Source organism: Primulina eburnea, chromosome 13 (assembly GCF_022965805.1).
Source record: "Primulina eburnea isolate SZY01 chromosome 13, ASM2296580v1, whole genome shotgun sequence".
NCBI classification, from domain to species: Eukaryota; Viridiplantae; Streptophyta; class Magnoliopsida; order Lamiales; family Gesneriaceae; genus Primulina; species Primulina eburnea.
This window is the reverse complement of record NC_133113.1, coordinates 21274300-21346388: the sequence shown is the minus strand read 5'-3', so window position 1 is coordinate 21346388 and position 72089 is coordinate 21274300. Positions and strand designations below refer to the sequence as shown.

Here is a 72089-nt window from a genome sequence, read left to right as displayed (position 1 = left end):
AAATCGACTTCCCACTGCAGGTACTCAAGGTCATATCCCTCTTACACTCCTATATAATCAAACACCTGACTTTGCATCTCTTAGGGTCTTTGGGTGCCTTTGTTTTCAGTGTCTAAGACCTTATAACCACCATAAACTTCAGTTCAGGTCTACACCCTATACATTTCTTGGTTACACTAGCACTCATAAAGGGTATGTTTGTCTAAGTCAAGAGGGTCGTGTTTATATCTCGCGCAATGTTATATTTAATGAGCATATATTCCCCTACAGTGACAAGTCTAAATGTCACGAGGTTCCAGAATCGGCCTCTGAATATGTCTCCCTTTACTTACCACAATCTGCTACTTTTCCTGCACCACAAACATGAAATCCTCCTGAATCCCCTCCCATTCCCACCTCTATTCCCAGTAATACCTCACCTTGTTCTTCTCCTGAGGATCATACATTTAATGTTCCTGCTTCCATGAATCTGCATCCGATGACTACTCGCTCCAAGGCTGGGATTTTCAAGCCAAAAGCAATGCTGGCAGATTTTTCATTACCTCGGGAACCCTTGAATTTTCAGGAGGCTCAGGTTTCTAAAGAATGGTGTCAAGCTATGGACAGTGAGTTTCAAGCATTGCAGCTTAATAATACATGGTCCCTAGTTGTTCCTCCGGCCAATGCACCTATCATTGCATGCGAATGGGTTTTTAAACTCAAAACTAATCTTGATGGAACCACTGCTCGACACAAAGCTCGTCTTGTAGCAAAAGGATATTCACAAACTCCGGGATTGGACTATAATGAGACGTTTAGCCCGGTTGTTAAGCCCACAACAATTAGAGTTGTACTTACAATTGCTATATCTAAGGGCTAGAGTGTTAGACAAATTGATGTTAATAATGCATTTTTGCATAGACAACTTCATGAAGTGGTATATATGCATCAACCCCCTGGATTTAAGTCTCCAAATGCTAATTCAAAGCTCGTCTGCAGGCTGAACAAAGCGATTTATGGCCTCAAACAGGCTCCTCGCGCTTGGTTCAAAAAATTGAAGAATGCTCTTAAACTACTAGGGTTTTCTGAATCTCGGGCTGATGCTTCTCTGTTTGTTCAATTTAGCTCAAGTTCTGTTACCTATGTTCTTGTCTATGTTGATGACGTGTTAATTACAGGGAGTTGCAATTCTCAAATTCAGAGTTTGATCACACAGTTACATAATCAATTCTCTCTCAAAGATTTTGGGGACTTGTCCTTCTTTCTAGGAATTGAAGTTCTCAAGAATGCTACTGCCGATTGCTCTATATTTCTCAACCAAACAAAATATGCACGAGATCTTCTTGCTAGAACCAAAATGGACAAAGCCAAATCTTTACCCACTCCCATGGTTTCGAGTATGAAGTTGTCTGTCAATGAAGGTGATCCTTTTGAGGATGTAACCTTATATCGAAGCACAGTTGGAGCTTTGCAATATCTCACCATCACAAGACCGGACATTGCCTTTAGTGTCAACAAAGTATGTCAATTTATGCAAAGGCCTTTATACACCCATTGGATAGCTGTCAAACGCATTCTGAGATATCTCATAGGCACTCTTGACTTAGGTATTCATATCAAACCTTCGTTTAGTCTGAATCTCGTTGGGTACTGTGACGCTGATTGGGGAAGTGAAATTGATGATCGGAGATCAACTTCTGGATTTTGTTGGTTTCTTGGAAGCACTCCTATCTCCTGGAGTTCAAAAAAGCAGGCAGTGGTTTCTCGGTCAAGCACTGAGGCGGAATATCGCAGACTTGCTAATGCCACTTCTGAACTTCTTTGGATTCAGTCATTGCTGTCTGAACTTCACGTTTTATCGTCTGCTACTCCTGTCCTCTGGTGTGATAATCTCAGCACCATTGCGTTAAGCGCCAACCCAGTCCTTCATGCTCGCACCAAACATATTGAACTTGATATACATTTCGTTCGGGAAAAAGTGTTGTCCAAATCTCTGTGTGTTTGTCATGTTCCATCCTTTGACCAAGTGGCAGACATCCTTACAAAACCATTATCAGCTGTTTCGTTTCTCAGATTAAGGTCCAAGCTCAAAGTTGGTACCAACCCACTGTTGAGCTTGAGGGAGGAAGTTAAGCAACCAAATAATAAAGCCCATGTCAACAAGCCCAAAGATCAAAGAATGATTGGCCATGTCAATTGAAGGAGTACTCAGTTCATTAGCTACATAGGGTTACACATAGAATTTTCTAGAGTTGGATTATGTTAGGTTTGTTACGATAGCAAAGGACACATGGAAACCATTGATCAGTGGTGTTTTGTATAAATTTGAACAATCTACAGTGTAAATGGTGAGGAATACAATACAACAAAATCACGTTTTTCTTCTTCTTCAAGTACTGCTCCCATTAATAAACAAAGAATGGATTCCCACTGATTCCTGTTTTTATTGAATCGCCAACAAACACTACCCTCTTTCCCCTGATTAATTCCAGCATTTTGGTTGCATTGAACCTACAAGTTTTTGGATTTTCCTTCGGATGTCAGAACTTTCCCATTCAATCTTGAAATGCAAGGTCAAAAACACCAAGTTTTATCGCGTAATGAACAATACCTAGGAATGCCACAATCTCGAGGCTGCCACCTCCACTTCATGTACTCTTTTGTCTGCCCTTCCATTATTAACCTGACAATTGAACCCTTCATCTATAAAGGGACAGCTCGCATATGTATACAAGGGATAGTTTTCATCAATAACCCACTTCCCATTTGTAGTGTCACAACTCACAACCTACCTCATTCTTCTCCTCAATCCTATTTCGGCTTAACGTATGTTGCCCATCAGATGGGGTATGCCTATCAGAATCATGACCAGACGCTAAATCCACATTCTGTTCCCCGCTAGCGTCACCTGTTTCTGTTACATCGTCCAATTCTTGAAGTTCTTCTTCATCTGCAGACTCCCTTTTCCCACCTCCCCTAAATTCTGTGAAGTTACCAACTTTAGAATTATTCATTTGCGAGACACTCACACCATCTAAGGAAGTAATCTAACTAACTTTGCCATCCAGCAAGAAACTTTCTTTGATTCCCGCTGCACTTCCCTTTTTCTGAGCACCACCGGCACATGAAACATCTTTATCTCCTACCACCAAGGCTGAATCTTCCACAACAGTTTCCGATATCCCTTTTGTAGCCTGCACATGAAGAGAGTAGTATTGGAATGAAGACTGTGGGGGTGGTGGCTTCCATAACCCAATGAGAAGAAAATGAGAAAGAACACAGAAAAGAAGACGAAGGAGAAAACCAAAAATTTGATGGGCTTCTTGTGGAAACTTGGTAGCTTCTCCATGGCTGCAACTAGAGTTCCCACATGGGACGTTAATGGGAAATTCAGGGAAAAGGAAAAGGGAGTCTTTTGGGACTTATTTAAGAAAAGATCAACATGTCAATTTACATGAATGTCTCTATATTTTAAGTATTAATACGTTAAAATTGTTAATCCTTCTTCACTCTAAATCTAATTCCAGTCGACGCATTTCACCTCATTTTCCTGTCGACTTAACCGGCGCAATTCAATTGACGCAACCCTTCCTCAATCTTGATTTTTGTTACGCATCCGAGAAATGACTGACCAAAATATGGTATGTTCACTTTTATTTTGTTATTTGACTCTGCGTGCGTGTGTTGAGGAAGAATGGATCGAATCGTCGTGTTGAGAAAGAAAGGTTATTTGCTTATGCATGTGTGTGCCGAGGAAGAAAGGGTCGAACCGTCGTGTTGAAGACGAAAGGTACGCTTGGTCGACCAAGCGTGGGTTGGTCGACCCACGCTTGGTCACAAATACAAATATTTTAGAATAGCAAACTGACAATTTGTGTGGGTCTACCTAAACTTGACCAAAAACAGTCCACCAACCCACGCTATTTTTCACTGCAAGTTGACACTCGAATCAAGATATAAAGAGATTGCGGAGAAGATTTTTCACTACCTCAACAACGACGAGAGAGCCCTTTTTTTGGAGCAGTCTCCTTTTGGTAATTTGGTTAGGTATCATAGATATTTTAATATTTCTAGTCAAATTATGTGGTATTTGATGAGCAATCAGATAGTTGACACGGGTAGTGATGAGTTTTGGATGGTGATGCGCAAAAGGCCAGTTAGATTTTCTTTGTTAGAGTATTGTTTAATAACTAGCCTTGATTGCGCAACAGAGCCTGTAGATGTACCAGAGAGAGGTGTCTTTGGCTCCAGACACTTTGTCGGTAGTCTGAGATTGTTTTGAGTGATTTGGAGGCAAAGATGAGTGTTAAAGTGTAGAATGAGACTGGTGTAAACGTGGAGAAGTTAAAGATGGCTAGTCGTTACTTCTGTTGTTTTGTGTTCGGTGAGGGGACTAGGAATAAAACGAATAAGATCGACCCTAAATACATGAGGCTTATAGATGATTTGGATAGGTTTAACAGCTATCCGCGGGGTAGAGTAGCCTTTCGTGATGCGGTCCGATGTTTGAAGAAGGACCTTTTAGGGCGATATAATTACCTCACTGAGGCACAGGGTCGGAAAGAAGTTGATGGCAGCTTCCTTGTCGGTGTTTTTGTGCTGCCTCTGCAGGTATATTATTTTTTGAATGTTGAAACTGGATTTTTTTATCTTTATTTCTACTAATAACATTGTTTAAAATTTATGTTACAGATCCTCGCTTATGAATATTATCCGAGCGTGGCACAAAAGTTTGCAAAGAGAAGATATGTGGACGATTTGATGTTGCCCAGGATGTTTCAGTGGGTAAGTAACACGTAGCCGTCAAACTGTGCCCCAACTGCTGTTGATATCACTGCAGCATTTGGTGACTGTGCTATAGATGTAAGTAATCTGAATTGATTTGCTATAATAAATGTGGACTTAATTTTTAATTAATCTGATACGTTATTAATTAAATGTAGGATTTTCTTGGATGTTTGACTCCTACTCCCGAGGAGCTCGTTTCACCGTATTATATGAGGGTTTTTGTTGATTCTGCGCCCGATGCGGTCACCACTTGTGTAAAAGCCCTAAAACTGCTAGCTTGAAAATTTGCGGAAAATTAAAAATTTTCTTTTTAAAAGAACTTAAATGACCTCATTCATAAAATCACTGATGAATCAGTTCAATGCTTCCAAAATATTGCAGCGGAAGAAAATAAAGTTTGTCAAAAATAGCAATTTAAAATTTATCCAACGACTGATAAAAATATTTGCGGAATAAAATAAACACTGTTGCACTAAGGTCCTCGGGTGCCACTACTGCTGACCCAAGCTGGGTCACTGGTCCCCGCCCTCGGCCCTGACCTCGTCAGTACCTACAACAATCAAGTCTAGTGAGCCTAAAGACTCAGCATGCATATATCGCAGGTAACGATTAAAATCTGAAGTAAAATATGCATGAGATAAAATTTCATGTCATGAGGCATGCTGAAAATAATCTGTACTGAGCAATTATAATACGTGCATAACTGAACTGATAATCACAGTAAAAATATTTGCTCCTTGGAGCCATGTACTGAAATAACTGATAAAATTTTCTGTTGAGATTATGTTTTACGCCTGTGGCCACTGCACTAAGCTGAAACTGATCGGTAACTGGCTACCGGGGAGGCTGAAACTGAACTGATCTGGCCGTTCACTGGCGACCGGGTGGTACCATACTGAACTGATCGGTCATTGGCGACCGTATAAAATAACACTCCCATATAGTGAATGAACCACAAGTCATATCGCATAAATCTCAAAAATAATCATTTTCTATTTTCATGCACGTAATATAATTTAACTGGCATAATGAAAAATCCTGTAATTTTACCAACTGGATTGGATTGGATCGTCCCCAGGCTCGCTGCAACCTAACTGTGCTATGAAAAATATGCAATAGCTTAAACTTGACCAACTATGCAATTTACGTTCAAAAGATGCGACTATGATGCCTAATGACTTCGTATTTAATCATGACTCCGAGTCAACCCGAACCAACACTGAACCGTCGTTTAGTCATGATTAAAATACGCTTAAAATACTGAAATCATGCTCCTAAAATGATGATGGTCGAAATCTAGGTGAAATGGAGGCCAAAACATGAAACGCTCTTTCGAGAGTCAATTTGGCACATCGCACCGTAAATTCTCGTACGACCTCAAAAATGATCCGAATCACGAACGGTCAAAAACATGACCTTCCTAACTCAATGGGGCACTGTCCAGTCCAAGGCCATAGGCTAAAAGCCGACCGAGAACTCGAACGAGCCTCCGAACCGACACAGCAACTTGCTGTAAAATTCCAGCAACTGTACAATCGTGTATCTTGTGTTGTTTTCGAGACTACCGGCCATTGGGGCGTGAACCACCGACCAGAGACTCTTACCAAAATCCCAAGGAGTGATTTGAACCATGGCTAAGGGCCATAGGCCAGCCACAATCCGCGTCACACCAAAACTCAACCGAAACTCCAACCGAGAACCAACGTGCATGCGTGTGTAGTGTTTTTCCTTGATCGATGTCTTGCGTCGTTCCAGTGGCCATTTGATTGACCATGGCCCGATCTAGACATCTAGGAGCATGATATGAACCGTGGCTAAGGGCCATAGGCCAACCAAGATCCATACCAAGCAACAAAAGAAACGAAACCATATGCTGAAAAATGGAAGGGGCCGAAGGGTTATAGGGGGCTGTTTTGATGTTTTGATTAAAAACCGATGAGCCATGGACCAAGCCACCAAAAGGGCGACTTAGTCACGTCTTAGACATGCTAGGGGAGTGATCTAACCATGGCTATAGGCCCTTGGGGCAGCCAAGATCAGATCCTTCCTCCTTGCCATCAAAACTGAATTTCGAAACTCATAATGGACCAAATGAGAAGTTGATGTCCATTTCTGAATTTCCAGCAACCAGGGGCTTGAACTAATGGACCAATCTGATCCTAATACCTCCTATTACGTGTACATATGTCGCCTTGGGAGCTTGGAGTCGAACCAATCACCTGAAACTCACAAACTAAGAAAAACGTGAAGCTTGCCAAGGAATATCAAAAATTCTGCATGTGTTGTTTCAAAATGTTTTGACATGGATCTCGATTTTTGCTTGAATAAAAATGATCATGTACTGAAAAATAAATGATAATATGACTTGATTGAGGTTTGAAAGAATCTAGACATGCCTGGTTTCGTTTAGAAAGAAAACGAACAAAACGACGACGACGCGGCACGGAGGAGTGGAACGCTTCTCTACCTTTCCTTGCTCTCGATTTTTTTTTCTATCTTCCTAGCTATGCACCTCACGATTTTTCTACTGAATATCACTCTGAATTGCTCTCAAATTTCGTGCAAGGGAGAGGGGAATGAGTGGTTAGGGGAGTGAGGGAAATGGGTGCACAATATAGGGAAGAATCAAGACCAAGTCCACTCTCATTTGAAATTTGAATTGTAGTTTGATATCAAGTGAGTTGATGGATGAATCTAGAAGGGGTGGTCGAAATTACATGCTAGACTAGGATAGGATAATGCTAATTAGATCATTAAGGAGATGTACATTCATCTCCGGATGTTTCTGGCACCCGTTCTGGTGATATCAGTAGATCCAGCTCTAGCACCAGTGTTCCCATATGTACGTGTCCTAGAGTCCACTTTGGACTCAATCCTTCCCGCCTTCCATCACCCTTGGAGAATCGTTTTGAGAAGCGGTTGACGGAATTGGAGGATACCGTTACGTCTATGTGTCTTCATATGACAGCAGGATTTATTGAGACCAGAGCGTGTATCAGAAATATAAATCTGGCTATCGATGACTTGAAATCGAGCATGAATCTTGGTCTCTGCTACTGCTTAAATAATAATTCACCCAAGTGTAGGTTGCAAGTAATATATTTCGTAAGTACGAGATCGATCCACAGAGAGGTTATTTTGAGTATAAATTTATTAATTTATAGATTACCAAATGCAAGAATGAAGTTTACAAATTATAAATTTTGTCAAGGCTTGAGGATTTATTCTTGGTTTATGTAATATTGTTTAACTAAAAGTAAAACAAAAGAAACCACCATAAATAATGGTTCCAAGAAAATTAAACACACACATAATATAATATAGTTCCCACTATAGAAAATACCGAATTAACCGATATTTTATATATGGTACCTATGATTATAATTATAACTATATAAATAAATAATCGCATAAAGTAAATGTTAAATTAAATCATTATATTTCATTTAGAACAACCGACAGAGCCACGCTATTGCCTAAATGAAATATATTGATTTAATAAGTTAATTGCGGTAAAGTAAAAGTTAATTGCGATAAAGTAAATGTTAGATTGTTAGATGTTAGTATTAAATCATAACATTTCATTTAGAACAACCGGCAGAGCCACGCTATCGTCTAAATGAAATATTATGATATATAATATATATATATATATATATATATATATATATATATATAATAATAATAATAAGTGATGAAATATTTATTGTATCAAAATTAAACAACAAATCAAGATAACCACTTTAATGGTATCAAGCATTTGATGTAAATTGATAACAACAAATAATTCATTTTTATACCTACAATAAAAATAAGTTAGCTAAATGAAAAGAGATAAAGAAAGAATATACAAAATATAAACAATCTTACTTCACCAAGAATGCATCCTCTTCACCTTGACATAATAGATTTAGTTTGCCATAAGCTTGCTTTTGATCAACACTAAAATATCACTCATAGTTGAGAACATGAAAGAAAATATATTGGAACTTAGAACTTTGATACACACTCACACGATATTTTACAATGAGATAGAATGATCCTCAAGCTAGCCCAAGGCCACTATTTATAGGCCAAATGAGAGAAAGGGTCAAAATTTGTATTAATGCCATGTAGTTGCAATAGTATTCTTTGTCTCCTCCAAGTTCAATTCCATGTCCCTTCTTTCAATGCTTTGTTCCTTGACTTTAATCACCGAATTTGACTCTGCTCAAAACCACAAACATGTGGGAAATTGTCTGTAGATGAATTTGGCCTCATTTGGTTAAATATTGAAATAGTTATGATATTTTTACTATATGCTGGTCATAGTAAAAATAAATTTGTCCTCCTTTTGATATTTGCACAATTTGATCATCTTAATGAACTTTTTAGGCAATCATGTCTTCTGCAAAGTTGTAGATAATTTCTCAAGGATTCCAAACATGTTTGAGTCACCTCCATCTGAATTTTCTAGCTTGAGTTATCATTATTTTACCAACACGTAGAAAACCTGAAAATAAAACATATTTAGTAAGACAATTAAATATAAACAAACAATACTAAAATAACATAATTTTATAATTTTATTGAAACTTAAATTTTAAAATACAGGTTTTAACATATAATAAATTATTAATTTTAAGTTTCATCACACCCCCCACACTATCTTATTACTAGTCCCTTAGTAATAGAATTTATCGGAAAATCACAACCTAGATTCTTTGTTCCTTTTATATATTCAAATACAAATATATTCATTTAAAACAAAATCATATACCGATTTATATATATATTTTTTCGTTTAATATAAGAATATATAATTAGATGTGTTTTTATTATTATTCTTATTTTCACATATATAAAGTAACAATATATATATATATATAATTTTTTTTTAAATTTCTAAATTTTTTTTATAATAATATAGTCAAAAAGATAATTCACACCACCCACCATGTAAGGGCCAAGATCTTGATTCTGTTAATATGAGATTTTAATTATATTAACATGAGATTATTGAGGTTAAATTGATGTGATTATAGCCGGGCCATTACGAGATCGAATTAAACCAAGCATATGAAGTATATAACTTCTCGGACAGAATTGTTGGCGCCCGAGCGGTAAATATCGACCGCCCGAGCGCCAATGTTGCTGTAATATTCGTCGCGGGCAGAAAGTTCGGCGCCCGGGCGGTATATTTTGACCGCCCGCGCGCCAAGGGTGCCTTCAGAAACTGTTGGACAGAAACTGCCGCGCTCGAGCGGCAGTTTTGCACCGCTCGAGCGCCGACCGAAAGTCACGAAAAGTAAACACGTAGCTTGGACATGCAAAGTGGATATATATATATATATAAATTATTCCTCAGAATTCAGAATAAGGAAGAAAGAGAAGGAACGAGAAATCTCCGTGAAAATCCTTACGCCTTGTTATTTCAATCCGTCCGGTAGATTTTAAATCCGACTTCGGTACCGAGTTCCTAGCAACGTAGGCTACAACTGAACGTAAGTTTTACTACGTTTTAACATGTTTTGAAATTATGATGTTGTTAGAATTGAATACACGTCATATATGTTGTTTTGGACATGTTAGACAGCGTAGAATCGAAGTCAGATTAAGATACGGACTGAATATGGAGTTGGTATGATTTTCAGAATGAAATTGACTAGAATTGATATCAGATTTGCGCGGTGGTTGATTGTAAATGATTGGATTGATATAGACTGATATAGTATTATCAGTATCGCAAGATTGTGCTGTTGTACCGCCAGAATTTGATAAAAACAGAGATGTTGTGATTTGATTTGAATATTGATACAGAATATTGATATTGTCATTGCCAGATTGAACAGTAACAGACGTTGAATCAAGACTTTGATTGTATCAGAACGACAGCAAGAAAGGTATAAATTAATGTTGAGTTGGGATTGCACAACTCAAGTGAGGTTTGACTTGAGTTTCCCTAAATCACATACTTTATTTTATCGCATTGATATTTGCAGATTATCAGATTGATATGTTAATGTATTGACTTAGAACAGAGTCAGAGTCCGAGTCTAGGGCAGACAGCCTAGCTAGGGCAGAACCGCCGATTCTTTCTCAGAACCGATAAGACTCTAGACTTACGGTGTATCGAAGAGCTTCAGATGTAGATCGACGTCTATCTCAGACACATTCGATACAGCATACCAAAGTCTAAATTAGATTGGGATCCCTAGATTTGAGATAAGATAAGATTAGATCACGAGTCATGGATTCATGTAGTCAGATTAGATACATACTTCGATGTTTGTTTATGCTTTTATATATGTTTTATATGATTGCATGTAGTACATTGTTTATACTGGGATATTTATATCTCACCGGAGTTATCCGGCTGTTGTCTTGTTTGTATGTATGCATGACAACAGGTGGGACAGGTACAGGGTCACAGAGATGAGGACAGATCGAGATTAGAGTGGTGATTCCGGACTTGGACTAGAGATAGGGTTTAAACACTTGATAGTAGTTGTTGAACCTGAGTATGTATGATTGTATATTTTATCAGAGTGATACTTTTATACTGATATGTATAGTAGTTTGATTCCATTACCTTCCGCATTTAAAAAAAAAAAATTTAGACCCTGTTTATTATAATTGATTTAGTCCCAATGACGATTAAGAACATGATTAGCGTCCGGGTCCCCACACACCATAACATGTATAATATCAAGAATATTATTGTAAAAGCCTCAACTCCATATATTCTATCAGGTTAAAATTTTTAAGGAATAGCTAGTTTTCACTCATGGAGTTGGAATGAATATTAACTCTCATTGAAAAAGGCTAAGTATTAAAGCAGACAATTAATTAAACTAATATTGAAAACAAAATAGGAAAATTTACAAAGAATAAAATCCCTTTTTATCTTTTTTCTTTTTTTTTAATATATATATATATATATAAACATTTATATAACGGATACATCCGATTTCCTTTGAAACTTATCTAGCACAAAAAAAATTTTTTTTTTGAGACACAATATTGATTTTTTTAGTACACATTGATAGTACATCAATCAAATTTAAAAAAAATTACAATGAATAAAATATTTTGCAGTCCGTTATTTATTTACTTATTTTTTTTTTCAATAAATATTTTTTTTAGGAGAGTTATATTCTTGTAATTAACCATTTTTTAATAATCAATAAAAGTTTATTAATTGTTTTCTCATTTCTCACCACTCACTCACAAAAGATGTGTGATTATATATTATACTTTTACAAAAGAATTCTTTCAATTATACATGTTAACAACCATACAAACCATATCTTTTAACTATATTCTCATAAACATTTTAGAAATTATTTTATTTGAAAACACATACAATTATATATATATATATATATATATATATATATATATATATATATATATATATATATATATATATATATGAACACATTTATTATATATTTTATATTAATTGATCAAAATATATATATAAATTGGTACATATGAAAAACTAATTTTTCTTTTAGTCTGTATTTTGAATATAATGAATATTAAAATCTAGTGTATTGTGATTTTCCAATAATTATTAACTAATGCGTCTCAGGTGCATTTTACTGACACCTTACTCGACATTGAACTAAAAATTATTATTATTATTACTATATATAAGTATATATTTAATTTTTATATAAAAAACTAAGAAGAAAAGAAGAAATTTTTCATACCTTAAAGAAAAACATTAAAACATACCGTTGAATCACAAGTTTAGCATCACATGAATTTTCTTTTCTTACTCTTGGATGTTGGCCAATTAAGTTGAGATAAGGATGGATCTGGTTCATGACTAAATCCTTGTAGTAAATCAATAAATCCACCTTCACTTGTAGCAGAAAGTAACATCATTCGCGAAGCTAATGAAATAAATCCATGTTCCACAACATCATCAAGAAACGATAACAGTTTATCATAATAATTGTTAACATTTAACAAACCAATTGTCTTATTGTGGATATTTAATTTTGCCCAACAAACAGTATGAAATATTTCTTCCAAAGTACCGAAACCTCCTGGAAAAGCAATGAAAGCATCTGAACGTTCAATCATTTGAGTAATTCGTTCTTACATGTTGTCCACTTTCATTTCTTCTCCTATTGTTGGTCCTGTAAGATTGGCTAAGGTAATCGGAATAATGCTAAAACTTCACTTCCACCTGCATGCGCAGCTTTTGCAACTTTTCCCATGAGGCCAACTTCACCACCACCATATAGCAAATGAATCTTTTTTTAGCAAGTGTTATTCCAAGATTTTCTGCTACTTCTTAATAAATTGAACCTTTTCCTGCACTAGATCCACAAAATACACAAATATTTTTGATTTTACTTACCGTGGACGTTGACATGTTGAGAAATATGTTTTTTATAATTGTTAGATCATAGCATATGAATTTATAAGCGTAACATGTCAAAAGTCAATATTTGAACAGGAAATTATTATTATTAAAAGAAAATAAAAATGACAAAATTAAAACAAATATATACAGCGTAGTTGTGATTGTGGCTCACATCTTCCTCTGATTTTACGTTTAGTAACGGCTTCAACGCCTTCTATGAGTCGAGGATATGCTTCCCATCCAATTTTCTTATAAATTGGCAAACAGGGTCTTTTAACGTCAGATTCCCAAGACGAAATTGTGTATATATATTTACTTATCTAAATAGATATGCGTTACTACAGTAGGATCTTTGTAAGACTGATTCCACCGTCCATATTGATATTCCTCATGTTGAAATTGCCACCATAGTTTAAGAAGTTCATTTTGCACGTACCCACTAGAATGCGTATCAAGAACCTCTAGAAAATTATCCAAAGGCTCTTTACTCAGACCATTCTTAATGAATAAAATTTTATCTTCTCTATTCATTGATGTCATTCCAACATTTTTGCATTTTCCCTTACAAGTCCACCTTGCACATTTATGACATCCACCTATACGTTTAGCTCTTCGCTTTTTGGAATATGTGCTTTTACCAAATCCTGGCATATGTCTTATTATTAATTCACTTGCTTCCCCAACCAATCGGACTTTTGCTTCAATTATCAAACGGATATCATTCGGTATGCCATATGACATCATCAACCTTAGCCGCTCACATCTAGCTTTATAAATTTTTTTCAACGCATTATCAGGTAAACAAGCAAAATATTTACGAAGATTCATAATACACGCATCCATATTATTATTATTATTATTATATATATTTCAATTATTTTGGGAAAACTGAAGAAACCGACTTAAACAGTCACGGAGTACTGTTATCCGCCACTTAACCGGGAAATGAACTAGAATCTGCAAAACAAAATGAAAATATCAAACAACTATTGTGGATCATATAAAGGCATAAATTCATCAGTAAGAATTTCATTTTCTATAAAAGGCTTACGTCTTTGGCCATTAACTTTAAACACGTCATTATTTTTAGGATTTTCAATATCAACAGCACCATGAGGATAAACAAATTTGACTATAAATGGTCCTGACCACCTCGATCTTAGTTTACCTGGAAATAAATGCAAACGAGAATTATAAAACAAAACTTTTTGTCCAATTTCAAATGACTTTCTCATAATATTTTTATCATGAAAGGCTTTAGTTTTATCTTTATAAATCTTTGAATTTTCATATGCATCATTTCTTAATTCTTCAAGTTCATTTATTTGCAATTTTCTTAATTTAGATGCATCATCTAAATTAATATTAAATGCTTTAATTGCCCAATAAGCTTGATGTTCAAGTTCAATCGGTAAATGACAATGCTTACCAAAAACTAACCTATAGGGTGACATCCCTAATGATGTTTTAAATGCAGTTCTATCTGCCCATAATACATCAGTTAATCTTAAAGACCAATCTTTTCGATTTGGATTAACTGTTTTCTTCTAAAATTTGTTTTATTTCTCTATTTGCAAGTTCAACTTGACCATTACTTTGAGGATGATATGGGGTAGAAACTTTATGTGTAATGTCATATTTTCTTAACAAAGAAGAAAATGATTTATTTATAAAATGACTTCCCACATCTCTAATTCTTGCTCTAGGTATTCCAAATCGGCTAAAAATATTTTCTTTTAAAAATTTTATAACAACTTTATGATCGTTAGTTCTACATGCAATTGCTTCAATCCATTTTGAAACATAATCAACAGCGACTAAAATGTACGTATATCCAAAAGATAATGGAAATGGACCCATAAAATCTATCCCCCAACTATCAAATATTTCAATAATTATGATTGGAATCTAAAGGCATCATGTTTCGTTTTGAAATTGATCCCATATTCTGACAGTTTTCACAAAATTTGCAAAATAAATGCGTATCTTTGAACAAAGACGGCCAATAAAATCCAGATTGTAAGATTTTTGTAGCTGTTTTATTGGATGAAAAATGACCTCCACATGCTTCAGAATGACAAAATTTAATAACATTACTTACTTCATTGTCGGGTATGCATCGTCGAAAAATTTGGTCAGGACAATACTTAAATAAGTAAGGATCATCCCAATAAAATTTTTAACTTCTATCAAGAATTTATTCTTATCCTGTGAATTCCAATGAGAAGGCATTTTATTTGTCACAAGAAAATTTACAATATTAGCAAACCAGGGCATAATAGTAGCATAAAACAACTGATCATCTGGAAAATTTTCATTTATTGGTATTTCATTATGAGATGATTCAATCATTATTCTAGATAAATGATCGGCTACAACATTTTCTTTTCCTTTTTTATCTTTAATTATAATATCAAATTCTTGTAACAATAAAATCCACCGTATTAATCTTGGCTTAGCATCTTGTTTATTTGATAAATATTTTATGGCAGAATGATCGGTGTAAACAATAGTAGTAGAACCAATTAAATAAGATCGAAACTTATCTAATGCAAATACTACTGAAAGTAATTCTTTTTCAGTAGTTGAATAATTTATTTGGGCACTATTTAAGGTTCTACTAGCATAATAGATTGCATAAGGTTTTCCTTCTTTTCTTTGTCCTAACACAGCTCCTATAGCATAATCACTTGCATCACACATTAATTCAAATGGTAAAGACCAATCTGGAGGTTGTAAAATAGGTGATGTAACTAAAAGATTAATAATTTTTTTAAAAGCATTTTCACATTTTTGAGTCCATTCAAATTGTGTATCTTTTGTTAAAGATTTGAAATTGATTTAGATATTATGCTGAAATTTTTTATAAACCTTCGATAAAATCCTGCATGACCCAAGAATGATCGAACTTCTTTGACCGTTTTTGGTGATGTTAAATTAGCAATAACATCAACTTTGGCTTTATCAACTTCAATTCCTTTTTCAGATATCACATGTCCTAAAACAATCCCAGATTTAACCATATAATGACATTTTTCCCAATTTAAAACAAGATTTTTTTCTTCACATCTTTTTAATACTTCTTCTAGATTTTTAAGACAATTTTCAAATGAGTTTCCAAAAACAGTTATATCATCCATAAAAACTTCTACATATTCTTCAATCATATCACTGAAATTACTTAACATGCATATTTGAAAATTAGCCGGAGCATTACATAAACCAAATGACATTCTTTTAAATGCAAAAGTTCCGAAAGGACAATTAAAAGTAGTTTTTTCTTGATCTTCTAATGATATAGGTATTTGATAATACCCCGAATACCCATCAAGAAAACAGTAATAAGAATTTCCTGCTACTTTTTCTAGAATTTGATCTAAAAATGGTAGTGGAAAATGATCTTTTCTAGTTGCATCATTTAATTTTCTATAATCAATACACATACGCCAACTAGATGGAATCCTAGCTTGTAATAACTCTCCCTTTTCATTTTTTATAACAGTGATGCCTGACTTTTTAGGTACTACTTGTGTTGGACTTACCCATTTACTATCTGAAATTGGATAGATAATTCCAGCATCTAATAGTTTTAATATATCATTCTTAACAACTTCCTTCATATGTGGATTTAACCTTCTTTGTGGTTGTTGATATGTTTTAGCATTTTCTTCCAAGTAAATTTTATGTGTACAAATTAAAGGATTCATACCTTTTATATCTTTCAAAGTCCATCCAATTGCATTTTTATATTTTTTAAGTAATTTAATCAAATCTTCTTCTTGATTTGGCAAAAGAGTGGAAGAAATTACAACAGGAAATGTTTTATCTTCACCAAGAAATATATATTTCAATTCTAATGGTAAAACTTTTAATTCAAGGTTTGTTTTATCATCTTCTTTAAAATTATTTTTAGACTCAAAACTTTCTATTGAAAAAACTTCAGATTGTTGATTTAAGTTTTCTACTTTTATATTTTCTTCCACAATTGTTTCAATTTCATTATCATATTCATTTTCATTAATACTTGGTTTTTTACATAAATTGAACACATTAAGTTCTAGAGTCATATTTCCAAAAGACAATTTCATTATTCCATTTCGACAATTAATTAAAGCATTTGAAGTTGCTAGAAATGGTCGTCCCAATATTAATGGAATTTCATTATGTACTTCTATTGTTGTGTATCCAAAACAATAAAATCTACAGGATAAATGAATTTATCAATTTGAATCAACACATCTTCTACAATACCTCTAGATATTTTGATTGACCTATCCGCCAGTAAGAGAGTAACAGAAGTGGGTTTTAATTCTCCTAAATTAAGTTTTTCATAAACTGAATAAGGAAGTAAATTCACAATTACTCCCAAATCCAACAAAGCTTTTTTAATTTTATTTTCTCCCATAATACATGAAATTTTTGGACAACCAGGATCTTTATATTTTAAACTAGAATTATTTTGAAGAATAGAACTTACTTGTACAGCCAAGAATGCTTTTTTCTTCACATGCAATTTTCTCTTCACAGTACATAAGTCTTTTAAAAATTTGCATAAGAAGGTACTTGTTTAATAGCATCTAATAATGGAATATTTATCTTCACTTGTTTAAAAAGTTCATAGATATCAGAATCACTTTTTTGTTTTTTATGATTTGTTAATGCATGAGGAAATTGTGGAGGTTTATTTGACTTATTTACTATTTCAGATGATTTATCATTCACCATATTATTCTTAAAATTTAAGGTATCATCATTCTCAAAAGTATCAGGATTATCATCCTTACTCTTTGATTTTAAATGATCTTTGTTTTCATTACTATATGGATCATTAACTATTTTACCACTTCTAAGGGTAATAACGTATTTTATTTGATCAATTTTTTCATTTTTTAATTCTTGATTTTGATTTTTAGGATTAGGTTGAGGTTGAGATGGAAATTTTCCTTTTTCATGAATATTAAGTGCAGATGCAGATTTTGCAAGAGTTTCTTTCAAATCACTCATAGATTGACTGTTTTGAATATTGATAAACTCTTGCTTTTGGATAAATGCATGAATTACATCTTCAAAGTTTTTTCTTGGAGGTGTAACATAAGGAATATAACCTTGATGATTTTGGTTATTTTGAAAATATTGTTGTGACGGTTGTGCATTATTATCATTCCTCCAACTAAAATTAGGATGATTTTTCCATCCAGGATTATATGATGGTGAAAAAGGATCTAGTATTGGTTTTTTATAATTGTTAACATAATTTGCTTGTTCATGGAGACATTCTTTAAATGAAGGTAATGTTGGACAATCTTTTGTAGCATGATCATGTGTATCACATATATGACAAACAATTTCTTGAATACTTTTTAATTGACCACTCTTTTTCATTTCTAATGACTCAATTTTTCTTGCTAAAGATGCAAGTTTAGCTTGAATATCTACATCATCTTTAAGATTATAGATACCACCCCCATTTGTTGAATTATTATTTTTAGTTGTTGGTGGTTCTATTGTGCCTATATTATCCCAATTTTGAGCATTTTCTGCTAATGAATCCAAATATTCCATAGCTTCATTTGGGTTTTTAGCTTCAAAAGTTCCATTACACATGAATTCTATCATTTGCCTATCTTTAGGTATTAGACCTTCATAAAAGTGAGAAACTATTCTCCATGTTTCAAAACCATGATGTGGGCATGTATTAAGTAATTCTTTATATCTATCCCAACATTGATAAAACGTTTCTCCTTGTTTTTGAGAAAAAGTTGTAATTTGTCTTTTAAAAGAGTTTGTTCTATGGGAAGGGAAAAACTTTTGGAGAAATTGTTGTTGCATTTCTTCCATGATCTTATTGAACTTGATCTTAAATTTTGTAGCCATGTTTTAGCTTTATCTTTTAAAGAAAAAGGGAAAAGCTTTAATCGAACTATATCCATGCTACAATTTTGATCATTATAAGTGTTACAAACTTCCTCAAATTCTCTTAGATGCAAATATGGATTTTCAGAATCTAAGCCATGAAAATTTGGTAAAAGTTGAATAATTTGAGGTTTGAAGTTGAAATTAGATGCATCAGGAGAAAAACTAAACAAGATGGGGCACTAGTTCTAATAGGGTTCATATGGTGCCTAAGTGTTCTTAATTGATCATGTTCTTGATTATTATTATTATTATCATTATCTTGATTATTTGAATTATCATCCATGTTTAAATTATTTTCAGATACTCGAATAAGTCTACCACGTTTTTTTCGACTCCAAATACTCATACAAAAACAACACAATACTTATAAATAAAACATAATTAACAAATATAAATTTAATTTATACCTCCCCGGCAACGGCGCCAAAAACTTGCTACTACTTAAATAATAATTCACTCAAGTGTAGGTCGTCTGCAAGTAATATATTTCGTAAGTACGAGATCGATCCACAGAGAGGTTATTTTGAGTTTAAATTTATTAATTTATAGATTACCAAATGCAAGAATGAAGTTTACAAATTATAAATTTTGTCTAGGCTTGAGGATTTATTCTTGGTTTATGTAATATTGTTTAACTAAAAGTAAAACAAAAGAAACCACCATAAATAATGGTTCCAAGAAAATTAAACACACACATAATATAATATAGTTCCCACTATAGAAAATACCGAATTAACCGATATTTTATATATGGTACCTATGATTATAATTATAACTATATAAATAAATAATCGCATAAAGTAAATGTTAAATTAAATCATTATATTTCATTTAGAACAACCGACAGAGCCACGCTATTGCCTAAATAAAATATATTGATTTAATAAGTTAATTGCGGTAAAGTAAAAGTTAGTTGCGATAAAGTAAATGTTAGATTGTTAGATGTTAATATTAAATCATAACATTTCATTTAGAACAACCGGCAGAGCCACGCTATCGTTTAAATGAAATATTATGATATTATTATATAAATATATATATATATATATATATATATATATATATATATTTATATATATCTATATATATAATAATAAATGATGAAATATTTATTGTATCAAAATTAAACAACAAATCAAGATAACCACTTTAATGGTATCAAGCATTTGATGTAAATTGATAACAACAAATAATTCATTTTTATACCTACAATAAAAATAAGTTAGCTAAATGAAAAGAGATAAAGAAAGAATATAAAAAATATAAACAATCTTACTTCACCAAAAATGCATCCTCTTCACCTTGACATAATATATTTAGTTTGCCATAAGCTTGCTTTTGATCAACACTAAAATATCACTCATAGTTGAGAACATGAAAGAAAATATATTGGAACTTAGAACTTTGATACACACTCACATTATATTTTACAATGAGATAGAATAATCCTCAAGCTAGCCCAATGCCTCTATTTATAGGCCAAATGAGAGAAAGGGTCAAAATTTGTATTAATGCCATGTAGTTGCAATAATATTCTTTGTCTCCTCCAAGTTCAATTCCATGTCCCTTATTTCAATACTTTGTTCCTTGACTTTAATCACCGAATTTGACTCTGCTCAAAACCACAAAAATGTGGGGAATTGTCTGTAGATGAATTTGGCCACTTGGTTCACCTCATTTGGTTAAATATTGAAATAGTTATGATATTTTTACTATATGCTGGTCATAGTAAAAATAAATTTGTCATCCTTTTGATATTTGCACAATTTGATCATCTTAATGAACTTTTTAGGCAATCATGTCTTCTGCAAAGTTGTAGATAATTTCTCAAGGATTCCAAACATGTTTGAGTCAACTCCATTTGAATTTTCTAGCTTGAGTTATCATTGTTTTACCAACACGTAGAAAACCTGAAAATAAAACATATTTAGTAAGACAATTAAATATAAACAAACAATACTAAAATAACATAATTTTATAATTTTAATGAAACTTAAATTTTAAAATACAGGTTTTAACATATAATAAATTATTAATTTTAAGTTTCATCAGTCTCGATGAGTTGAGATCGAGTTTGACTGAACAAATTAGAGCTAGTTTTGCTGAGATGAGGTCTCACATGCCAGTGCATCAGGAGAAAGATTATAGCATAGTCTATAGCAGAGGGCAAAAGTTGATAGGCATTTTCCCTAAATATGGTGTAAGCTGCTGTCGCTAAACAGTATACTCCACATTCACCACTGTAATGAAAAAGCAAACATAAAATATACATTGATATACGTTAAACAATAATGAAAGGAAATAATAATTTTAAAATAAAAAAATTAACCTGGTTATTTGAGTAGGAAAATTTTATGGCCTAAGTATATTCCATCTTTCAGAAGCATCAACACCCAACATATGTGGAAGCATAAGGGACAAAGGGTTAACAAGTTTAAGCAATGTATTGCCCGACCTATCTATGCTGAGGTCTGAATCCATGATTGTGATATTCTTTCTGCTAGGCAAAGCCTTTAACGAAACCCAATGCCCAGGAAGATGAAAATGTATCAAAATTATTTTGGCTTTGTACTATGAAATAATCAGCCACTCGCCAATTTCTGTTCTCACATAAGGCATCAACATTCTAGATTATACTGCCCGCCCTCATTGAAAGCACTCAAAACCAGCTGATGAAAATCGACGTCCATTACTGACACCTCTTGTGACATTAAATGTGAGTACGTCCTTTGTAGTTAGAGCAACCCTCGATAACATTCTTGAATATGTTGAAAGTGATAAAAGTGAAATATCTTAATTCATAACTCAACGTAATAAAAAAAAAGAAAATAAGAAAAAACTTACTGTCTCGGTCAGCCAACAAGCAAGTGTCCCCAATTCACGAAACTACGAGCTATCGTAGGACGAACACAACCCCGATATCCTCGTATTTTCCATACAAGAATTAATCTCAGCACTTACTTGTGGCCACGATCTATCGGCGAACTGTGACACCTCTGACCCATTTAAATAAAATAACAGCGGAAATTAAAATTTTCTTCAAAATGGAAGAAGGATTCAAAATACATTTCAATATATAATCAAAAGTATATACATGATCAATGAAATGATACAACAAAATACAAAATATCTTTTTTGTGATCATGTCCATAATGCTATCAAAATATCTTCTTCCTTCCTTCTCTATATGCATATGACTCCGGCCCACAATCAACGTCCCGGCCTGTCGCTTTTATCTACATCACATGAAATAACTGAAATGAGTATAAAACTCAGCAAGTGGAACTCTTACATAGCAATGGATACATAGCATACTCTGAAAATCATGACTTTGAAAACATTAAATATCATCAACTCTGAAACATGAATATCATAGAATGAATAATATAACGATGGCATTTCTCTTTTCTCTGTTGGATTGATATCTATATAGTAGCTTTGTCTCTGTACCTATATCTCATCGATATAAATCGACAACTCTGAGGGATATAAGCATATGGTCGTTGACCAACTAAGTGCATGCAATCTCTAACTATGTATCTATCAATCCATAAATCATTTGAACTCTCTCTTTGGCATTTCATCAAACACTTTGAAGACTCTATCTCTTGTATTCCCTTTTTCACAATTGAGACATAAAATGCCTCCATAATATAAAACAAAGTGTATCAATACGTAACATGAATCAGATGAAGGGAATAGCACATTAAAACCATTGAAACACAATACATATAATATCATGTGAGCACAAGGAATGAAATTCCACTTACAACCAATAAAACCCTTGAATATATCTCTGGGTACACAACCTACAACAATAAACCATATATTGTACCATCAACAACTCAATAATCATAAACCCATAACAATTAATCCATAAAACCAACATCATCACCAAACCCATGATTTCTCCCAACACCAAAACCAAGAAATAACCAAAGCCACAAGCTTACCTTAGCTTCTAGAACCAACAAGAACCTTGATCTTACAACAAAAATCCAACTAAGAGCTTGAATCAAAGAAAGAGAAGCAATGAATGAAGAAACCCTAGTCTCCCAAGAGCTGCAAACCGAGAAAGAGAGGAAAGAATGAGGGAAAAGTGAGCAACTCATCCAATTATATCACTTAAAACTCCAAACACGCTTCTACTATACATGCACCGCGGGTGCGCTCCAACATGCACCGCGGGTGCGGTGTGCCCTCGGCAACTCAACCAAAAATCTGAAAATGTCGACCGCGGGTGCCCTCTGGTCACTGCCTAAACACCGCAGGTGCGCTACTCCTTGCACCGCAGGTGCACTGAGGCTACTGGAAAAACAACCGAAATCTGAAGCACGAGACCGCGGGTGCGGTGCTTTACTGACCGCGGGTGCGGTCACCTCTGTAGTCAAAAACCAACTCTACGCAACAAAGATCGAATCGCAACGCTGATACAGTACAACTACACATCAACTAATATCAACGACACCACAAAACAATTATAACCAACAATACTATAACCCATAATCACAACTCTTAATATCACACTATACTAAACTCAACTAAATAGTATATAAACATACGAAATCTTAAACCGTATCGTACACCAGGCTTGGCTATTACAATCTCCCATCCTTAAGGGAATTTCGTCCTCGAAATTGACGTCACTGCGCAAACAACTCAGGATACTTCTCTTTCATCTCATCCTTTGGTTCCCACGTGGCTTTTTCAATCAAATGATTCTTCCAAAGGACTTTAACAATGCCGATCTCTTTTTTTCTCAACACTCTAACTTTGCGATCCAGCTGGACCGGAATCTCTTGGTACGTCAAATTCGACGTCAAATCCAATGGCTCGTGGTGAAGAACATGGGAAGGATTCGCAATATACTTCCTGAGCATTGATACATGAAAAACATTATGAACTCTGTCAAGATCTGGTGGTAGGGCTAACCTGTAAGCTCGATCACCAACTATGTCCAAAATCTCAAATGGACCAATAAATCTCGGACTCAACTTTCCCTTCTTGCCAAATCGCATCACACCTTTGAGAGGTGCTATCTTCAAAAATACATGGTCTCCAACCTCAAACTGCAACGGTCTACGACGCACATCAGCATAGCTCTTCTGTCTTGACTGTGATGTCTTCATCCTCTCTCGAATAACATCAACAACATCAGCTGTCTGTTGGACCAACTCTGGACCCAACATCTTCCTCTCGCCAATCTCATTCCAATACAAGGGCGATCTACACTTTCTGCCATAAAGTGCTTCATACGGTGCCATGCCAATCGTTGATTGGTAGCTATTATTGTACGTGAACTCAACAAGAGGCAATTTCGAATCCCAGCTACTAGGATAATCAATAGTACAAGCTCTGAGCATATCCTCTAGAATCTGAATAACTCTCTCTGATTGACCGTCGCTCTGGGGGTGATATGTTGTACTAAATGCTAACCGTGTACCCATAGCTCTGTGCAAACTCTTCCAAAACTCTGAAGTAAATCTAGGGTCACGATCAGACACGATAGACACTGGAACACCATGAAGTCTAACAATCTCTGCTATGTACTCTTCGGCATACTGGTTCATAGAATACGTCGTCTTGACTGGAAGAAAATGCGCTGACTTGGTCAATCGATCAACGATAACCCAAATGGAGTTAAAACCTTTTTGCTTTCTAGGAAGACCAGTCATGAAGTCCATTGTAATGTGCTCCCATTTCCATTGAGGAATCGGCAATGATAGCAATGTCCCAGTAGGTCTCTGGTGCTCGATCTTCACCTACTGACAAGTTAGGCACTGAGAAATAAACATGGCAATATCCTTCTTCATACCTGGCCACCAATAGAGTCTACGAAGATCTTGATACATCTTGGTACCACCTGGATGTATCGAATATGGCGCGGTATGTGCCTCTGTCAAGATGTCTTGCCGAATATCATCACCAACAGGAATAAAAATACGGCCTCTGAAAGTCACCAAACCATCTCCATTCAATCCAAACTCTGAATTACCTCTCTCCTCTGCTCTAGCTCTCATCTCTGACAACTGAACATCAATGGCCTGCTCTCTACGGATCCTGTCCGTCAATGTAGCCCAAATGACCAACGCTGAAAAGCGAGCAATGGTTCCAGGAACCACCAAAGCTATCTCTTCTCGCTGCAAGTCTAACAGCAATAGCTTTTGAATCATAGAACTCAAAGAAGAACTCGACTTACGGCTCAAAGCATCTGCTACAACATTCGCCTTCCCTGGGTGGTAACTAATCGTCACGTCATAATCTTTGACAAGCTCTAACCACCGTCTCTGTCGCATATTGAGTTCTTTCTGAGAAAACAAATACTTCAAACTCTTTTGGTCCGTGAAGATTTCACACTTTTTGCCATATAAGTAATGTCTCCAAATTTTCAGGGCGAAAACCACAGCTGCCAGCTCCAAATCGTGCGTAGGATAATTCTTCTCATAGTCTTTCAACTGGCGAGAAGCATAGGCTATGACTTTCCCACGCTGCATCAGCACTGCACCAATACCCTTCTTCGACGCATCGGTATAAACAACAAAATCCTCTGAACCACTGGACAATGCAAGTACTGGAGCCGTCGTCAATTTATCTTTCAACTCTTGAAATCCACTCTGGCATTCATTGGACCACTCGAACTTCACAGTCTTCCTCGTCAGATTGGTTAACGGCAGGGGAATCTTGGAAAAATCTGAAATAAAACGACGATAATTACCCGCCAACCCAAGAAAACTGCGTACCTCTGATACAGTGGTAGGAATAGGCCACTTCTGAATCCCCTCGATTTTCACAGGATCATTAGCTATTCCATCCTTCGAAACAACATGGCTTAAGAAAGAAATATGCTCCAACCAGAACTCAAATTTCTTCAACTTAGCATACAACCTCTTCTCTCTTAACAACTGAAGAACAACTCTGAGGTGCTCTGAATGAAGCTCTCTGGTCTTGGAATAAATCAAAATGTCATCGATGAAATGACAAAACTATCCAAATACGGCTTGAACACTCGGTTCATCAGATCCATGAAGACGGAAGGAGCATTAGTCAGACCAAAAGACATCACAAGAAATTCATAATGACGTACCTGGTCCGTAACGCCGTCTTAGGGATATCATACTCCCTAACCTTCAACTGATAATAACCAGATCGCAGGTCAATCTTCGAAAACACTGTAGCCCCTTGCAATTGGTCAAAAAGATCGTCTATCCGTGGCAACGGATACTTATTCTTGATAGTAACTTTATTGATCTCTCTGTAGTCAATGCAAAGCCGCAAAGACTCATCTTTCTTTTTGACAAAAAGAACTGGAGCTACCCAAGGCGAAGAACTCGGCCGAATGAAACCTTTATCCAAAAGATCCTGCAACTGTGTCTTCAACTCTTTCATCTCGGTAGGGGCCATTCTGTACGGAGCCTTGGAAATAGGAACCGTACCCGGAACTAGATCAACCACAAACTCCACATCTCTGTCCGGCGGTAAACCCGGCACATCATCCTCAAATACATTAGGGAACTCTCTCACAAAATCAATATCGTCAATATTCAACTTAACCATTTTTTCCACATCCACAATCGAAGCCAAAAACCCATCACCACCTCTACACAACAACTTCTTAGCCTCAAGACAGGAAATTAAAGGAAGGACCAGCGAAGTACCTGCACTGGCGAACATACCTTCCCTATTGCTATCATCTGCAAATTTCACCGTCTTAGCAACGCAATCAAACCGCACAATAGGTTGATAGCCAATCCATGCCAAGTATAATATCAAACGCAACCATCGGGATAACAATCAAATCATCATAAACCACTCGCTCGTCAATTTGAACAGAGCACGCATACACAATAGATGTCGGGCACAACACATCCCCCGAAGGCAAAACAACATTAAACTGGAGGGGAAGAATAGAACGAACTATACCAAAGATCTCAAAAATAGTTCAGACATAAAAGAATGAGTAGCACCTGTATCAATCAATGTAGTAGCTACTCTGCCTGAAATTAAAATAGTGCTAGAGATCACAGAAGAATCATGGTTTATAACTTCCTTTGTCATGGTAAAGATGCGACCCTGCACCTTCTCTGTACTCGCTTCTCTCGGACAGTCCTTGGCAATATGGCCTGCAGTCCACATCGATAACAAGTATGAGTACCAAATCTGCACTCTCCCCGATGATGTTTACTGCACTTGGGACACAATGGCTTCTCAGGATCAACTGGAACTGTCGGTGGTTTAGGACTCGGCTCTAACTTGCCTTTCCCCTTGAAACGATCCTTTCCTCTTTGGTTCGAACCCTGGCCTCTCTGAGCAATGGCCTGCTGTCTTGCCTGTCTTTCCCTGGCAATATCTTTCTCACCTTGTTTGGCCAACAGAGCCTTAGCCACGATCACTTTGAATGTCACCGCCTTCGACATATTGATGTCCCTCCGGATCTCTGCTCGAAGGCCTCTAATGAAATGAGCACCTTTATCCTTGTCATTGGAAGCAATATATGGGGCAAACAGACAGCCCTCCTCGAACTTCAGAATACTCATCAACATTCATACCTCCCTGTCGAAGCTCTAGAAATTCAGTCACCTTCCGAGCTCGAAGTGTGTCTGGGAAGTACTTGTCATAGAAAAGATCAGTGAACTCTTGCCACTTCAACGTCGAAACATCCACACTAACCTTGTTAGCATTCCACCAAATGCGTGCAGCCTTGACTAACATGAACACTGCACAACTGATTCTGTCTTTTCTGCATAGTTGAGATGATCAAATATCGCCTCAAGAGCTTTGATCCACTCTACGGCCACCAACGGATCAGTGCTTCCTGCAAATTCAGGCGGATCCATCCTCTTGAAAGCAGTAAAGATCCCATCAGTACCAACTGCTTGTGTCACTTGACCTCTCACTTGACCTCTACCTTGACCTCTACCTTGCAAACGGAGTAACTGTTGGATCTGCTCACTATGGACCTTAGCTTGCTCTTTCAACAACTTGCCGAACTCATCGACAACTCTAGAGGAAGAACTATCCTCACCCTCTGCAGCCTTTCTCTTAGGAGGCATTCTCCTATGATGTGCTCACAAAATACAAATCAATATATAACAATGAATAGATGTAGAAGAAGACATACCCGGACTGTTGAAAGTAGACGAAGTCATATGCATTGGTCCGAAGAACGGTGCTCTGATACCACTAAATGTGACACCTCTGACCCATTTAAATAAAATAACAGCGGAAATTAAAATTTTCTTCAAAATGGAAGAAGGATTCAAAATACATTTCAATATATAATCAAAAGTATATACATGATCAATGAAATGATACAACAAAATACAAAATATCATTTTTGTGATCATGCCCATAATGCTCTCAAAATATCTTCTTCCTTCCTTCTCTATATGCATATGACTCCGGCCCACAATCAACGTCCCGGCCCGTCGCTCTTATCTGCATCACATGAAATAACTGAAATGAGTATAAAACTCAGCAAGTGGAACTCTTACATAGCAATGGATACATAGCATACTCTGAAAATCATGACTTTGAAAACATTAAATACCATCAACTCTGAAACATGAATATCTTAGAATGAATAATATAACGATGGCATTTCTCTTTTCTCTGTTGGATTGATATCTATATAGTAGCTTTGTCTCTGTACCTATATCTCATCGATATAAATCGACAACTCTGAGGGATATAAGCCTATGGTCGTTGACCAACTAATTGCATGCAATCTCTAACTATGTATCTATCAATCCATAAATCATTTGAACTCTCTCTTTGGCATTTCATCAAACACTTTGAAGACTATATCTCTTGTATTCTCTTTTTCACAATTGAGACATAAAATGCCTCCATAATATACAACAAATTGTATCAATACATAACATGAATCAGATGAAGGGAATAGCACATTAAAACCATTGAAACACAATACATATAATATCATGTGAGCACAAGGAATGAAATTCCACTTACAACCAATAAAACCCTTGAATATATCTCTGGGTACACAACCTACAACAATAAACCATATATTGTACCATCAACAACTCAATAATCATAAACCCATAACAATTAATCCATAAAACCAACATCATCACCAAACCCATGATTTCTCCCAACACCAAAACCAAGAAATAACCAAAGCCACAAGCTTACCTTAGCTTCTAGAACCAATAAGAACCTTGATCTCACAACAAAAATCCAACTAAGAGCTTGAATCAAAGAAAGGAAAGCAATGAATGAAGAAACCCTAGTCTCCCAAGAGCTGCAAAACGAGAAAGAGAGGAAAGAATGAGGGAAAAGTGAGCAACTCATCCAATTATATCACTTAAAACTCGAAACACGCTTCTACTGTACATGCACCGCGGGTGCGGTGTGCCCTCGGCAACTCAACCAAAAATCTGAAAATGTCGACCGCGGGTGCCCTCTGGTCACTGCCTAAACACCGCAGGTGCGCTACTCCTTGCACCGCGGGTGCGCTGAGGCTACTGGAAAAACAACCGAAATCTGAAGCACGAGACCGGGGGTGCGGTGCCTTACTGACCGCGGGTGCAGTCACCTCTGTAGTCAAAAACCAACTCTACGCAACAAAGATCGAATCACAGCGCTGATACAATACAACTACACATCAACTAATATCAACGACACCACAAAACAATTATAACCAACAATACTATAACCCATAATCACAACTCTTAACATCACACTATACTAAACTCAACTAAATAGTCTATAAACATACGAAATCTTAAACCGTACCGTACACTAGGCTTGGCTATTGCACGAACATTCTAGCTCTTTTCTCAAAAGTCATAGACATCATATCATTCATAAGAAGATGACGCAGTTCTTCATCTGTCATAAGTTCTTCCTCTACTGTGAACAATCTTAACTTATGACCCGAAGTTTTTTCAAAAGCACGAGTCAAAGACGGATCGCTCACAAGTTTTATATTTGGATACACCTCATCTACTCTCATAAATGGAATATCTTCATATCTTTGCCTTGATGTCTCGCCTTGATCTGAGAGAATAATACATACAATTTTGTCATTTTCATATTAACGATTAAAAATAATTCAAATATTGATAAGTTAAAATCATATAACTAACGATAAAACTTACCAAAATTGGCACTCATTGTATGCAATCTCCCAAACATATCCTTCAAACTCGATATATCGATCTGCATATTTTTCAAAAGATTCATGATCTCGGCTTGGTCCTTTTGTATCGTCCCAACTTTTTCCTCCAAACTTGTCAAACGAAGGTCATACATATCTACACCAGATGTATGATCTGTATGCATAGATGTATGTCTCATGTCAGTCAATGGAGGAGACGGTTGATTCACGTATAAAGGACCCTCATATGACCGAGAAGATTTTCGGACTTTATCTCGAGATGATCTGGAGTATGTATGTATACGTGAATGGTCGGGGAAACTAAAGATCCTTGGTTTGTACACCCACTTCTTCCTCTGCATCGCCCAATGGATCTTGACTGCACACTACTTTAATATCCTGGCTAATCAACTTCGTAATGCGATTGATTACCATATTATCATAATCAACAAAATCGCCAGTCATATAATGTGCAGACATCAGCTCCTCCGTGGTGGGAATGAGGATCCCCAAAATATCCTATATTAATCATTAACATTAAACATGAAAATTAGTTAAAAATTAACAAAAAAATATATTAGATAATACAAAAAATAAATAAAGTGATTTTTTTATTTACCTTGATATGTACATTTTTAAATGATTTGTTCACGTCATCCATGGAAGGGGAATGGTTCTTGTTCCATTTCCTAGTCAACCAACGACACATCTGAGGCATCGGTGACCTTCCCGACATCTAGCGAACACTCCAGCAATTGCTGGAAAATATTCATAAGCCAAAATCTAGCATAAATAAATAAACACATTTATTAGTATGATATAAAATAATAAGGATATTTCATATAATGAACAATATTTACTTACCTGTAAAGGATGAATAAATCCACTTACATGGAAGCTACCGCACCCACTGAAATCTGGATCATGCCCACGGCATGCTACCAAATTTTCATAGCTTCTAAACTTATTTTCAAGATCTTTTCTAAGTCCATAAGAACTTCTTCAAAAGTTATTCTACCCCATGGATAGCTAATAAAACTATCAAAATTATTAACTAATCTAATCCATTCTAAATCGTTTGTATCATTTTTATTTTTTCTTTGTCTACCTAATACACCAACCACAAACAAAAGTCATGCCAATTTCAACTTTTCAATGTCTATCTCTTCTCCTGAGTCATTCTCGTATTCATCCATTCTATCTATAAAATATTCCAGACCTATACAGTCTTTTCCACCAAAATGCCTCCACCTAAATTCATCTTCTTCAGGAATCAGAGGATAAACGTTTGAGCAATTTAGGCTCGTTAACAAACAATACTCTAACAATGAACACCTTAAACGTCGTTTACGATATATCATCCAAAATTCAGCACATCCAATATTGTACGTTTGTCTACTCATCAAAAACCATAACAATTCATTTGAATTGTTGTGGGGTGTATTCAATTCAGAGTTTTGATGACTTTTAATGCCTTTTTTAAAATGATAGACTTTTATGGATTTGATAGATTTTTATTGACTTTTACAGAATCTCACAAATTTATTGTAACGTCCAGATTCGACGACTGTCCTCACTGTATCAAGATGAGTCTTTCCAGCGTGCTTATGTCCTCACTCACACGCACCCTAGAAAACATCCCAGGAGGTTACTCATCCCAAAATTGCCCAAAGTCAAGCACGCTTCACTTTGGAATTCTTATGTGATGAGCTACCGAAAAGAAGATGCACATTCGTGATATGAGTAGTACAAATCAAATATTTTAAGCCCTCTTCAACTGTACAGTCCATTACATTGAACAGTCTCGGAATCCCTCTCATTCCCGTGTGGGTCGGTTCATTCATGTTCCCTCCACCTAGAAGCTTGCCAGGAGCCGCTCATTGTCCGTGCAACTGATGGCACCGGCGATCACCCCCCGCTCTCTTCGACTCTGGGCCTCACATGCCCACCAGCTTCCGCTTGTTTCGTCCCTGAACCACACCGTACTAAGAGAGGTTGGCTCTGGTATCAACTGTAACGCCCCAGATTTGACGACTGTCCTCACTGTATCAAGACGAGTCTTTTCAGCGTGCTTATGTCTTCACTCACACACACCCTAGGAAACTTCTCAGGAGGTCACCCATCCCAAAATTGCCCCAAGTCAAGCACGCTTAACTTTGGAGTTCTTATGTGATGAGCTACCGAAAAGAAGATGCACCTTCGTGATATGAGTAGTACAAATCAAATCTTTTAAGCCCTCTTCAACTGTACAGTCCATTACATTGAACAGTCTCGGAATCCCTCTCATTCCCGTGTGGGTCGGTTCATTCATGTTACTTCCACCTAAAAGCCTGCCAGGAGCCGCTCATTGTCCGTGCAACTGATGGCACCGGCGATCACCCCACGCCCTCTTCGGCCCCGGGCCTCACATTTATAACCAGATTTATGTGGATTTATGAAGACTTTTTGACATGATTTTTATAGACTTCTGTGAATTTTTTTTATAAATTTTGTGCTTAATTGTAACATATTATTTTTTATTAATTTCTTTGAACAAATAATTAATTGACATATATAACATATTTATTTTGAAATAGTTTTTCAATATTTATATTAATAAATTTATTTACTAATTTAAAAATTAAATCATTTAATCCTTACATGTGTATATATGTGGGTTTTTATGCATATTTGTAATTTTTTTAAAATACATCAATTGATTAATCTGGAACCTTGTTTTTGAATTGATAATATACACGTTAAAAGAATATTATTTATGTGGATATAATTTTGTATAAAAATAGCATAGCTTACATATTAATTGAAAATGCTAAAAAGAATTTTAAAAATCATGGTTGTTGCGAGGCTGTTCAATTATTAAGAATTAAGCGATATTTTTTTGGATCATCTTTTATTATTATTGAATATTACATTAATTAGTATAAATCATAAATTAAAAATCACAAAATCAATTCTAGAATTCAAAATTTCCTATGATATTAAAATAAAAATTATTAAATGAAAAATCAGCCAAAATAAAAATTTTGAAAAGTAAAGATGAAAATATATATAGAGATACACTTCAAAAAATTTGAGAGAGTGATAGAGATAGATAAAAGGAGAGAAGATAAGAAGAGAGGTTATGTAAAGCGACAGAGGCATGACGTTTCTCAAATAGGTATGACGAAGATTGAACAACTCTTTTGCATATTCAGGGTGACGACCTTGACCAGTGAATTCAATTGGAGATAATAACGAGCACCTCTTAAAGGACCCAAGAATTGACGTCGATTTGCATATCCACAATCCACTAAAAAATTTACCTATCGAACAGTATTTGTAGAATCAAGTAACCAATGGATAAAATATATGATCTTGAAAATTACAAAATTTTAAAATAAGTAGCATATAGAACAAAAATATAAGAACAATTTTGTAAAAAATTTATTTATCTATCACACACCGTTTGATGCAAACGATAAACACCTGAAATCCAGATGTACAAACTTCCCCATATCACATTATATGCAAAAAATTGGAGCGCACACATAAACAGACAGAAACAAATAACGAATTGAACACAGAAATAGATACATAAAAATTATAATATGTTTTTTTTAATCAAATCAGTAATGATTCAAGAAAGGAATTATACCTCTGAAATTCGAGGAACTCTTGACTTGTCTTTATAGAGGAGAAAAGTGTCGTCTTTGAATGAGGAAGATAGATATATGGGTGAGAAATATATTTTATTCAATTAAAAGTCTACAAAAATCTCTAGGGTGAGTAGAAGAGAATTTTTGAGTTTCGATAGATGTACCTAGAGTTTTAAGGCTTGTACATAAAGAATTATATTAGAGTCATTGTAAATCTATGGAATTATTGGATACATATAGATTTTTATAGATTTTTAAAAGTCAAGTTTGAATACCACTAGAATTTTTAATATTCTAGAAAAATCTAATTTGAATACCACTAAATTTTTATAGAGTTTATAAAAGTTCATGTTCTAAATCGATTGTATCATTTTTATTTTTTCTTTGTCTACCTAATACACCAATCACAAACAAAAGTCATGCCAATTTCAACTTTTCAATGTCTATCTCTTCTCCTGAGTCATTCTCGTATTCATCCATTCTAACTATTCACCAAAATGCCTCCACCTAAATTCATCTTCATCAGGAATCAGAGGATAAACGTTTGAGCAATGTAGCCCCGTTAACAAACAATACTCTAACAATGAACACCTTAAAGGTCGTTTACAATATATCATCCAAAATTCATCACATCCAATATTGTAAGTTTGTCTACTCATCAAAAACCATAACAATTCAAATGAATTGTTATAATCCTTAGTACATATAATTAAATTACCGAATTGAGTATACTGGACCAAATATTCTATTTCTTTCTTATTAAAAAAGAATTGATTCCTTCCAATTTTAGTGGGAAAGTAAATCTGCAAAAAAAAAACCAAAAACAAAAATGTTAAATAATGTCTGATCATTTAAAAAATTGGGTCGAGGTGGGTCGAACTCTTCACACTTGGGTCGAGCTCGACCCACGCTCATCACCCTGGGTCGAGTCTCAACCCAGGGTGAGGAGCTCATCACCCTGGGGGACTCGACCCAGGGTGAAGAGCTCGACCCACAAGCTCTTCACACCAATCAAGCTCTAAGAGCTCGACCCAGGGCCTGGGGCGAGAATAACTTCACACTTTCGACCCACTAAAATTCAAAATAAAAAATTGATAATTTATCAATACTTGATTCTCTCGTATGATTTGTTGCAGAGGAATATCATGTAGACTCATTGTTAGCCAAAAATCAAAACAATTGAGGTGAGGAAATTTGAAAAGAAAATGTTTTGTGTGAAGATTATGAAGGAATGAAGTTAAATGTGGATTGGGTTGAGTTAGGTCACGCGAGTTTTATTTTTAATTAAATTATAAATTTTATTATGTATATAAAATTTAAATAAATAATTAAATACATTAATGAAAAAAATTAGTTTTTAAACCATTTTTAAAACATGAATAAAAAAATAAATTACTCTCACTCCATTTTATTTAATAAACCTTTCCATCAATACCCTTCTCCTCATTTTCCCAAACAATTACTATCATAGGAAGAATAATGTAATAAATAGCTTTTCGACGCCACTGGTGGTCTTCGAAATCGAATCTATATTGAAGAAGAATCAACAGAAATGGATGTAGAAGGAGTGCCGTTGGATGATAAGGCGAAGAGAATGAGGGATCTGCTATCAAGCTTCTACTCCACCGATCCTTCTTCTGCATCGCTGCCGGCGCATACTCCCTCCAGATTCGCCACCCTCGACACCATCGATACCTCTTCATTTGACGTCGATCAGTACATGAATCTCCTCGTACGCTACCCATTCTCGTTTACTGATTTCAGTTTCGGAACTGTATCATGTCATATGTTGTTTTTTTTTTTTTTGGCTCTCAATTGGACTCCTAGTTGATCGATTTTTTTTAATTCTTAATTTTGAAGATTTTCCAATATACATATTTTGTCATTGAATTTTACGTGAATTCTCTCTTTTTTTGGCACCGAGGTCAATTTTTCTTTCCTTTTTCTTATATGTGTTTTTACTTTGATTCATCAACTTGAATTCTTGCTCCGGAACTCTTTCTTGATCAGCATAGCTGATTTTTCCTTGAGAAAAAAAATGTCTCAACCCCTTAGAGGCTGAAATGTGCCATTTATTTTATGTGAGGTGTCCATTGGTTCACGAGATGTGTGATAAGAAAAGGTTTTTCACTAGTTGCTTTGATTCTATGTCAGTTTCGTTCTAAGAAAAGTTTGTGCGGATAATTAGAAATATGGGTGTTTATTTTCCTGGTCTACATAGTATGAGTGGAAACTAAATTGTAAATTTATCTGAAAAATGTGTAAAAAAAATGTCTGTTGAGATTGGTTGAACAGTTAGTTCCTTTAGCAAGTATATCTATTTATCCTTGTAGAACCAAAAATATTTTTATATGTTTAATTGTTGTCGAAGGTTAAGACAGCCAATTTAACAAATGTATCATGATGCTTAGGAATGAAATGAGTTAGAGCATTTATTCAGACATAATGATGTTTCAACCATGTTCGTTATCAAAGTACCAACCATTTGTATATATGTGGTGCTGCAGAGATTGCAGATATTTGCACCGTGATGTTATGCAACTACTTGTATCTTCTCTATATGTGCTTTTTGGTTGTTTGTTGGGTGAATTATATACCTGTTATACCATGATAAGTGGTTACCTTAGGAGCTATGGTTGTTCTGGCATATTCAGCAGTCCAGCCTATTAGTTTTTTTGGAGAAGCACAGAAGATGCATTTTCATTTTTATTGTAGTTTGTTTTTCATTTTTAGCCTACCTCTCTCCCACATTCTGGTCAATTAGGATCTTGTTTTATCATGGACTCGAGTAAGCCTCATTTAGTAGGCAAAATTTGTTATGTAGCTTTAATATAATTTCATGTTCACCACAATGGTGTTGAGGCTACCTGCTTTCTACTGGCAACTACAAACAGGAAGAAGTGAGTTAAGTTGATTGTGTAGGTACAAAAGTCAAACCTGGAAGGACTTCTTCAGAAGCACGTCGAAATGGCTTCTGAGATAAAGAATCTTGATACTGACCTGCAAATGTTAGTGTATGAGAATTACAATAAGTTCATCTCTGCAACTGATACAATCAAAAGGTACATCTTGTCACAATGCTGGAAAAGCTTCCATTTGTTTTTTAATAAATGTGAAATCCAACATCATAGCTAATCTATTTACTTTTCAAACAAGTATATAGAGGATTATCCAGTTGTCGCCATTTATTTTACTTCTGTGTGGATCTTAATCACCCTCAAACTAGTCTTTGTTAACTTGTATTGTGTTAAAACTTTTAGTCTGCATTGTAAACATTTGTGCAGAGTCTGATATGTTAGCTGTATGTAGGATGAAAAATAACATTGTTGGCATGGAAACAAACATGGAGCAGCTTCTTGAAAAGGTGTTTGGTAAAGGATTTTTTTTGTTATGGTGAAACACAGTTATCAAGGTAACGATAGGTTTGAAAAAGTACGTTATTTACTAAACACTTATTTTCTCTATAAATTTCCAGATAATTTCTGTGCAATCTAGAAGTGATGGGGTCAACACATCTCTCCATGAAAAGAGAGAACATATAGAGAAGCTGCATCGCACACGCAATCTTCTGCGAAAACTTCAGGTATTGAAGTGATGCATCGACTTTTTACTGCCTCTTTCTACAGCTTTCCTGCTATTTAAACTTTTTAAGTACAATATAATTCTGAACAACTTTTCTAACAGATGTGCGACATTTTGCAAGCATGAAATGATAATAAAGTTACAGTAACAGGCATCGATCAACCTACAGTGGTTCTGGATCATGCATTTATTAGAGTTCTAGATAAACTAATAATTGTATTTTATCTCTGGCTCAGATAAATGGAGTATTTTCTGTTTTCTTTACTTCTATTTTTATGTTGAGCATATCCTGAAAATTTGACCTTGAGGGAGTTTAAGGGATTCCAAATTTTTGTGAGCAGTTTATCTATGACTTACCTACAAGACTTGAAAAGTGTATCAAAGCAGAAGCATATTCTGATGCCGTGAAGTTCTATACTGGAGCCATGCCAATTTTCAAGGTTGGTATCTTCTTAACTCATTAATATGCCTGGAACAATCTTTTTGACGCTATGCATCTATCTCTGTCTACCTGTCACTATGGACATGATACACCGATCTATCTGTATATCAATAGTTGTCCTACTTCTCACCCTTTTGTTCTTTCCTTTACAAGGCATATGGGGATTCTTCTTTTCAAGACTGTAAGCAAGCATCAGAAAAGGCAGTGACCACAGTTACTAAAAACTTGCAGGCATGTCCTTTTTATTTTATTGAGCAGGTTTTCTACATGAATTCAAGATGATCAATAACTGATGTTTAGTGAGGGTCAAATATAAAATGATAGGTCGACACATAAAAGAGACCGAGTAGTTACTCTAATAGCTTCTTAATTAATATATAGGTGTAGATATATACCTAATAAAGACCTGTCTACTCAAAAAAAATATAAAACATACTTTTTCTCTCCCTTTTTCCAGGAACGATTAAAATAACACCAAATATAGGGAAACCTTCATTATTTTTTAGCAAATCTGACAATTTTTTTCTGAAGTGCTGCATTTTACATTAATATTTATTTTCAGGGTAAGGTTTTCTCAGATTCCGAATCCATTCAAACAAGGGCTGAAGCTGTCATGCTTCTTAAGCAGTTGGACTTTCCAGTATGAATTTCTCTGGCGTTTTTCATTATGAGATATTCTAAATCATCTGTCCACTATGCTATGCTAAGATTGTAGCATGTCATACACTTTATTAACTCAGTGTCTGTAGAATTCTTTGGTTTAAGTAGATCATTTGCAATTACAAGAACAGTACTTTGGTTTTCACTTTTTTTTTGGGTCTATATTATCAATATCCATCTTTATTTAATGATTATTTACATTTTTGTTGGATAGGTTGAAACTCTGAAGGTTAAATTGTTTGAAAAGCTGGAACAGTTCCTCGTGGACCTACATCTTGAGACTGAAGAACTAGAAAAAGGTTCATTCGGTGTTAATTCATCTTCTAATCAGGGAAGTACACCTGATTCAAGTTCTGCCACTGCTCATGAGGTGATGGAAGGATATAAGATCTCTTAATATGTGTTCTTATCACTTTTGAAATTTTTGAATGGGAAAAACATATAACTATTCAGATGGACATGGAATTAGAAATTTGTTTGCCTAATGTACATGTGCCATAAGTACCGACAAGAGCTGTGTTCTGCTAATAAAAAATGAGTTTTCTTTGTTTACGAAAAAAGTAATTTATTCTTCAGCAGCACTGGATGAAATATTATTCTTGTGTTTCTCAGAAGTTTAACCCCAAATTTAGGTACCAAGTATGATATTCACTTTTTTTGCTTTAAATATAACTTACTCTTAGGCTTCGATTCGTGAATTCACCGAAGCTATTGGTGCTTATAGAGTTATATTCTTGCATTCAGAGCAAGAGCTATCAAAACTCGCCCAGGAACTTGTCACAAAGTAAGACGGCTTGTTATTAACCAGTATCATTTTGTTATATCTTTCTATCCATGTGATAAAACTGGGGTAAATATCATACTATATTTGGTGTTCCCTGAATCATAGGAACTTTGAAGCCTTTCATCAACAATTGAAGAAGCAAGCTCACTCTGTAGATCTTTTGGCAAGCCTACGTAAGTTAACTCTATCCCAGTGCTTACTTTATTATTAATCTCAACAACTGTAGATGCCATTTTGCTGTTTCCGATTTCTGAAGCTAATAGCTTCTCATCTTTCTGTATTGCTTGGATGAATGAACCTTTTTCTGTCAAATCATGGGTTCTGTGGTGGTTAATAATTTGGTTGATGCTCTAAAATTGCATTCAAAGAGACGGTGGGAATTATGAAAGTAGGTGATGTAGAATGCAACAGTAGTAAGTCCTTTATGAAGATGTATTATGAGGTTTTACTATCTTTTCCAATAAGATTGTACATGTTTTAAGCATGATCTCGGCTAGAAGTATTTATGGTATGAATTATGATACTATAGATGCGCGGAGAGATGCTGAACTATGTTTTGAAAGGGAATGAAACTAATTTTTTATGCATCAAGTTTCTTGTTATAATGGTGTATCGATGACTTCATTCTCTATATCGGCATCTGTAGCTGTTGGCAGCTCCAGAAGGTTAAGTGGCCTCCAGATATTGGATTTGTTCCCGCAATTAAGGCAGAGCGATGTGTTCCAAAATGAGTCTTAACTCTTATGCAACCTATCTTGCTTTCATGTATCCCAATTCAGCTTCTTGGATAGTCTAAGAGACATTAAAAGCTCAGTGTTGTTTGACTTGAGATTTATTCTGTGCATCACATTGTATTCTGTGCTCCTTACTATATTTAATCATACTATCGATTGGAATACATAAGAAGCATAGCGGATAATCATGTCTTGGGGCTTCATGAATAAGTTGTTCTTGCTTTATATATATTATGGATAAGGTTGAAAGAAAGGTGATTAAAATCTTCCTTCATGTCTTTAACTTGTCCTACTACTTGATTCTCTTTCATTGGCATGAAATTTAGATCAGATGAGTTGTGAACCATTGCATTTCTGCTAGTTATATCTCTTCTGCTTTATCTAATCTGTTGTCTGAGGACTATATGGATGGCACGGATTTTCACAAGCCTTTGCTTTCTTCTTTTGATCCAACATCATATTTTTCAGGAGTAATCTGGAATGATGTGCTTCTGATGGATGAAGTGCTACCTGAAGCTTCTCTTCCCACGTTTTCTTTGCAGGTCTTATGACTTCATGTCAATGCTTGAAGTAAAATATAGTAGAATATTCTTACTCTCAGTCATGTAGGTTTATTGCATTGTTGAAAGATAAGCTGATACATATAATGGTTTCAGTCTGCCAGTGATGCTGTCAAAGAGTATATTTTCGGCGCATTTAATCGTCTTTTATTTGATATTTCAGGTTAGTGTTATGTTTCTATTTGTAGAAATTCAGAAACTTTGGGTCAGTGGGATACACGTATTGTTGTTACGAGGCAAATGACTCATTATATGTTGTTGATGTTTTAAGCAAGTTTGCTGTATTGTAGAAGTATAAATCATTCTGGTCCTTGTGCAAGCTATTTGCTGATTATCTAGAGAGAGCATTTTTTAGAATGTATAGCTAAACAGGGTGAAATGAAACAAATGAGCGTCAAATATTTTCCTTTTATTAACACTAGTAACAGAGCACACGTTAGGTATGCAATGCAATACACATATGCACTATATTATATGTTTTATTAAACTTCAATTTTAGAAATTAACTTGACATATTACTATTTTAGAGAATTGGAACAAACAAAACACACCAAGAGACCGATGTTGGTGGTTATTCTACATAACATATTCGGTTTAGGTTGGATTCTCATCTGTTTACTAACAATCCAAATTTAAATTCTATCCTTCAGACTTTGGGTTTCCCTAATTAACACCCGATTTCTATAAATGCCATAGATATCCGTGTTACTTAATTTGATAAATATTAATTCACAAACATTACTTTTTGTAGAAATTATTGATAGAGATGCTCTTCAGAATATCAAAAAGGGGTGTCTTTACTCATTTTATGAGAAATCTCTGTGTATTGCAAAAATGTAAAAACATATACCCTGCTTTCACCCTGTGACCACCATTTCCTTTCCCTTTCAGAAGATATTATCAAAATGAGATGGGCGGTATGCTTATGAAAATAATGTGTATCTATTGGGTCCAACGCTGTGTGCAAGAAGCAAGAAACCTACATTCATTTTATTTTCTGGATGCTGTTCTTTCTTAATTGTTTAAAAAATCGTCACCCTTGTATTTTAAATTTTTTCATAATTTATAATTCTTAAAGCATTATAATTTCTTGGGATGATGTCGGGTATAAGAGTTGCTGGATTTCATAATATATAATATGGTAAAAAAAGGAGTTACTGGATATCAACATGTATTCAGAACAGTGACCTATTCTGTTATTTGATAGATACCCTGACTAAAGTCCAAGTTACTCAAAAGGAGGGAATTGAGCAAGAGTATACTTTGCAGGCAGCCCTTGAGGCCAGCAAACAGGCGGTGATCCATGGCAGTATGAATGCCTTACTGGTATAGATAAAACTATCAAACATTTTTAATCATTCTGCTCTGTTTTGTCGTGTTTTACTCTTGAATCATTTTGAATCTGGAGTAAAAAAATTTACTGAGACCTTAGAATACTCTAGAATTCTTTTTGGGGGCTGGTGTACAGATTAATGAATCAGATAGTTTCCGTGTAAGCTAGATGGACCATCCAAGTTAGTATGAAATCCAAAAGGCATATCTAGTTGAGGCATATTTTGCGTATTTTGCTTAAGACATTGTTAAAAATCACATAGTGCAATGATGCTGTCCAATATGTCAATTGTCATCATACTTTTGCTGCTTCATGATTTTTCTGTAACTTGTCTTTAAACCCAGGAGTTCCGTCAGTTACTTTGTGAAAACCCAAAATTGTTACTAAAGCTGAGAGGCGAAATAATTGACTGGGTCCAAGAAGGATTTCAAAATTTCTTTAGGAAATTGGACGGCTATTTCCTCTTGCTCTCTGGAAAGAGGACTGAAGCTAGTCAAGATGTGAATTTGATAGAGAGAATTCCAGGTGACAAAATTGCCGCTGGGCTTGTTCTTGTGTTGGCTCAGTTATCTGTTTTCATTGAACAAAGTGCCATTCCGATAATTACTGAGGCAAGGATTTAACTCTTATCGATGATTTGTTGTTCGGTCCTCTGATTTAAACGAGGTTTCCAATTATTCCTCTGAGGGCTTTGGATTTTATATAATACTCATTGCCATGATTTCAGGAAATAGCAACTCATTTTTCTGGTGGTGGGGTGAGAAGCTCTGAGTATGGTCCTGCCTTTGTCCCAGGGGAAATTTGCCGCATCTTTCGGTCGTCTGCTGAAGTGTTATTGAACTTTGTAAGCTTTCTATATCCAAATTTCGATTTGTGATAAATAGGTTAAATGTGAGATCAAATTTAGTGGTACTGTTAAATAAGTGATGCTTTACATTATCTGAGGAGACTGTTCATGATTTCATCTCATAGCTTACCAAATGCTATAATTTCTGGCCACAATTTCTTTGCTGCGGTCGAGCTTATTAGCTGTTGGATGTTTTAAAATAGTATTTTGTTATGCGGACAGTTTGGATTATGTTATCATTTTATATGGTATGGTGTTGCTTGCCAAAACGTGATGAATACATGAAGAGATAATTAAGGCATGGATAAAGTACCTATATACTAATAATATTTTCACTTTATATAATTTTCTATAGTTTTAACACACTTACCGTTTCCAGTACATAAAGGTGAGAACTGAGAAAATAACGGTACTTTTAAAGAGGAGGTTCACTGCACCAAATTGGGTCAAGGTGAGTACAGTGCTCGAAATTGTGAATTTAAATTATTTTATGGACACTTCAGTATCTCTGAGATATATATTATACTGGAGTTTCTGTCCCTTTTTGTAGCATAAAGAACCCAGAGAAGTGCATATGTTTGTGGATCTTCTTCTTCGGGAGGTAATACGATTACTATCTTTTCATGTTTTGTTTTTAAACAGTTTATGGCATGTTCAGGCCATGTAATATCTTGTGAGATTTGCCATCACCACTTGGTTGAAGTGGCATAAACCTCTTCCCCTTTAAGGGAGAGATGTGGTTTTGAACCCACGTAAAAATCTCCTTTTCCATTGTAATGATTACTATATCTTTATATACCAATTTATGAATGCTTATGAACCTAAATAATTGTTCATTAATTTCATATGTTAGTTCGAAGAAATAAGAAATGAAGCAACCCAAATTTTGCCTCAAGGACTTCATCGGAAGCATCGCCGGAACGACAGCAATGGGAGCACCACATCCTCACGCAGTAATCCTTTGAGGGATGACAGACTGGGCCATTCGAATACTCAAAAGGCTAGAAGTCAGCTTCTAGAGACCCATCTTGCAAAGTTGTTCAAGCAGAAAATGGAAATTTTCACAAAAATAGAGTTCACACAGGTTGGGGAACTATTGCTTGTGCAAAAATGAGTAGAGCTAGTAGCAGCATGTATGGTGATTGAATTGGCAATTATTTTTTCAGGGTTCTGTCTTAACAGAAACAGTGAAGCTTTCATTAAAGAGTTTACAAGAATTTGTACGGCTCCAGACATTTAATCGGAGTGGATTCCAGCAAATTCAGTTGGACATTCACTTTTTGAAGACTGCTCTAAAGCATATAGCTGATGACGAAGCTGCCATAGATTTCTTGCTTGATGAGGTAAGAAATGCTTGCGATGTTATCTTCTTCTGTCTTACGCTGCATTTGTTCAATCACTCTTAAACTTGCCAAAGAAGCAACCGCGTCCAAGTCGGTATCTTTTACTGGTTCGGTTCTATTTGGTTTTTATTTTCACTAGTGCCAGCCTAGCATGCTTTTTAATATTCGTGGTTGGAATGAAAGATTGAGAACTGTAATTTCTTATTGAGCAGGTTATTGTTGGAACAGCAGAACGCTGTCTTGATCCGATTCCTCTTGAACCCCCGATCTTGGACAGACTTGTGCAAGCTAAGTTGGCCAAGACTTCTGAGCAAAGCTATGTTTCTTAAAATGGGATATTCAAATCTTTTGCTATTAATACTATACGAAATTTTTTAGGGTGAGATTTTATTCTTACGGATCATTGTAGTCGATTCGAACAAAGCGCAATCTGAAGTTCTTTATTACTGACTATACTTTCTTTTGGCAGTTTAGTTATCCGCTACCCCTGTTTTTCACTCTTTCCTGAGTCTTGAATTCGTCCAGCAAGTTTGCGACACTAAATTGAAAATACTAATCCAAAAAAGACATGATAAACCTATGTAGGAGCCAACTTTTTAAATATTTTATACGTGGATGACCTATATAATATGACTAACAGGCCAGATAGGACGAGCACGACATGCATGCGTTTGTGTAAGTTGATCAAAACATATTGATGGCAAAAAATTTTAATGACGAAAAATGATGATATTACACAAGGTTTACATAAGGTTACAAGTCAAAAACTTAATCAACAACTGCAATGATAATGCCACCAAATAAACACCTCTGACGAATTATGCAAATTATCCATCTACTAGCTGTCTATAAGGTAATCCCTTCATCATCAGAACTTCATCTTTTGGGTCAACACTTCCAAAATATCTGCCCTATCTGCCCAGGAAATATCAGATGTGAACTTGTAATCAAGTTGAGGTGCTTTCATTCCTTTGACTATCATTTCTTCTCTATATCTATATGCCTCAATTGATCTTCCCTGCCTTTTAAGGCCCCTAATCAAAATAATGTAAGAGTTTTCATCAGGATAACAACCCTTCTTCTTCATCTCCTCCCACACCGCACAACCCATTTCATAATTTCTTGAAGTGAAGTATGACTTCATCATCATGTTATAAGTATGAATACTCGGTTGGACGTTGCTCAGTATCATTTTCTTGTAGATTTTAGCCGCATCATCAGGCAAATGCTGGCTTGTCATCATCTTGATCAGAGCATTGTATGTCCGCCCATCAGGCAGGCATCCTTTCTCCTGCATCTCCTTCAATAACCGATACACCACATTCATTTTCTTTTGATTCCCGAAACCCGTCATTAAACAGGTGTACACAGCTGCATCTGGCTCACATCCAGAATCAAGCATTTCATCCAAGTACTCCATGGCTTCCTGCATGTTGCCATGTTTACAAAGATCCTTAATCAAAACTGTATAGCTCCTCACACTGGGATATGGACCTCTAGATTTCATCACTCCAAACAACTCCATTGCAAGGGACTTTTTCTTATTTCCCAACAACCCTTCAAGCATTATGTTGTGGGCAACAATATCAGGCTTGAAGCCATTGTCAATCATCCCATTCCACGTCCTCCCTGCCTCCATCAAATTATTCACCCTGCACCAACCATGGAGCAAAATAGTATAAGTACATAAATTTGGGGTGAACCTATGCTCCAGCTTCTCGAACAGAACCTGGGCTTCTTTTCCAAGCTTCGCCCTCGCTAGTGCATCCAACAAACAATTGATCATCTCTGCACCGACTTTAAACTTGAACTTTTTCATTAATTCAAGAATTCCAACAGCCTTTGTCCCCTCCTTGGCAGCAGCAAATGCTTTTATACAAATGGTAAAAGTCTCTATTGTAAGCAAATCCTTGTCACCCATTTCTTCAAGAACCGACAACATGGTCTCGAATTGCCGACTCTTTCCAATTATACTAAGCATCACATTGTAAGTGCTCCAATTATGAGCAAATCCACGCCTCTCACACGCCCAGCAAAAAAAACGAAATGCAGGTTTTCTAGCGTGCTTAAACCTCTCCAGCACACGCAACACCAATTCATGACTCAAATCAACCCCACATTCATCCAAAACTGTCTCCATATTCCGATCAAAAGCAAAGGTTTCCTCCATCACCTTACACACCCTATCCACCTCCTTTTCATCAGCATTTATTTTCCCGTCAACAACGTACAACTCATTTTCATGATCATCGCCCTCAAATTCGGAATCCGAACAATGGGATTTAAACTTTCTCAAACAATATAATAAAGGCCCAGGACTTCAAGCGCAACATAAAATCTTGCTTCTGAACTAACGGCAAGCCTTCTCGAAGAGTAAAGAATGAAGAGGCGTGTGACAATACAAATGGAATTTGATAATGAGAACAATAATAGCGACTACAACTAAAAGAATCAGGCAAAACACACAAGGGCAGAGAGCTACTATTAACTTGCTTTCCTTGAATTCCTCTTCCTCTCGCATCCGAGGTTTGTCTGTGACTGAGAACGAAGAATTCGTCATTTCTGACGGTGTTCCACCTGAAAAAATCTGAAAATTTGGAAAAAGATGATCTTTTCAAAGTACTTGAACGAAAAAACATGGGGCACCACTAAAATGTGAAGCGAAATCAACAAAAACCAAACGAAAAAAAATAGCTGGAGGAGGAAGAAAGAGTTGGATGATATATAGAAGTGGAGTGAAATCTGAGCAAACAGCGGCGGGTGGATGGATCGGGATGGGGTGTGCCGATCGAGATTCTCATATTTCCGTTCATATTTACGCAAGTTGTAGCAAAAGCGTTAAAAAAAAATCTCAATTCCAACCCAAACCAACCATTTAACAGCACCACCCGTATCGGTGGCTGTTACTCATCAAAAATCGTAGTGTTCACATGTCATATACACATTACATTAATACATCTATTCTCCTACATTCATTTTAACATTCACACTCATTATTTGTAGGTCTCGTTATCCACTCAGTCATTTTATTCTTATTTTAAATTAAATATATTTAATTTGAAATAATTTGTGTACTGTAGGAATAATTATAGATGAATATATTATTTTTTATTAAACTAGTCGTTAACTAGCTATTAATTAGCCGTTAAAACAATTTTTTAATTTTATAAATAAAAACAACCGTTAGTTTTTAATTCAACATTTTTTTAAATTTATTTTAATTTACGAATTTTTTTAAAAAAAATACAAATTTAAAATTTAAACCAATACATTAAATAACATTAAATAAGGAAACTTCATGATGTGTGTGAGACCCGCGTTCAACGATGGTTTGTGAACATCCGTCGCAAATAGAGACGGTTTTTCTAATTATCCAATTTTTTTTAAAAAAAAAAAACTGACGATTGAACACCCCACACCCTCTCTCATGTAAGTGGGCGTTATAACGTCCACTCACATTGGAGAGTGCACCCATTGTGGGTGCCCTAAGCAGTGTGTTTGGTTCTTTCAAGATTTTGATTTGGAAATTCAAGTATTTGAAATTTCATTTGATATTTGGTTTAAGATTTAAAAATGCTATTTACAAATTCATTTCTTGTTTGTAGAAAAAAGGATCCGAATTTAGAATTTTAAAATTTTACTAAGCTATCATTAGAAATCATCTAAACATAAATAAAATTTGATGAGATTTTGATAAAAAAATAATTATATATTTTTAAAATCCAAATCCCACCAAATCTTATCAAATTTGATGAGATTTGGATATACTCATTGAAATCCCATGAAATCCCATAATATTCTAAACAAATCCAAATTCTTTTTTTGAAGCACCTTGCCAAACAGTAAAAATAGGATTTTGAAATCTAAAGCCAATGAAATTCTCTCAAATCCTAATTGTCAAACACAACTATAATTCGAAACTGGATTGATATGGTATTTTTACAATTAGTAATAATAAATAAACAAATATCAATATGTACACAAATTTAGAATATATAACAATGAAATATATGTCAAAGACATTGTAAATTTAACATAAAATAATAAACTGATAGACTTAATTTAATTGTGGTGATGATAGTCAAAACCAGTAGATCGCGTTAGTAAAACCAGAAGATAGTATAAAAGCAGAAGTTCTCGTATCGCCTTAACAAAGCAGTACTCTTCGAGTACTTATCAGCTTAGATAAACAGAAGCAGAACTTGACTTTTACTAAATCAGAACCTATCGATCATATATTAAATGTTACAGTTACTTTACCAAGTACGAGTATTAAATGCATCATCAATGCTGAACAAAGTCATTTAATACGTTTTACCAATTTTGGTATGAAATAAGATTGATTGTTCTGAAGCTTTTTGCAGGAACATTTTTAGGTAATAAAGCTGATTCTATCAGAAGTCAAAGAAGTCGTTTTGTTTATAGACGTTGGATTCAAGACTTCTATAAATACACAAGATCAACGACATTTATAGGTTACCGAACAACAATCACATTCAATATTATACGAACGTCGTATTGAGCACTCAGAACTACTTATCATCTTCAAGCTCCATATACAGAAAAGCAGGACACGCTTCATAATAGTTATCTAATCTTTTGAGATCATATTGTGCTGACTGTTTCTTACTCTCTCTACAATCATATTCACAGTTACTATATCTTCGAGAAGAGTTTGTAATCTGGAAAAAAGTATTTTCCAGAACTTTATTGTATTAGTTTTATTGTGTTGAGAAACTAAGAGTTTCAGTAGGCAAAGAATACGTCCTGCTGAAGTGGGTGTGTACAAATGTTGTACTGTAAAAATCAAAGTCTTTTAGTGATACATTCTGGAAACAGAAGAAGAGGAAACGTAGAAGATTTCATTTTCGAACTTCCATAAACTACCATTGTCTACTGCCTACTGTTTTATCTTTATTCACCCTTAAACCATCAGATCTTTTCCGCACTATATTGTGATCTGCTGGTTATATACTTGAAAAAGATTAGCTATAATCTCTAACAGGATTCTAGCACCCTTTGTAAAAACGACCGTCAAAGGAACGAGTTTATTCACCCCCTCTAAACTCTATATCGATCCCCAACAAGTGGTATCAGAGCGGGTTTTTCTTGTTCTATATTTACAACAAATATGTCACACTTCAGCAAAGGTTCCTATGTTCGCAAAAGAAGACTTTGATGACTGGAAGATTCGGATGCAAGCTCATCTTGCAGCTCAAGACGATGACATGTGGTTTGCCATCACAGATGGTCCTTTGAAGATCTTAAAATCTAACACTGTTGTTGCTGTTACTGAGGGAGCACCGCAGATGGTTGAGAAGCACAGAAGTGAATGGACTGGCGATGATAAAAAGAAAGTCAATCTTGATAATGTTGCGAAGGACATTCTTTACAAAACCCTTGACAAAAATACCTTCAACAAGATCAAGATGTGTTCTACTGCTAAAGAGATTTGGGAAAAACACATCCAAATCTGTGAAGGAAATGAGCAGACGAAGGAGAATAAACTGTCTGTAGTAATGTAGAAATTTGAGAATCACAAAATGAAAGCTGGAGAAACTGTTAATGAGTTTGATGAACATTTCAGTAGCCTGGTTAATGAACTAGCAATTCTTGGGAAAAAATATGGCAACAGAGAAATAGCATTCAAAGTGATGAGAGCTTTACCCAGAGAATGGGACGTTAAAAAAATGGCTATAAGAGTCTTTAAAGATCTAAACAAGTTGGAGCTACATGACTTGTTTGCTGACTTAAAAGCCTATGAGTTCGAACTGGAAGTGAGAAGCGGAGAAGATTCATCATCAAATCTACCCACCAAGGCTCTTGCTGCTGCTGTAGTTGTTCCACAAGCATTACCTGCTACCATCATTGAGAGCACTTCTGAAAAGACTGCTGAAAAGATCAGCAATGATGCTATGTCTCTTTTTGTGAAGAAATTCTCCAGATTCATGAAGAAGAATCACCGAGCTTACCAAAGCCCTAACTGGAACTTCAAGAAGGATTCACCACCCGGTGACATGGCGTGTTTTAACTGTGGAAAGATCAGTCACTTTATTGCTGATTGTCCAAAGCCCAAGAAGGATGACCCGAAGAAAAAGGAATACAAGATGAATGACAAGAAATTCAGAAGAGACCGCAAAGCGATGATTGCTGAGGAAAGCAAATCTAAATGGGCGGATTCTAGTTCTGAATCTTCTGACTCAGAAAGTCATTCTAGCGAAAGTGATGCAGAAGAGATCAAATGTCTCGTGGCAGATATTGAACCAACCTCGACATCTGGAGAGGTACTCGACTTTGACTCTGACGAATTTACACGAACTAATTTGATTAAATCATTGCATGACATGGTGGAAGAGTACTCGAGACTTTCTCAATCATTCGAGGAAGTTAAGATTGAAAATCAAGACTTAAAGGATCAAGTCAGTAAGTTCACTTGCTTGCAAGAGAACAGCTGCAATGATTTAAAAGTTGAGATGAGTAAGTTAAGAACTGAGAATGAAAGAGTAAATGCAGACTACCAAACAATGAGGTCTGAAAACCAGAAGCTATCTGTTTTGGTAAATGCATGGAACAAGTCTTCTGTTTCTTAGAGAAGATGCAAGAGTTGCAGAAGCAATCCGGTGACAGGAGTGGTATCGGATTCAGCAATAATGAAAGTATTTCTGAAACAAGTACTAAGCCATAACTGGATAAAGACAAAGGGAAATTCATTCACTTTGTCAAATCCAGTGTGGTATATGAACCTGAAGTACCAACTGTTCGAGTTGAAAGGACTGTAGATCAGACGAACAGAAGGAAGCATTATGGTCTGGGTTATGTTGAACCTAAGGGAAGAGTTCACCAGAGTTCTGGATCCAGCAGAGGATTCAACTCAGGAGGACAACCCTCTATGAAGGTTAAAAACTACTAGTACTATAATTCTAGCCTGTTCAGAAGAGATACATGCCAGAAAACAAAAACAGAAGGGAAGAACAACATTTTAAGATTCATTCTGTTTGAAATAGCAGACCTTCTGTTGCACGCACATCTTTGGACACCAGAAGTACAAGGTCGCCTAAAATTGTAAAAATGTGGATTCCTAAAGGACTAATAAGGATTGGACCCAAATAGATTGGGTACCAGTTACTAAAATTTGTGTTTGCAGGAATAGGAGAGAAAAGCCAAAATCAGCAGCTCCACATGGTACTTGGACAGTGGATGTTCCAGACACATGACTGGACAGAAAAATCTACTATAAGAAGTAATGAGTTGTACTGGACCAAAGATAACATTTGGGGATAACTCAAAAGGTAAAATCGTGGGTAAGGGTAAGATTATCAATTGTAACATTACTATCAATGATGTACTATTAGTTGAAAATCTTTGTTACAACTTGATTAGCATTAGTCAACTGTGTGATAATAGTTACTCTGTGGCTTTTCAGAAGCACACATGCAGAGTTAAAAATGCTGAAGAGTCTACTATATTAACTGGAAAAAGAGAAGGCAACACATACAAAGTTTCATGAAATAAAGATCATATTAATGTCCCTACGTGTTTAGTTGCCTTTCTTAGTGATAAACATTGGCTATGGCATAAGAGATTGAATCATCTGAATTTCAAGACAATCAATAATCTCAAGAAGCAAAACATAGTTGATGGCTTGTCTGATATAAAATTTGTTAAGAATCACGTCTGTTCTGCATGTCAACTTGGTAAGGAAGTCAGATTTAGCTTCAAGAATAAATGTAGTAAATCAACTTCAAGGTGTTTGGAATTATTGCATATGGATTTGTTTCGTCCAATCCCTATCATGAGCTTAGGGGGAATGATAGTATACACTTGTTTTTGTTGATGACTTTTCTAGATTTACTTGGGTAATATTTCTTGCTGGAAAAGATCAAATCAGTAGCCTCCTGATCAAGCTTCTGAAAAAGATTCAAAATGAAAAATCTATTTATGTCATTAAAATCAGAAGTGATCGGGGAATTGAGTTTACTAACAAGTTTCTTGAGTTATACCTGGATGAACAGGGAATTTATCATGAATATTCAGCTTCCAGAACACCTCAATAGAATGGAGTAGCTGAGAGGAGAAACAGAACTCTTAAAGAAGCTGCTAGAACAATGCTAGCAGATACAGACATCTCTCAGCGCTTCTGGGCAGAAGAAATCAACACAGCATGCTACACACAGAACAGAACAATGATCAACAAAAGGCACAATCAGACTCCGTATGAGATATGGAAAGAGAGTAAGCCTAACGTATCTTATTTTCATGTATTTGGTTGCAGATATTTTGTTCACAATAACGGTAAAAATTATTTGTCTGCATTTGACTCAAAATAAGATGCTAGACTATTTCTTGGATATTCAGCAGTAAGCAAATCTTTCAGAATTTTCAATAATAGAATTCTTAATGTTGAAGAATCTATTCATGTTGTTTTTGATGAAGATAGCAGTGCTCCTATAATTTCTAACGTGTCAAATATAAGTAACAGGTTAGACAGGGTTCATCTTGAACTGGATAGTGAAGATGATGCAGAACCTAGTGTTAAAGATGCTCAAAATCTAGAACCAGACATTCATCTAGTAGAACCAATTGTTCAGACACAGGATTTACCAGAACCAGAAGTGGAAATTCCAGAACCTGCTACTGAGCCTGATTCGAATCCATCAAACCAGGAAGAAATCTCTTTAAACCCTTTTGTCTGGAGAAAATCCCATCCTCCATCGTTGGTTATTGGTAATCCAGCAGCTCCATTAAGAACCAGAAGGAAAATGATTAATGAATAAATGAATGCTGCTTTTATCTCTCAGGATGAACCAAAGAAATTGAAGAAGCTCTTCTGGATCCCAGTTGGATAGAAGCTATGCAAGAAGAGCTGAATCAATTTAAAAGAAATGAAGTTTGGTTTCTTGTACCCAGACCATCTCATCAAGCCGTTATTTAAACTCGGTGGGTATTCAGAAACAAACTAAATGAGGAAGGCACTGTGGTCAGAAATAAAGCAAGACTGGTCGCTAAAAGTTTCAGACAAGAAGAAGGAATATACTACGATGAAACCTATGCACCAGTAGCAAGGCTTGAATCTATCAGAATATTTTTGGCATTTGCTGCTTTTAAGAATATCAAAGTTTATCAGATGGACGTAAAATATGCATTCCTAAATGGTCTACTACAAGAAGAAGTCTACGTTGAACAACCTCCAGGTTTTATCGATCATTTCTTACCAAATCATGTATTTAAATTACACAAAGCCTTGTAAGGTTTAAAACATGTACCTCAAGCTTGGTATGACACGCTCTCACAATTTCTAGTCAATCATGATTTTACTATCTGCACAGTAGACAAAACTTTGTTCACTTTAGTTAAGAATAAGAACATTCTGCTAGTACAGATTTATGTTGATGACATTATCTTTGGGTACTAACCCCAAATTGTGTGCAAGGTTCTCCAAATTAATGCAAGAATAATTTGAAATGAGCATGATGGGAGAATTAACATTCTTCCTAGGACTGCAGATCAAGCAACTTGATACTGAAATCTTCTTAAATCAGGCTAAGTACACTAAGGAACTACTAAAAAAGTTTGGTATGGAAACATGCTCGGCTGCTTCTACTCCTATGAGCTCATCTACTAAACTTGACAAGGATGAAAATGGAATTTCAGTAGAGGTAATTCAGTATCGTGGTCTTATTGGTTCACTGTTATACCTTACTGTTAGTAGACCTGATATTATGTTTATTGTCTGTATTTGTGCAAGATTTCAATCTAACCCTAAGCAGTCACATTACATTGCTGCTAAACACATACTGAAATATTTGAAGGGCACTCAAAATGTCGGCTTATGGTATCCTAATGATTCATCTTTCAATTTTATGGATATTCAGATGCTGATTATGCAGGTTGCAAATTAGACAAAAAAAGCACAAGTGGTTTTTGTCAATTTCTTGGTGATAGGCTAATCTCCTGGTTTTGTAAAAAGCAGACTTCCATAGCTACTTCTACTGCAGAAGTAGAATACCTTGCTGCTGGAAGCTGCTGCTCTCAAATACTGTGGATACAACAACTTAAAGACTATGGAGTTCAAGCTTCTAAATCACCCATATTCTGTGACAATACCTATAGCAATCACACAAAATCCAGTACTTCATTCCAGAACAAAGCACATAGATATCATACATCATTTCATTAGAGATCATGTGCAGAAGAAGGACATTCGTCTGCAATACGTTTCTACTGATCAACAAGCAGCAGACATCTTTACAAAGCCTCTGCCTGAGAATAGGTTATCTTATTTTCGCAATGTTCTTGGTTTATTTGATTTAACTTGAGTACCTTGTTGTTATCAGTTTGTTACTTATTATCAGTTATCTGTTACTCATCTGATATCAGTTTTTTTATAAGAAAAAAGACAATTTTGGGCAATTACTGATATTTTATTGAAAATAAAATCGACGCCTTACAACTTGATTCAAACTTCTTTCTACAGCATCTTGCCACAACATAAACCAGTTGTTCAAATCATGACTCCTAATATTCCGAAAGTTTTCGGAATTGGCAACTAGATCAAGAAACTCCCACTCCCTTGACAGTAGCATGTGGTTCAGCACATCATCCTTGACCAGCTCGGATATGTGATCAACTCGAGCAAGCCTCTTGAACCATCTTTCAAGTGACCTCTGCCTAGCAGAAGCAGAAAATTCTCCTGTATTGATTAATTGGAGGTCATGAGCAGTAGTCCAAATGGACATAACCTCCGCAAAGATGAATTCTTCTGCACCTTGTTTTAACTCCTGCAAACGTTGAGGTGTCCATGAAGGATGAGGAACATGTGTGCTGCTTCACAATCCATTGGAGTTTAAATGTCATTAGAGCTGAAGTGATTTTATTTATAGACGAGACTTGAAGGAATAGGAGGAAGACAAAGAGTCATCTGGCATTAAATTATTTAGACTAAGTTTTTCTCATCTTTTATTTTTATTTATTTATTTATTTGCATTAAGTAAAAAGTAGTAGATAAAAAGAGATATGACAAAATGGAATATTTCATTCATAAAACAGATGCATTATATTGTTTTATCTATTACATTTTGTTGATTTCAGCAGTTTGAAGTACTTCAGAAGTACTGAGTTCTTCAGCAGGAACCTAACTAAGCTCTGCTGGAATCCCCTCACTTTGCATGATCCTGGTTGCTGAAAGGGATGATTCCGCAGCTTAGTCCTTCTAAAAAAGAACAATCTAACTGATTGTTCATATTACAGGTCAAGGAATTTCTTCCAAGTCTTCATATCTTGAAAACAGATGTCTTCAAACATCATCTTACGAGAAGCTGGAAATTGTCCTTGCCATTCCTCTGCTGTTTCAGACTCTGGAGAAGACTCCGAGAGAACTTTTACATCATCCATTTATTCTTATTTGTTATTCGTATACATAACTTAATTTGTCAGATTGCATGTACTTATATAGAGTCTTGGAGAAGCTAAAGAGACATCCAACTGGTAGGGGTGTGCAACGATCGGTTTGGTTCGGTTTTAATAAACTTTGGTTCGGTTTTTAGGTTTACGGTTTTTCGAATGCCTAATCCTAAACCAAACCATTATAATTCGGTCCGATTTGGTTTTTTTGTATTACGGTTTGGTTATTATGGTCGGTTATTACGGTTTGTGTAAATGGGTATCCTTCATTTTTTTTTAAATGATAAAAAGAAACTTCATACCTGTGTTTCAATATTTTAGGAAGAAAACAACAAAGAAGTTAAGAACTTTGATATTTGATATGGTGGCTGTAGAGAGATTGGAGTGAAAGGTGAAAAGTTTAGAAGAAAGGCAAGACGGTAAAATAGTGAACCTAATGAGATTTAGGTGTAAATCGACCGAAAAAACCGTTTAAACCGAACCAAAAAAACCAAAATTTATGGTCTGGTCGATTTTTTTCGGTATAAACCGTTTAATGAACACCCCTACCAACTGGTCATATCATGCACGAATATCAAGAGTCATCTATCATTCCCTCATATCTCGTATCAATTGCATTTATTAGTTGCATTAATTGAGGAGGAATATTATTTATTCTGTCCTTTCCTTTTCCGTGCTTTATCAGGAGCAGAAGAAGGTTTGTCTTTTCGATAAAACAATGTGTCTACTGGTTTTTATCAAGATGCTGAAAAATATTTCAGTAGTTCATAACTTCCAGTAGATATTATCATAAGACGACAAACCTTCTTCTGATTTTTTAGTAACCGCTTTGGACAGCCCGCCTATTTTAGTTATTTTTAAAATTTTGGCATATCTGACATTCTCTGCTCAACTTTTCAAATTCAACCGTAAACATATTGACACGTGTCCTTATGTTCCACTGACGGCTATACATTCTAAATTTAACCATCTTTTCTCAGTCATTTCACCTTTACGCTTTCAGATCTTTCGCATACTAGCTACTGTTTTCTTTTGTATTCACATTCTACTGCATAATCTACTCCAAATTCTTTTTTTTTTTTTTTGCAGAAATAGCTGGAGCTTACAATCTAAATGCTTATCAAGTTAATTTTGCTTCAGTTCTGACAATCAAGGACAAAAATCTGGTCAAAATGTTTAAAGCCATCGAGAAATCTGGTCTCAGAAGGTTTCTGAAAGCACCAGCTATTATCTACAAGATTGCTCTCTTGGAATTCTATGCCATAACTAAAGTTGACGAAGGGGAAATCATCTATTCCCAGGGAGATATATCTATTTCAATTGATGCTGCCTATTGGGATCGACCTTCTTTCTCCCATGCTCAGGTATCTCTGACTTTTCTGATACTTCTAAGGAGGAGATGTCGGCTGCCCTCGTCACTTTCTCAGCTTCTGGAGAGGAACTCTCTCCTTCTTGCTTCAAGAAGCTACTAAAGATGTTATATCAAGTTCTTGTTGATATTATTGCAAAAGCACTGTTGGTCAAAGAAGTTAAGAACTTTGATATTTGATATGGTGGCTGTAGAGAGATTGGAGTGGAAGGTGAAAAGTTTAGAAGAAAGGCAAGACGGTAAAATAGTGAACCTAATGAGATTTAGGTGTAAATCAACCGAAAAAACCGTTTAACCGAACCAAAAAAACCAAAATTTATGGTCTGGTCGATTTTTTCGGTATAAACCGTTTAATGAACACCCCTACCAACTGGTCATATCATGCACGAATATCAAGATTCATCTATCATTCCCTCATATCCCGTATCAATTGCATTTATTAGTTGCATTAATTGAGGAGGAATATTATTTATTCTGTCCTTTCCTTTTCCGTGCTTTATCAGGAGCAGAAGAAGGTTTGTCTTTTCGATAAAACAATGTGTCTACTGGTTTTTATCAAGATGCTGAAAAATATTTCAGTACTTCATAACTTCCAGTAGATATTATCATAAGACGATAAACCTTCTTCTGATTTTTTAGTAACCGCTTTGGACAGCCCGCCTATTTTAGTTATTTTTAAAATTTTGGCATATCTGACACTCTCTGCTCAACTTTTCAAATTCAACCGTAAACATATTGACACGTGTCCTTATGTTCCACTGACGGCTATACATTCTAAATTTAACCATCTTTTCTCAGTCATTTCACCTTTACGCTTTCAGATCTTTCGCATACTAGCTACTGTTTTCTTTTGTATTCACATTCTACTGCATAATCTACTCCAAATTCTTTTTTTTTTTTTTTTCAGAAATAGCTGGAGCTTACAATCTAAATGCTTATCAAGTTAATTTTGCTTCAGTTCTGACAATCAAGGACAAAAATCTGGTCAAAATGTTTAAAGCCATCGAGAAATCTGGTCTCAGAAGGTTTCTGAAAGCACCAGCTATTATCTACAAGATTGCTCTCTTGGAATTCTATGCCATAACTAAAGTTGACGAAGGGGAAATCATCTATTCCCAGGGAGATATATCTATTTCAATTGATGCTGCCTATTGGGATCGACCTTCTTTCTCCCATGCTCAGGTATCTCTGACTTTTCTGATACTTCTAAGGAGGAGATGCCGGCTGCCCTCGTCACTTTCTCAGCTTCTGGAGAGGAACTCTCTCCTTCTTGCTTCAAGAAGCTACTAAAGATATTATATCAAGTTCTTGTTGATATTATTGCAAAAGCACTGTTGGTCAAAGCTGGTACGTTTGACAAATTGACTAAGGAGAATGTACAAGTGATGTTGACCATCACTTCTGGATTTAAGGTGGATTAAAGTGGATTCTTGTTTAGAATCTTGAAGGATATCGTTCTGAGGAAGAATTCTGGTTTTGCTGTTCGGATCAGCAAAATGCTTGAGGATGCTGGTTTTTCTTTCACTATTGAACAGGACGCTTCTTACGTAACAATGGCAGATGCTGATAAAGTGCTTGCCTTGAAGCCAAAGCCAACTATTGTGGAATTTATTGCTCTAAAAAGGGAAAGATGCTCAGACTGATGTTCAAGGACCTCAGAAGAAGATCAAGAGAAAAAGAGTGATTATCTCCACTGATTCTGATAAAACAGTTTCTGAGGAGTCTGCTGCTCCTACCCAAGCATTTATCCCTGCCACCCCAAGCAAGAAGAAGCCTTGCACGGTGCTCTGCATCAAGAAAACAGCAGCCATTGCTAATTTAGACACTGCCCCCTTGAGACAAGTGTTTCTAGAAGCCACATCTTCTTTGCAAGAATCTATCCCTGTCACTAAGCCAGGAGCCACTTCTTTTGCCACCACCTCTTCTACTGCTCTGACTTTCAGACCCTCGTCTAGAGTCGTTATTCGTGAATCTACTGCAGGGTCTTCTGCTTTTAGGCCCGTGATGCCTATCTCATCTTCAGATAAAGGCAAAGGGAAACTCGTTGCAGAATCACAATTTCACGACGCCAAATCATCTGTTCTAACTAGCATTGATCTTCATTTGGAATAGATTGAGAAATCTACCAATGAAGGAATGACTTTCTTTGATGATTGGTATTCGGTTTGAGTATTCCATCCTCTCACATTCTTCAGAACACCAGGTGCATTTCGTAAAATGGTAAAGAATGAAGAGAAGGTTTATGAACTTGCCAAAACCGAAAATGTGATTGAAGCAATGAGATGACGAAGTTTCATTCATGAGCAGCTGAAACGACAGAAGCTGGAATCAGTTTTAAAGACTCTTCAGTTTAATTTTGATGCTTTGATTCCAACTGCTGCTCAGGATCAGAATGTGATCCATATTCTATCTGACTGAGAATGATGAATGAGCAACTTCTTGCTCAAGAACAGACATTTGAAGAATCTGTACAGTATTCAGTAGGCTTCATTCCAGACTTTTCTCAGACTAAGCCAGTTGAGGAAAGGACTACAGCTCCACCAGAAGCTAAGGTCTCTAGTACTCATGCATCTCCGAAGTTTCCTACTCAATCTTCTTCTCTTATTTCTGTTCGGGAATTAGCTTCAATCGATGAAGTAATTCAGTCCATTGTTGTCACTGCCTCTACTGCTCCACAACCTACTCAAGCTGATGATGTGGTTCATACAGAAGCTCATGCACTAGAACAACCAACTGAAGGATCAGATGCTGCTTCACTACTGCCAAATTTGGAGACATTTTCTGCAGAACATCGAGCAGAAATGGAAGCTCTGTTGAACATTCCATCTGAATCCATTCCAGCGGATGCTCAATTGGTAACCACTGAAGCTACTCCACCAGAAGCAAGTGCAGATCCTGACCAATCTACTGCCTTTGAAGGAAATTCTGCTGAACGGTCCTCTACTGCTTCTACTGCTCCAATAGAAATTGCCTCTTCTACTGCCCTAATTGTCCCTCCTACTGATTCACCGGTTCACATAGCTCATATTGCTCATCTTGCTGATATTTCAGAACGTCTACTCGCAAGAACTCCATCACCAGAAGAAGATCGCTTTGATCTTGAGATTGAGATTGATACACTGCGACGTAATATTGAAAGAGTTTCAGAGATTGTCAAACAGTTGTCCTACGATCATGCTGGTGAAGTCAGTGCCACCAACTTCTTCCGAGAACGCATTTCGAAACAAGTCATTAACACGGCTGAATCATTGGCAAAGCTTGAAGTTGACTCAAGCCTATTCAGGAAAAATGTTTTGACCAGTCATGCTAACATAATGCTCAGTCAATCTGACGTTATTCGAACTATCTCTGATCATGACTCGTGTCTTCGCACAATCTCAACTAGAGTTGAAGCTACTGATTCGAAACTTGAAACCACCGATGCCAAGATTGAGTCTCAATCTCTTCAGGCCCTTAATGATCGCGTTTCGAATCAAGGCCCATTTTTGGAGATGATGAATGACAGCATTATCAATCTTACTGGTCGAATGGACGAATTACTCACTCGTTTTGATGCCAAAAAGGGGGAAGCAGTGGGTAGGACAGAAGAAATGATAGAAGAAGGTAGATCTGGAGGACATCATCATCAAGCAGAGTCATCTTTCAGAAGCCCAGATCCTCAGGTTGATGATGCACTATTCAAGGATATCATAACTGATGATTAATCCTTCTGATTAATACTCTTTTAAACTCTAATTTATTTCTTATTTACTTATCAATTATTTGGTTATAATTGCTATCTATTTTTGATATATTTGTCTCTCTTCATCATACTATCTTCTAGGTTTTGGCATCACCACAAAGAGAAAAATTGATAGACTTAATTTAATTGTGGTGATGATAGTCAAAACCAGTAGACCGCGTTAGTAAAATCAAAAGATAATATAAAAGCAGAAGTTCTCGTATCGCCTTAACAAAGCAGTACTCTTCGAGTACTTATCAACTTAGATAAAAAGAAGCAGAACTTGAATTTTTACTAAATCAGAACCTATCGATCATATATTAAATGTTACAGTTAATTTACCAAGTACAAGTATTAAATGCATCATCAATGCTGAACAAAGTCATTTAATACGTTTTACCAATTTTGGTATGATACGAGACTGATTGTTCTGAAGCTTTTTGCAGGAACTTTTTTAGGTAATAAAGCTGATTCTATCAGAAGTCAAAGAAGCCGTTTTGTTTATAGACGTTGGATTCAAACTTCTATAAATACACAAGATCAACGACGTTTATAGGTTACCGAACAACAATCACATTCTATATTATACGAACTTCGTTTTGAACACTCAGAACTACTTACCATCTTCAAGTTCAATATACAGAAAAGCAGCACACGCTTCATAATAGTTATTTGATCTTTTGAGATCATATTGTGGTGACTGTTTCTTACTCTCTCTACAATCATATTGACATTACTATATCTTTGAGAAGAATTTGTAATCTGGAAAAGAATATTTTCCAGAACTTTGTTGTATTTGTTTTATTATGTTGAGAAACTAAGAGTTTCAGTAGGCAAATGATAAGTCCTGCTGAAGTGAGTGTGTACAAGTGTTGTATTTGTTTTGTTGTATTTGTTTCATCTTCGAACTTACATAAACAACCATTGTCTACTGCCTACTGTTTTATCTTTATTCACCATTAAACCAGCAGGTCGTTTCTGCACTATATTGTGATTTGCTAGTTATATACTTGGACAAGATTAACTATAATTTCTAAGTACATAAATTTGGGGTGAACCTATGCTCCAGCTTCTCGAACAAAACCTGGGCTTCTTTTCCAAGCTTCGCCCTCGCTAGTGCATCCAACAAACAATTGATCATCTCTGCACCGACTTTAAACTTGAACTTTTTCATTAATTCAAGAATTCCAACAGCCTTTGTCCCCTCCTTGGCAGCAGCAAATGCTTTTATACAAATGGTAAAAGTCTCTATTGTAAGCAAATCCTTGTCACCCATTTCTTCAAGAACCGACACCATGGTCTCGAATTGCCGGCTCTTTCCCATTATACTAAGCATCACATTGTAAGTGCTCCAATTATGAGCAAATCCACGCCTCTCACACGCCCAGCAAAAAAAAACGAAATGCAGGTTTTCTAGCGTGCTTAAACCTCTCCAGAACACGCAACACCAATTCATGACTCAAATCAACCCCACATTCATCCAAAACTGTCTCCATATTCCGATCAAAAGCAAAGGTTTCCTCCATCACCTTACACACCCTATCCACCTCCTTTTCATCAGCATTTATTTTCCCGTCAACGACGTACAACTCATTTTCATGATCATCGCCCTCGAATTTGGAATCCGAACAATGGGATTTAAACTTTCTCAAACAACAGAATAAAGGCCCGGGCTTCGAGCGAAACATAAAATCTTGCTTCTGAACTAACGGCAAGCCTTCTTGTAGAGTAAAGAATGAAGAGGCGTGTGACAATACAAATGGAATTTGATAATGAGAACAATAGTAGCGACTACAACTAAAAGAATCAGGCAAAACACACAAGGACAGAGAGCTACTATTAACGAAGTGGATGTGTATCCGTTAATCTTGGATTATATTGTTATCTTTGTTCGTAATTGTTTGTGTTGGTTTTCTGTATGTTGAATTCAAGAGGATCTTGATACCTCGTTTCTAATTACGGCATATGTGAGACGTGGATAAGAAAAAGTGTCCTTTTCATTTGATTATTGCTCTGGTTTCTGTGTTCATGATACGATACCTTGTGAATTTATTTAGTTTGACTTGCTATTTTTCTACCTTTTTTGTTTAAGATTTGTGTTGATTGGATCGAGTGGAATAGACTGATAACAAGGCAAAAGGCATTGATTTGTTGAAAGGTTCTTTTTTGAAAGGAGAGAAGGACGAAAAACCAAAATCTTAAATTCTAGTGTTATTGAGGTTGGATTGTGAGACGAGCAATGTTGTCCAAGAGTGATGACCATCATACAGCCCCATTATCTGTTTTATTAAAGAGGGAATTGGCCAATGAGAAGATTGAGAGGCCTGAAATCTCACATGGTCAGGCCAATCAGAGCAAGAAAGGCGAGGACCTGACGTTTATTAAGACAGAATGTGAACAGGTATTAGGTGACGGAGTCACCACATATTCGGTTTTTGCGGTACGTGGTTCTTCTTGTTTTACTTTATATTTAATTGGTCGATGTTACTTGAGCATTGATTGGATAATTGGTGTGAAATGTCACAATTGGTCTTATTTTTCATTTTGTTAATGTTGGCATTTACTGAAAAGCTTGTAGATACTTGGTACTCAGAAATTACGTATTTGATGGATAATGTAGGTGACAGTGACACCTTTTCTATTTTCTTGAGAAAAATTTGAACAGACGGGAGTGATAAACGTGATAATGGATGCAGTCTCTTATCTCTTCTGATAACTTTGTGAATAATCAAAGTTATGTGTGCTTATTTGGGATTTGGGTGATACATTTCTCTTATCCTTAATATGTGTGCTTATCTGGGATTTGGGTGATACATTTCTCTTATCCTTAAATGGAGACAGTTGAATTCTTTTCTTCATTTCTCGGAATAACGTTTCTTCTGTCATTGTTACGAAGGGATCCAAAATGTTATCAGGCATGCGCATCGACCCTTTACTTTCTTCTAACATATATTATTTTTTCCACATTCTTTCGTGCAGTTATTTGATGGCCATAATGGATCTGCGGCTGCTATATATTCCAAAGAGAATCTCTTGACCAACATTTTGCATGCTATCCCTCGAGATCTTAACAGTAATGAATGGATCTCGGCATTGCCCAGGGCTTTGGTTGCAGGGTTTGTGAAAACAGATAAAGATTTCCAGGAAAAAGGTACAGCTATTTCGGAACCGGCATTCATGAATGTTTGCACTGGATACAAAATGAACCTCTTTTCTTTTGCACCTGTCATCAAGGTGCAACTTTGTTTGGGTCTATATATGTTTTTTTGAACCAGTTTAGGTCTATATTGTTAAACATGCAGTTTTAGTTATAATTATGCTTCTGAGCATTCTTTCTAAAAATTTTGAATGTAAATTCTACCCTTCACTTCTCTTCCGATCTATCATTTAAAATTTAACACAACCTTTGGTCTTTCTCTCATGCAAATGACTGCTAATTATTGGTCCGTTAATCTATCAGCGCAAACTTCGGGCACAACGGTGACCTTTGTAATAATCGAAGGATGGATTGTAACAGTTGCTTCGGTTGGTGATTCTCGCGCCATACTTGAATCCAGTGAGGGGGAAATATATTATCTGTCAGCAGATCATAGACTTGAATGCAGTGAAGAAGAGTAAGTTATTTGTTCTAGGCCATACAAGTACTCTGGAGTATATTTTCTGTAAAAATGCTTCAGTTTTTTGATTTTTTTCTTAAATAGAAGGGAAAGAATAACATCTAGTGGAGGTGAGGTCGGGAGGCTTAATACCGGAGGTGGCACAGAGGTATAATTCTTGTCGAAGTAAATTATTGTTGGTTTCACATTAACTGTGAGAGAGCACAATGATTTTATATTTGACTGTGAAACGATTCTACTCACAGTAAAATATGCATGAAATTTGACATCAATTTTAATGTCCGAAGACTGCTGTTTGTCATGGTTTTGCAAAGAAGTATGCTGTGAATAGCTTGACAAAGTTACATTGTTCTTTCACTTGCTTGCCTCTTCGATTCATGTTACATGCATCTATAAATTTCACATGATTGGGAATTCAGTGTGAAATTGAAGGTAGTATCATTCATTTTTCACATAAATTCATGAACACTAGTTCCATTATTGTTGAATGGTTTATAGAATATGGATTGGGAATTCAATGTGATTACAAGGTAATGTAATTCATTTTGCACATAAATCCATGAACATTTGTTTCATTATGCTAGTGTGCACCTCGCACCTTTAATTATTATATCTGACTTTTCTTTTTAATTTATACATAGTTTTTTGAATTTTAATAGTAGATTTCTTATCTGTGCGTTGGTTCATTGTAGATTGGTCCGTTAAGATGTTGGAGATATGGATGTTGGAGAATTCATAGTTCCAGTTCCTTATGTAAAGCAAGTGAAGGTTCGTTTTGAAGGAAAATGTTGTTTTTTCAGAATTGAAACTTAAAACGTTTTCAGTAACTGTTCAGGGGAGGAAAAAAATGTAAAAATTATAGTTTTCAAAAGACTTTCGATTTGTAAATAGTAGAATTGTTGAAAAAGGGCAATGTAAGATCATTCAAATTCTAACAACAAAGTTGTTTGAGATTGGTTATTTGGTTACCGTCGATTAAATGTAATGAATATCAAAATTTTCTCCATGACTATGAGCTTTTCGGTGGAAGTGATCAAAAGTTATGTACATCTGGTCTGCCTCATATCAATACTCATTTCTTGTCTTGGATATATGCCTTCATTAGAGGCAAACATGTCACACACACAATCTATGGACCGAGTAAAGTAAGAATAGTTGTTGAAATCGAAGATTATTTATGAAAAGAAAAATAAAATTATTATTTCCTTGGCTAATCTTATTTATGGGAGACTTCTCTAAAGCAAGGTCATGAGATTCTTATTTTCATCTGTTCCTGAAAATTTAAGTAGGCATGGAGCCATGATCCACATAGTTTACAATTGTGAATGAAAACAGTTTTATGTAAAACGACAACAATCGCTATATTTGCAGTTGTCAGACTTATTATCTAAAGTGATGGTGTTTGGGACGCATTATCTGCAGAAACAGCTTTTGAGTGTTGTCGAGGAATGCCACCAGATGCTGCAGCATCAGAAATTGTCAAAGTAGTTTTCTTTGAACTTGAATTTTTACTTTGTTTCAGTTTGAATTGACCGTATTTGGTGCTCCAATTTTACCCTCCCATGCTTTTAGGAAGCCGTACAGTTAAAAGGTCTTCGAGATGATACTACATGTATCGCAGTAGATATAAAACCTCCGGAGAAGCATGATCCTCCAAAACCACCTCCAAAGAAGCAAGGGAAAGGAGTCTTTAAGTCTATGTTTCGCAAGAAACCTTCTGAATCATCTTCTCAGGTTGACAAGGAAGACTTCTTCGAGCCAGATGCTGTAGAGGAATTATTTTAGGAAGGCTCAGCTTCATTTTCAGAAAGGTATCTATGTACTGTTTAAGCTCTTTCTATTCTATACACCAGGAGAATCAACATTATCCGAACTAAGAAACTAACTTCAGATTCATTGGGAACACATAGAAACCACTTTGAGCTCGTCTGTTGTAAGATAAAAACACGGGGTGTATGTCCATATCTTGGGAAAAAACTATACCCGTTATCACCTACCCGGATTTCAATGGTTTCAGTTTTTCTGGATTACAGGTTGGACTCGAAGTACCCGATCTGCAATATGTTCAAGTTATTCATGTGCCCAGTTTGCCAAGTGGAAATAAAACCTGGAGAAGGTATATCCATACATGCAGGAACATCTGACCCTAGAAAATTACGGCCTTGGGATGGTCCCTTCCTTTGCTTGACCTGTCAAGATAAGAAAGAAGCCGTGGAAGGGAAAAGATCTTACAAAATAATATCAATATAGGAATAATGTCATGTACATATTTTTATTAATTTACAAATAGAGTCTACGAGAGATGCAACTCCAGCAAAAAAACGAAGAAAAAAATATCAAAAGACTGAAATAATTGAGATACCACATGATGTAAATTTATCACCAAACGAGTAAACTAGAGAACAAAAATGAATAAAAGAGTGAAAAATAAAAATTAAATGATAAAAACTTTAAACAAATATCTTGAACAACAAACTTTAATCTTTATAAAGTGCATGAATTTATTAATTTTTTTTTCTAATGTGAATTAATTTTTTTTAATTTGTATTATTACGTGTGACGCATATATATATGTATATATATCTTTCAATTGTATTATGTATCAATAACTACATAATCTTTTTTTCTAAAACATACGACAATCTACATCGCTAGTAAATATTGTTCACACCACAAGGACTACATACCATACGAAACTTAATGAACGAATATCAAGTTCGGTGGTTCTGAATTAAACTCGAGAAAAGTTCATCAAATGTTGAAAGAACTTAAAACGAGTAGTCGGAACATGTAAGGGACAAAAATCGGACAAAAAAAAAATTTCGGCATGAACAGTAGCCGGCGCGCACCTGCGCGCGGGTCTGCGCGCATGTGCGCGCGCCTGACAGTGTCTGGCGCGCACATGCGCGCATGTGCGCGCACCTTCCGAGTGCTCTCGGCAGGGGCTGCCGAGCAGCACGGGCGTGCGCCCCTGCGCGCACAGACGCGTCCCTTCGGGTTTTTTTCGAATTTTCTGATGTTTTTTCATCTCCTTGGCATTGTTTGATGATTTTGATCAGTTACAATAGCCAAGGGACACTCCCTATGAATGAAAGATCATGTCTTTTGCATGAAAAACATTAAATGCTTGATATTTTGAAAATCAAACATAACATACACAACATACTCATCTTTTTGCATATTCTTCTTCCTTCTTCAACAAGAGAGAGTTTCTTCATTTCCTTGTGTTAGAACTTGAATATTTGAGTGCTCATTATTCAAGAGTTGTAGTTGTATCTTGGGAGAAGATTGCCACCAACCTCTAGCACATTGTGAGGGGCAAATTCTTCTTAAGGAGAAAGTGTTCAACACTTGCCTCTACAAGCCATATTCTTTTGATTTCTTCTTGCTTATCATCTCATTTTTGAATACCCCATACAACAATCTTAAGAAGAATTTGTGGTATTTTGATCATTTGCAAGAAGAATTTCGATGGCATCAACATCTACTACAACTCCACATGCAACCATTGCACAAGGAGAGAAACCGGAGAAATTTTCTGGTGCGGATTTCAAAAGATGGCAACAAAAGATGCTTTTCTATCTCACAACCTTGAGTTTGTCAAGGTTCTTGAAGGAAGATCCTCCCACCGTTGCTGAAAACGAGACAGATACAAACATGAGGGCCGCTTTGGATGGATGGAACCAAAGTGACTTCTTGTGCAAGAACTACATCCTAAATGGGCTTGACAATGCATTGTACAATGTGTATTGTCAAGTCAAGACCGCCAAGGAACTATGGGATATGCTTGATAAGAAATACAGGGCGGAGGATGCGGGCTTGAAGAAGTTTATTGTTGGAAGATTTCTGGACTACAAGATGGTGGACTCAAAATCTGTGATGAGTCAAATGCAAGAACTACAACTTATCTTGCACAAGATTCATGCGGAAGGAATGAGTCTAAGTGAGTCCTTCCAAGTTGCTGCGTTGATCGAGAAACTCCCTCCATTGTGGAAGGATTTCAAGAACTATTTGAAGCATAAAAGGAAGGAGATGGGATTGGAGGATCTCATTGTGAGATTGAGGATAGAAGAGGGCAACAAGAACACCGAGGCCAAGTCAAGCAAGATGGCACCAAGGGTGAATATTGTTGAATCAAGTGTCCAAGGGAAAAAGAGAAAGTTTGAAAAGCAACCACAACAAGGCCAACAAACACCAAACAAGAAGAAGTTCAAAGGCACTTGTTACAACTGCGGAAAACCGAATCACATGGCTAAGGATTGTAGGAAGCCAAAGAAAGGAAATCCTCAAGCCAATGTAGTTCAAGAAAGGTCGGTACCATTTGATTTTTCTGAACTTAATTTATCTGCAGTTATTTTGGAAGCCAATTTGGTGGAAAACTCCAATGAGTGGTGGGTTGATACGGGAGCAACTCGACACATATGCTCCAACAAGGGGATGTTCTTGTAATGCCCGGAAATTTAATCCTAATAATCTGTAATTATTGAATTATAATTTGATATGATTATGAGAGGATTAATCGGGACACGAAATAAGAATACGTGTGAAAATGTATGTGCGAGAGCCGAAGGTCTCGCGCATATGCGCGAAGAGTAGGCGCGCATATGCGCGAGTAGGGCAGAAGCCCATGATGCAAGACAGTAGCATCGGCGCACATGCGCGATTATATGCGCGCACATGCGCGAGAGGTCCAGAGAAGTTGGCGCACATGCACGACTGGATGCGCGCACATGCGCGGGAGGTCCATAGAGTTGGGCGCATATGCGCGGAAAGGTGTCGCGCATATGCGCCAGCGATGTGCAAGCCAAACGCCGAGGCCAGTAGGTCTCGCACATATGCGCCGAGGATGTCGCGCATATGCGCGAGACATGCAAACCGAAAAATTGCCACGATTGCTTTGACATGCGCGAGTTGTATATATATATACATACGTTATAATCCTTCAAAAAACGAAAAGTCGAAGGAAACTTTAGAGAAAATTTTCCGTGAATCTTAGAATCGCGATTGTGTAAAATTCGTCCGTCTGATTTCAAATCCGACTTCAGTACCGAATTCCTATCGACGTAGGCTACAACTAGACGTAAGTTTTGCTACGTTTTGACATGCTTTGAAATTATGCTATTTTCAGAATTGAATGGAATTCATATATGATGTTCTTGATATGTTAGACATCGTAGAATCGAAGTCAGATTGAGAAACGGACTGATTATGGAATTGTTATGAATTTTTAGGGTATATTGATTTATACCAGACAGATTTGAATTGTGATTGGATTACGAATTGTATTGGATATGGGTTATAGATTATAACTGTGATCTGAGGATATTGTATTGACGGGGATATTGAAATTGTATCGTTATGCTGTTGATTTTGAATTAAATCAAGATTGATCAGATTGTTATTGATTTGAAAGGTATATTGACATGAGATTATTGATATTGTCATTTCCAGACAGATTGTGAATTCAGGACTTCGACTGAGCCAGAAACCGACGAAAGAAAGGTATAAGTCAATGTGGTACTGGGAGATCGACTTGAGTCGGTTTAGACTTGAGTTTCCCTAAATCACATACTTTACCTTATTGCATTGATATTTGCATTGATTTGACTGACGTACTTGTTCTCTGGAATTATAGATAGCAGGTATCAGATGAGTAATCTTGTGACAGAAGTTCCTGATAGTGGTGGGATCGCCACGGGAACATTGCACAATGTCACAAGATGGTATAGAAATCTTGGGACGGAAATGCCTGACAGTGGCGGGATCGCCACGGGCATATTGCACGATGTCTCAAGATAAGGATATTAGCGATAGAGCTACAGTCCATAACGGCTAGGTCAGGACACCAGATGTTTGGTTATATCGAGTAAATAGGATTGAAATTCTTCTATTACGGAATTCGATATAGGAACACCATATTTGGTTATATCGAGTAATAGGATCAGAGTTCCTTCTATTACGGAATTCGATATAGGAACACCACATTTGGAAACCGGGATCCCTAGACTAGGATTGAGTCTAGTCTGAATTGTAGAATTGTAATTATGTTTCAGATTTTGATACATATTACTGTTACCTAATTACATGCTTTATATTTGTTTATATGATTGCATGTTTCATTGATTTATACTGGATTTATTCTCACCGGAGTTATCCGGCTGTTGTCTTGTCTGTATGTGTACATGACAACAGGTGGGACAGGATCAGGGTCCAGGAGATGAGGAGAGATCGTGATTAGAGTGGAGGCTTCGGACTTGGATTATGATGTATAATAGGGTTGGAACACTTGACATTAGTTGTTAAACCTTAGTTTAGTTGAATGCATGCAGTACAGGACTTGTATTGTATTTTATACTGATATGTATATGAGTTTGATTTCACTACGTTCCGCATTTAAAAAAAAAATTTAGACCCTGTTTTATAATTGATTAATTAGTCCCAATGATGATTAAGAACTTGATTAGCGTCCGGGTCCCCACAGTTCTCCACATACACTCCATCGACCGGGAGAAAACTATACATGGGGAACTCCGCAACATCTGAGGTGGTGGGCACCGGAAATGTGGTATTGAAGATGACATCGGGTTTGGAAGTAACCCTTGTTGATGTACTTCATGTACCGGACATAAGAAAGAACCTCGTGTCGGGGTCTCTGTTGGTCAAACATGGGTTTAGACTAGTATTTGAGTCTAACAAATTTGTATTGACTAAAAATGGTCATTTTATTGGAAAAGGATATCTCGATGAGAACCTTTTCAAGTTGAATGTAATGGCTATACGCCAAAATGTTGTTGAAAGTAATAAAGAAAAAAGTTCTATTTACTTGCTTGAGTGTTCTTATTTATGGCATGTTCGTTTAGGACACGTAAATTTTAATACCTTGCAACGTTTAATGAAGCTTGAATTATTGCCTAAACACAACGTCGATCCATCACACAAATGCGAGATATGTGTTGAAGCAAAAATGACCAAAGCGCCTTACCACTCGATTGAAAGATGTACAACTCCTCTAGAACTAATACACACCGATCTTGGTGATTTAAAGTTTGTACAAACTAGAGGAGGGAAAAGATACTACGTGACATTCATTGATGATAATACAAGGTACTGTTACGTATATCTTTTGAGGTCAAAATATGAAGCTCTTGAAGCATTCAAATGTTATAAGACCGAAGTTGAGAATCAACTAGGCAAACAAATAAAGAGGGTTCAAAGCGATAGAGGGGGCGAATACGGAGCACCGTTTGATGAATTCTGCACATCTATGGGTATAATTCATGAAACGACTGCTCCTTATTCACCACAATCGAATGACATTGCCGAAAGAAAGAATCGAACTCTGAAAGAGATGATGAATGCTATGTTAATAAGTTCAGGACTACCCCAAAACTTGTGGGGGGATGCAATACTATCGGCTAATCACATCCTGAACAAGATACCCCACAAGAAAAATGACAAGTCACCTTATGAATTGTGGAAAGGTCACAAACCTTCCTACAAGTACCTTAAAGTGTGGGGTGTCTAGCTAAGGTTGAAATACCAAAGCCTAAACAAGAGCGGATTGGACCAAAGACAGTCGACTGCATATTCATCGGATATGCACATAATAGTAGTGCCTATAGGTTTATAGTGCACAAATCTGAAAATGCAGAAATGAATACGGGCATGAAAATTGAGTCAAGAAATGCAGTATTTTTTGAAAATATATTTCCTTGTAAAGAAAGGAAAGAAAATGGTTTTAGCAAGCGAAAACTTGAGATGAAGCATGAAGGTCAAGTACCTACACATGATCCAACTCTAAATGAAAATGCTATACCATTGGAAGACTCTTCAAAGGAGCAAGAGCCAAGAAGAAGCAAAAGGGCTAGAATCTCAAATCCTTTGGTCCAGACTTCCAC

The 72089-nt window shown here is 35.9% G+C and overlaps 2 protein-coding genes, 1 long non-coding RNA gene, 1 other non-coding gene and 2 pseudogenes across 4 annotated transcripts; 4 read left to right on the top strand and 2 right to left on the bottom strand.

The window, feature by feature from the left end:
• Nucleotides 1-478: 478 nt before the first annotated feature.
• Nucleotides 479-859, top strand: LOC140810353 (uncharacterized mitochondrial protein AtMg00820-like). The gene has a single exon (XM_073168224.1). The coding sequence runs from the start codon at nucleotides 479-481 to the stop codon at nucleotides 857-859; it is 381 nt and encodes a 126-aa protein (XP_073024325.1).
• Nucleotides 860-18803: 17944 nt separating this feature from the next.
• LOC140810992 (small nucleolar RNA R71) lies at nucleotides 18804-18914 on the top strand. Its single transcript, XR_012113387.1, has one exon. It is a non-coding gene; the product is annotated as a small nucleolar RNA R71 (small nucleolar RNA).
• An 11685-nt stretch (nucleotides 18915-30599) lies between these two features.
• On the bottom strand, nucleotides 30600-31494 carry LOC140808854 (uncharacterized). The gene is made up of 3 exons (XR_012113028.1): nucleotides 31029-31494; nucleotides 30784-30947; nucleotides 30600-30683 (listed from the first exon to the last, which is right to left on the bottom strand). It is a non-coding gene; the product is annotated as an uncharacterized lncRNA (long non-coding RNA).
• A 3750-nt stretch (nucleotides 31495-35244) lies between these two features.
• LOC140808845 (vacuolar protein sorting-associated protein 51 homolog) lies at nucleotides 35245-44534 on the top strand. The gene is made up of 20 exons (XM_073166141.1): nucleotides 35245-35531; nucleotides 36722-36861; nucleotides 37109-37163; nucleotides 37275-37382; nucleotides 37723-37821; nucleotides 37977-38054; nucleotides 38386-38463; nucleotides 38698-38853; nucleotides 39167-39267; nucleotides 39373-39440; nucleotides 40470-40543; nucleotides 40658-40724; nucleotides 41769-41887; nucleotides 42239-42505; nucleotides 42622-42738; nucleotides 43121-43192; nucleotides 43292-43342; nucleotides 43595-43825; nucleotides 43908-44084; nucleotides 44297-44534. Exons 1-20 carry the CDS (start codon nucleotides 35352-35354, stop codon nucleotides 44411-44413), a joined length of 2355 nt encoding a protein of 784 aa, XP_073022242.1. The 5' UTR covers nucleotides 35245-35351; the 3' UTR covers nucleotides 44414-44534.
• A 230-nt stretch (nucleotides 44535-44764) lies between these two features.
• LOC140809532 (uncharacterized) lies at nucleotides 44765-46958 on the bottom strand (annotated as a pseudogene).
• Nucleotides 46959-61612: 14654 nt separating this feature from the next.
• LOC140810352 (probable protein phosphatase 2C 12) lies at nucleotides 61613-66441 on the top strand (annotated as a pseudogene).
• Nucleotides 66442-72089: the final 5648 nt, after the last annotated feature.

What these genes read in the sequence shown, in the direction of transcription:
- LOC140808845 (XM_073166141.1), top strand. Translation starts at nt 35,352, where the DNA reads ATGGATGTAGAAGGAGTGCCGTTGGATGATAAGGCGAAGAGAATGAGG. An exon ending in ATCAGTACATGAATCTCCTC is followed by an intron (nt 35,532 to 36,721) that starts GTACGCTACCCA and finishes TTGATTGTGTAG; the next exon opens with GTACAAAAGTCAAACCTGGA. An exon ending in CAAAAATAGAGTTCACACAG is followed by an intron (nt 43,826 to 43,907) that starts GTTGGGGAACTA and finishes TTATTTTTTCAG; the next exon opens with GGTTCTGTCTTAACAGAAAC.
- LOC140810353 (XM_073168224.1), top strand. Translation starts at nt 479, where the DNA reads ATGACTACTCGCTCCAAGGCTGGGATTTTCAAGCCAAAAGCAATGCTG.